The sequence below is a fragment of the Phyllostomus discolor genome, chromosome 4 (genome assembly GCF_004126475.2).
Source record: "Phyllostomus discolor isolate MPI-MPIP mPhyDis1 chromosome 4, mPhyDis1.pri.v3, whole genome shotgun sequence".
Classification (NCBI taxonomy): domain Eukaryota; kingdom Metazoa; phylum Chordata; class Mammalia; order Chiroptera; family Phyllostomidae; genus Phyllostomus; species Phyllostomus discolor.
The window spans coordinates 7663030-7735118 of record NC_040906.2 but is presented as its reverse complement, the minus strand read 5'-3'; the positions used below and the strand labels follow the sequence as shown (position 1 = coordinate 7735118).

The window sequence follows — 72089 nt, the reverse complement described above, 5'->3', positions numbered from 1 at the left end:
TGGGGTGAGCTGATGACCTCCAGATCTTGGTCCCTTCGGGGCCACCCCAGGCCATGCCTAGGGCAGCCTCCAGACCGTGACTGAGCTAGGGCCTGGCACTTTCTGTCCAAAGCAAGTCCAGTCTGATGCCCTTCTCCCTCTGTCTAACTAGCCGTGCCATAGTTATTGAAATGCACGCGCACTATCATCCAGCTAGAACTGTGTTCTACTTTCCTTTGGGATTTCTTCTATGATCCGCCTGTGTTGTTTAATTTACAAACGTTCTATTTTCCTAAATATCTTATTATTATGCATTTCTTACTCAATCACATCTCGGTAAGAGATTGTGCGATTTCAGTTATTCTAAATTAACAAAGCAAGTTTATGGTTAAGCATATGGCCTATGGCGGTGGAGTTACCAAGCACACTTTTTACAAAATGTGTATTCTGCCGTTGTTGATGTGATGTTTTATAAATACCAACAGTAAGGAGTGGACGGCATTGTCTAGATTACCTTCTTTCTTCCTGATACTGCCTATTCGATCAGTAGAAAATGGGGGAGTTACAAATCTCATAAAATTGGCTATTCCTCTGTAGGAAACTGTCAATATTTTTTGCTTCATATTGTTTTGAAGCACCGTGACTTGATTCATGTGTATTTATGATCGTAATATATTTATGTGACTTAAACATGTTTGTATCATTATGAAGTGTCCTCCTGTGTCTCTGGAACTGTTGTTTCTGTAAGTCTGTTTCATCTGATGCCCATGTGGCCACTTCCCCCTTCTCCGGTCATCTGTATGCAGTGGCTTCTGTCAACCTCGGACTCTTCGGCTGGGTGTGTGCGAAGTGTGTTTGTATAGGCAGCACATAGTTAGGATGATTCCTGCCTTTGACCATTGCAGTGAAGGTGATTTTTGGCATGGTTGGATGGGTCTACTTTTTATTAATTACTTTCTGTTTCTTCCTCTCGGTTTGCTGTTTGCTGATTGTCCTTCTTGAATTAGTTGAAGAACTTTAGAATTCTACTTTAATCTACTTGCTATTTAGTTCCGGTCTCTGGGATTGTTTTCTGGTGGATAATTCTTTGCTGTTCATAGCCCTCTTAGAGTTACTATTACACCACTTCATGTTAAATGTAGAAATCTTGCAAGAGTGTAAGCCTGTGTATCCTCATATCCTTTGTGCTACATTTTCATAGGTATTAAAATGCATGCAATGTAACACCCCATAAGAATATTATGGCTTTCAACTTTAAAGAGTCATGTGCTTTAAAGAAATTAAAAGGAAAATATAGTCTTTTATATTTATCCATAATTTTACATTTAGGTTGGTATTGGCTTTTCTTGAATACCAAGTATGCAGTTGGTATTGTCTCTGGAATTTGCCTACTTTTGTGCATTCTCTAATGCCTTCACAGAGCTTTTTTCATGTTTTCCCCCCCGAAGGCTGTGGTTGTTACTGGGGTAGGGTCAGTCTGGTCAGAACCTACTTGGCCATATTAAAAACAGACTCCTTGCGACAACTGATATTCTGATGTCCATCTACTTGAGCCCTCCATCTGTCTGCATTTTCGAGCATCGCAAAATCGGAACCAGATATTAAGAGGTGGCTATAACCATGATCAGCAGAAGGGACTGAACTAGGACAATTTCAAAAGGATTCTAAAGAAAGGATAGATTTGAAATACTATAAAAAGACAAAAATCTACAAGGTGTGGCTAAAATTTTGAAGTGATAAGAGTAAGGAATGGTCCTTCAACTAGTAGTTTGCTTAGGCGAAAAAGTACTTGAGTGAAACCTGAAGGAAAAATAACAAAGAAATGGGTTCGAGTCTGAGCGTGTGTGAGGTGCCAGCAGGTAGCTGTTGCATGGCCTGCAGCAAAGTGATGAAAACTTAGCTTTAAGGTTCAGGCGCAGGCAGTATGTGAAGCTCACAGAGAATGGAGGTGATGCTACAGAATAATGGGAAACATATAATTTCTATAAAATAATGCACTTGGAGCTTTAGAAATATGAAATTACATTCTTATTCATACTGTAGATAATAATAATTCTGGTTGTAACAGATTCTTAGAAATAAAGACAAACTTTAAACCTCTTGGAAGAAAATATAAGCATATATTTATAATGGGACATGAAATCATAATTTTATAAGTTTGATTAAATTAAAATTAAGAGCTTCCATTCATTACAGACCACCATATTGAAGGTGAAAGGGCAATTCACAAATTGCAAGAAGCTACATGTAACACTACAAGAAGACTAACTAAGACAGAGAAACAAAAATGGGTGGTTAACTCCTAAAAAATCATTAAGTAAAGACAATTAACCAGCAGATAAACTTCTACATGTATATGAACCTGGAGACATGAACAAGAATTTTTATATAAGTATTCATTGCAGCATCAAAAATGCAAATCAAAATATTTAGACAGGAAAATTAATTAAGACATTCTTATATCAAAAAATAAAATATTATAGAGCAATGATAAATTGAATTACTGGAGCGTGCATCAGCAGTTAACATTTGGTAACAAAAGATGGTTTTAGCTGACTTCCTGCAATGTGGTAACAGTTCTATAAACTTAAAACAAGCAAAAGTTTACAATGGAGTGTCTTGAGATACAGACAAGTGTGATGAAACTGTAAAAATAAAAACAAACTAATGGAAAACTCAAGGAATGAGGAGAACAGAAAAATAGTATATGAAAGGGGTCACAGGTTGATATATTAGTAACAATCTAGTTCTTAAGTTGAGTGGTCATGTAATAAGTATTCATTTTATTATTCCTTTTAAAATGTCCCTTTAAAATAAACTTAAGCATTTTAAATTAAATGGGAAAATATCAAAATCCAAAATGTCTCACATTACATTATATCTTATGTCCCACAAAATCCCTTAATATTCTCATAATTAGTTTTGTAAAGAGTGTCTTGAATGCCATGGGAAAAAAATGTCCTCATACTTTAAAATAGTATATTGAAAATACAAAGAGAAAGAAAAGGGTTTTTAAAATGCTATCATAGAGAGTATGCTTTCTCAGAGAGGAAGAAATGACCACAGATGCATCATTTCTGGGTAAAAATATATGAGTGAGGAACAGAAACTAACTAAGGGAACCTTCTCAGGCTCAATGAAACAGCTGGTAGCACAGAAATTTTCCTGTTTTTCCTCCAGAGACCTGTGATGCTGACCATATATGTTTTTCTAGACTAAAAATAAATAGTATCCTCATGTTTCAACTCATATGAGGCCAGCGTGTCCTGAGGGAAACCCAGCTGCAGATCTAAGAGGGTCAGTGAGCCCTGGAGACAAGGCTCACCCATTTCTCCTGCTTCCTTGTGAGTTCGCTTTGACTAGGGAGTGAATGTTTAATCTTTGAGAAGTTGTGCATAAGCAGTAAAAGTTAAATACGATTCAGACGCATCAAATTTAGGATGGAGGAGCAGGTGGATGGGTAGGGATGCATAACAAACTCTAGCCAGTGATGTTTATTTTCTAAGCTGGATAGTGTGTTGGAGGGTGTGTATTATGTATATATTTTGCATGTCTAAAATATTGCACAAAAGATTTAAACTTTCAAACTAAGCAGAAAGCTCAGAAGACCGTCAAAGAATGACCTGTGGTGCAAAGACTCACTGTGCACCTGCGATGGTCACAGCTCTGCAGTAGACATTTCTTTCTGTGGGAAAGGAAGAGACACCAGAACACAGTTTGAACGCTATGAAAGGAATGGAGTGAACCACTCAAATAATTCCGACACGTGTCCGACGTGCCTGGAAAGCAGTGTAAATTCAGAGCAATCGATGTTCAGTAGGAAGTGTTTCTTCTGGTGAGAAAGGACGGCGTGAATCAGCGGTCAATTCCTGTGGGACCTGGGGGTGAGAACATTTTTTATGGAAATAATTGAGTGTGGGAAGGAGTCCAAGAGAGGCTAAAGATATTATTTGCTTTTACTAGGGAGTCTAAATGTAAGACTATTTGTAAGGGGACACAAGGAGCAAGACAGCAGCTTGGACAAGCTCTAGAACACATCATTTTTTATATTTTTCAAAATGAGCATGTTTGGCATGAGATGACCTGGACCCTGCTGCTGGCCATGTCTGCACTTGAGGTGTAGCATTTGGCAAGTTGCTTAATCTTCCCAAAGCACATTGGGTAATTGAGAATAATGGAAACCTCACCCTCCTTTGTTTTAAATAAATAAATCAAGTAATTACATACTCTGACATTATAAGACGTGTGATAAATGTTAGCTTTTATCTTTAAAGCATGTAGAAAGGAAGGCTGGAGAAGCAGATTGGGCCATTTGGTGAAAGGCCATATGGAGACAGATTTTGTAGACTTTTGTGATTGATTGGAAGTCGAAGGAAAAAGTTATAGATGAATAAAAGGTATTAAATCAAGTTAATTGAAAGATTAATACTCTCTGGCATTAGAAGGTGTGGAGAAAGAGAAAGGACTGATTTGAAGAGCAAAGAAATGAGCTTTGTTGTTAGCATGTTGAGTTGGAGATATCAACAACTCACGTCAAGAGATGTGAGGGGGCATCTGGGTGTGTAAGAAATAGATCAGGGTTTGAGAAAGGGTCTCTCTCTCCTTCCACCAGCCTCCCTTCACCAGCTGACCACAGTGGCTGAGAGATGTAAGCTGAACACCAAAACAACCACAGTCATTGAAACTACAGAGTGGAAATAAAAGAAAGAATGTAAAGAGACATAAAAAGAGAACACCAAAGTCACAACGACATAAGGAATGTTCCAGAAGGAGGAATACAAACGATGAAAGAAGTGAAATGGAATTGGAACAGTGCTGGGGGCATGGAAAATGTAAGTGAGGAAGGAAGAATGGGAGGGAACAAAGTGGGGTTAGAAATCGTGCAAAATGTGACACATTAATACTACAGAGGAAGGATTTTGGAAAGATCATTAAATGTGGTGATTTTTGTGGGTAGGTTTTAGTTTGGTAATATCAGTAGAATAATTCAGATTGCAAGAACTTACAATGCAAGTAGGAGTCAGAGGAAGGGTGTTTTAATCATTATTTCAGGAAGTTTGATAGTGAAGTGAAAGTAATTGTTGTTGCCATTGATATTTTGTTAATTATTAATAAAGGGAAGGGGAGCAAAGGAAATTAGACATTGAGTTTAGCAAACTGGGGAGCATAAGCCTGTTTGCTTCATCAGGAAGCTACAGCTTCACACCCCAGGGGATCACAGCCTTGTTCTACCAAGGGAGTTAACACTTCTTCCTCCTCCCTCAGGTACCAGTTACCACGTTAGGGTGCAGGGGGAGGAGTCTAGCCTTACAGTCCTGTAAGTCTAAGAAGGAGGTGGAGCTTCTCACCAAAGCTTGGGAAGTTGATCAGTCATTTTGAAAAATCCAAGCTCCTGGTTATAACCCCAGGAAAACCAAGAGTTCTCTCTCTTTCTCTCATCTGGTAAGACACTCACGCCACGCACCCTTGTGTGTCCTTTCGTCATAGCTTCGTGGCCATGGCAGCCACTTAGTCAATGGCCCTGTGGAGTCCACGTGCAGGCTCCAGGTGGGAGCCTGCATATCTCAGCCCAGCAACAGATTGCAGCTGGGAACACAAGCTGAACTAGCCAGATGCTGGACTGACCTGAGCTTTAATATGGCCCAGGATCTCTGAACACTGACTCTGTTTCCGGCCCCGATTTTCCATGGTGGGATAGAGGGAGATGGGACGTTGGACACCCAGGGGGAAGCTTCTAGCTCCACTCAGATAAATTTTGCCACCCTACAATCTCCTGGGTGTGTGCTTCCTTGGAATGCTTTCCTCGTGATTCCAAGGAGGAGCCTGTTTCCCACTAACGACAACGGTGGCAGCGTTACTTCCATAAGAAAGAGACGCATTAGGAAGCTATCAACTAATCCAGAGGTTTCTTCTCTTAGCAGCATGGAGCATGGCATGGAAAATGCTTACCCAAGAAGGAAGATGGTGGGTTGGATGCACAAGCTCTGATGCTGATGGGCCTGTTAGTAATTGTAGCAGGCATCTATCTACAGACCTGTTGATCTCTGGACCTGGACGAGCGTGTTCTTCACGTGGATACGTTTTAGATCACCTCAAAACTGAAACAAGCAGCTTTCCTGTTGTCTCCCAGTGGGCACATTGTTGCTTTTCCATCTCATGTCTGGCCAGGCTGAGTGAGCATTTATGCCAAAGTGCAAGAAGTCTCCTCTTCCCTTCTTGCCCTGAGTGCTGAAACCAGTGTCTAAGGAGAAGTGACCTGCTGAAAACAAAAGAGCGGAAAATGACGAAGAAACAATTAAACATGTTGAACTACTTGGGTCCAGGTACTTTTGCTTTTGGCACCCAAAAGAAAAATTTAAAAGATGGTGTCAACAAAATTAAGATTTCTCTTGTAGTGAAGCAAGCCAAAAAGGACAGAGCTTGCCTTAAAGGAAATGTGGGCAAGTTGGCAGGTTGGGCTAAGTAGTCATTTCCTGTAGGAAAATCAAGGCAGAATTAATAACCACCTTCTCTGTTCCCTCATCATGTCTGATTCATTAAAAAATACAATCAATGTCTTTCAATTCATATAGTTGTCTCCTCCTCCAGGCAAGGAACTCTTTATAACAAGGACAACATGTAATATATTAGCTAAGAGCTTTGGAGACAGACAAGCAAAACATCCAGGAAAAAAAAAAGTGAAAGGCTATATAGCGAGACAAAATAAATCTAAATGTAAATTTAGCTATATCTGTAAGGATTTAAGAGTTTCAGAGAGTTAAGGAATGTGCATAGCTCACAGAATTTTATAAAGATAAGGTATGGTCTCCTTTAAGCTCTATTTATTGAGCATGCCGAGGAGCTTTTGTGTGTGTGCTTGTGTTAGTTTATATTTATGTTTCTTATTTAACCATCAGAACACCACACCCTTATGTGTTTGGTTTTCTTATCTCCGTTTTGCATATCAGGAAACTGAAACTTGAAGAGATCAAGTGTTGTTGGGAGAATATTGACCCCTAAACAAATGAGCTCTTAGTCCCTGGAACTTGTGAATGTTACCTTATACGGTAACGTCTTTGCAGATATGATTAAGTCAGTGATCTAAACTCAAGATGGGCAGACTAGTCTCAGTTACCCAGGGGGTCCCTAAATGCAGTCATGTGAGATTTGATCATCCACAGAGGTGACTGTGCTGTCCAGAGTGACCGGAGAGATGAGAAGATCCTGACCTTGAAGTGATGTAGCCACAAGCCTAGAAGTGCTGGCAGCTGCCCGAAACTGGAAGAGACTGGAAGAGTCAAGGAATAGATTCTCCCCTGGAGCCTCCAGAAGGAATGGAACCCTGCCAAGGCCTTGATTTGGAACTTCTGACCTTCAGAACAGTGAGAAAATAAATTTATGTTGTTTTAAGTCAGCCAGTTTGAGGTGATTTGTTATAGCAGCCACAGGCAACTAATACATTGAGTAACTTGCTAGAAGTCCCATGATCGCTATCAGAGCTGGATCCCAGGCCTAGGGCAAACCCTAGGCCCTAGATAAGTGGGACTCAGCATTTCCAAGTTCAGTGGGGAAGGAGAAGGCTAGGGTGGCTGAATCAGTGAAAGCAAAAGGATAACTGGTGAATCTCCCATTCACTCAGTCAATATTGAGCACCCACTCCCCATTCTTTTCCTTAGAAAATGGTGTGTTAAATGGCCTCTCTTCCTTCTTATCCTCCACCCCACTTCTTTCTCCTTTGGAGTGATCTTCAAGGAAATGTAAGAAAAGTTTATCATGTTTTATTTGCAATGACAGTTGAAACACATTATCATATTAGTTTCAGGTGTGCACCCCAGTGATTAGACATTACCTAACTTAACAGGTGATCATCCCGATAAATCTCGCACCCATCTGACACCACACATAGTCAGGACACTACTACTGACTATGTTCCCCATGCTGCACTTGACCTCCCCCTGACTGTTCTCTAACAACCAATTTGTGCCTCTTAGTCTCTTTACCTTTTTTGCCCCATATAATAATCTATGTCAACTGTAATTGAAATAAAAAATAGTAATAATAAAAATAAAACATAGACAACATCAGAAATGAAACAAAAAGAAAAGTTTACACATAAACCAAATTCCTTTACTCATTAATTCTGCATCAATGTTTACATTAGGTGTGGTCAAGCGCCAGAGGAGCAAACCACCACCTGAAAAGTCGCTTTGGTTGGAAAGGACAGCCCTGAGTGAGGACAGAAGGAGATACTATTACCTTAGGGAAATACAGCTGCAATGTGGAGGTTTTTACCAAAATGAAAACAAGGTATTTTTACCTAGAGACGTATTGGCATCTGAGGTCACAGGCCCTGCATGGGCTGTGACAGCACCAGCTGCTGTGTGCCCTGAGTTCTCAGCACCAGGAAACTCCGTTGGTGAAGTGATTCTGCTGTGGCTCGGGGACACAAAAGCCTTGGTTCCAAATGTTTCCATGGAATGGATCGTCAAGGTGATGTTTCTGATGTTCCCTCGGTTCAGATGCCGCCACGTTCGGCAATTTGTAGACACCCTTTATCAAATGAAATTTTGCTTTTATCCTTAATTTGCAAAGAGTTTCTGTCATGTGTTTAGGTTGACCTTTATCAAATGCTTTTCTACTATTGATGTGTGAATATAGAGATCTTTATCTTTTGAATTGTTAATGTGAGTGGACTTTTTAATTTTCTTCAATTAAATGAGTTTTGCATTCCTGAATTATGCATCGTTTGGTTGTGGGTATTATATTTTCTACAGATTGTTTGGTTTAATATGCTAATATTTTGTTTAGAAATTGTATATTTCTAGCCAAGAGTTATATGGGCTGGTGATTTCTTTCTCCTAAACTGTATCTTCTGGCTTTGGAGTCAAAGAGATACTGGTGAGTTTTCCTCCTTTTCAATTTCCAGAGAGGAATGATCAAAAAATATAACTGTTATTAGAAAATACCTATAAATCTTACTTGGACCTGGTATTTATTTTGACATACCACACTATTTTTTCAATTACCTTAATATTTGTAAATTTATTGAGACTTGCTATTTCTTATTGGGCCAGCTTCAGAAAGATGTGTTTTCACTTCCAGCCAAAATGGAGGTGTAGGTGGATACACTGTGCCTCCTCACACAACCAAAAGAAAGATGATAACAAATTTAAAAACAAAAAAACAACCAGAACTGCCAGATAATTGAACTGTGTGGAAGTCTGACAATCAAGGAGTTGAAGAAGAAACATTCATTCAGGCCTGTAGGAGGGGTGGAGACAGCCAGCCAGGGTGGAGAGGAGACATGGCAAGGCGGTGGCTGGGGAACCAGGGCAAGTGAGGCGTCAGCTGGTGGAGCGAGCGGTCCCACATTTGCGTGCAGGTAAACCAGGAGGAACAACTGGGGAGTGAGACAGATTGCATAACCAGGGTTCCAGTGCAGGGAAATAGAGCCTCAAAACCTTTAACTGAAAAAACATGTGGGGGTTGCAGCAGTGGGAGAAAATCCCAGCCTCACAGGAGAGTTGTTGGAGGGAACCACGGGATCCTAGGATGCACACAAACCTCCCCACCTGGGAATCAGCACCAGAAAGGCCCAATTTGCTTGTGGGTAGCAGAGGAAGTGACTGAAAGCCAGCAGTGAGCTGAGCAAGTGGCACTATTCCCTCTCAGACCCCCTCTCCCACAGACAGCGTCACAAGGCCGCTATGTGGGTTGCCCCACCCTGGTGAATATCTAAGGCTCTGCCCCTTTTACGTAAGAGACATGCTGAGACCAAAAAATGCCCCAAATAAAACAACAGATCAAAGCTCCAGAAAAAATACAACTAAGCAATGAAGACATAGCCAGCCTATCAGACACAAAATTAAAAGCCCTGGTAATCAGGGTGGCCACAAAATAGAGGAAAAAGTGAAAGCTATGAAAAGTGAAATAAAGGCAAATGCACAGGGAACCAACAGTAACGGGAAGGAAACTGAGTCTCAAATCAACGGTTTGGAACAGAAGGAAGAAATAAACATTTGACCAGAACAGAATGAAGAAACAAGAATTCAAAAAAATGAGGACAGGCTTAGGAACCTGCAGGACAACTTTTAACGTTCCAACATCTGAATCACTGAGGTGCCAGGAGAAGAGGTGGAAGAGCAACAAATTGAAAACTTATTTGAAAACATAATGAAGGAGAACTTCCCCTATCTGGCAAAGGAAATGGACTTCCAGGAAGACCAGGAAGCACAGAGAGTCCCCAAAAAGTTGGACCCAAGGAAGCACACACCAAGGCAGATCATAATTACATTTCTCAAGATTAAAAAGGAGAGACTCTTAAAAGCAGCAAGAGGAAAGGAGTTACCTACAAAGGAGTTCCCATAAGACTATCAGCTGATTTCTCAAAGGAAACCTTACAGACAAGAAGGGGCTGGAGAGAAGTATTCCAAGTCATGAAAGGCAAGGACCTACATCCAACATTACTCTATCCAGCAAAGCAATCATTTAGAATGGAAGGGCAGATAAAGTGCTTCCCAGATAAGGTCAAGCTAAAGGAGTTCATCATCACCCAGCCCTTATTATATGAAATGTTAAAGGGACTTATCTAAGAAAAAGAAAATGATCAAAATTATGAACAGTAAAATGACAACAAACTCATAACTATCAACAACAAAACCTAAAAAACAAAAAACAAAAACAAATTAAGCAAACAACTAGAACAGGAACAGAATCACAGAAATGGAAATCACACGGAGATTTTATCAGTGGGGAGATGGAGGGAGGAGAATGGGGGGAAAGGTACAAGGAATAAGTGGCATAAATGTTAGGTAAAAAATAGGGCAAGGTTAAGAATAGCATAGGAAATGTAGAAACCAAAGTCTTATATGTATGACCCATGGACAGGAACCAAAGGGTGGAATGTGGGTGGGATGGGGGATTCAGGGCAGAGGGGGAAAAGGGGGGTGGGGAATGGGACAACTGTAATAACATAATCATATTTTAAAAAAGGAAAGATGTGTTTTCTCGGAATTTGTCTATTTGGTCTGTATTTTGATATCTGATGGTTAAAATTGTTGGTGATATTGTCTTGTTACAGTTTGTATGTTAATTTTATCCACAGTCATCTCCTAGGTTACCATGAAGCCCCAAGTATATCACAGCACCTGGATCTTGATGAGGACAAAGCGGAACGTGGGAGCGTGGTCCTGATCATTGGAGGAGAGTAAGAAAAGCATTTACAAGAAGGGTCAGTGAAGGGAAGGGGAGGCCCCCTCCCCCGGGGGAAGGCCCTGGGTAATTGAGCAGCAGACAGGAGGGACGTGATGGGAAGGCTGACACCCATCCCTCCAGAGTGGCATGGCACCCAGGGGCCACTGTGCACAATCAGCACTAGTACTAATGGTGCCTTGTGGACACTTCATCTTGGGCCAAGACCGGTCACCTCTTTCTGTTCTAGTGATAAGGACTGACTCAGGAGGTGTGGGAAGGATGCGCCTTTAAAATAAGATTCCCAAGAGACTACCCTAGGATACAACCTCTTTCCTGAAGGCGCTGTGTAAGGGAATCTGAGAGGCTGTAGAACTGACAGATTCGGGCTTCGGTTGAGTAAAACTGACCCCGTTGCTCGAGGAGAATGTAGGGGTTAAGAACAGCTGACCCGCAGTCAGGCTCCTGGGCTGCCATTAGGACTTGACCTTTGAAAATGCTCCTTAATTTCTCCCAACTTTGTTTTTTTTCAGCTCAGGTGTGTTTTATCCTGTTACCTGCTTCATTCAATAATATACGTAAGTTCCAGTCTCTGCTCCAGGTACAAAGGATAGAGCAGAGAACAATAAACAATATAACATGTTACTGGTCGTGGAGTTCAAGTTTCATTTGTGGGACAACCAAGGGGACTTACTTGTCAAGCAGGAAGTGACTTCACACACTCGGACATTCTGACTCACCCTTAGATGCGCACTGTGGTTGAGTCGGTCGTTTTCATTTTCCAGAAAGGCCGATGTGATGTCTGCAACCTGAGAAGGAAAAACAACGAGGGGAAATGATTCCTTGTGAATATATTCTGCTGGAAATACTTGTAATTCCCAAACTACTTAAAATGCCCAGCAGCAGTAAACTAGATATAATAAAAGCAACAATGAATTAAAGTGAATTTGACCTTGGAGTTACTGTGCGACTCGTGATTTCACAATAAACTGTAGCGGGATGTTCTTGATGACTCTCAAGCCGGAAAGCAATCTAAAAAGGTGTGTGCGTATCGAGAGTGTCACAATCCTTTGGGGGCGTCCATTTGTCACTTTCTCACCTCGTGCCGCTGTGAGAAGTAGGTGATGAATTTCACTTCACCAGACCGCCTGCCACATGCGCTTTTAGCAGAGAATGAATTCCACTAAAGTGGGGTCATCCTTAACATTTTCGCTGAGCCTGCCTCTGCAAAGCACCTCTGGTCAAACTGGGCTAAGTCCTAACATTTAAAGCAAGTTTGAAGTAACTGCTTGTCTTCCAGAGCTAACCATTTTCTAAATTGTCTCTGTGGCAATAAGACAAATAGGCATAGATCATAGTCATTAGAAATCTGTCTCCCACGTATGAAAAGGTGCCAGGCCTGGAGAAAGAGAAAGGTTTTAAAGGCTCTGCAATTAAAATAAACCATTGTATTAGTGACATTACGCCTACACGTCATAGCATGGGTTGTAACCTAAAGCACACTCATCCCACTTATCATATTGGAACACACAGTTGTCTGGATAGGGTCTGACCCCTCCCCCACCTCAGCCTTTCTTTTATTCTATCAGTTGTTTATTCATTCAACAAACAGTTGTGTCCAACCTGTCCTGGGTCTGGAACTTGGGAATAGAAACCACGGGGGCCCCGTCCTCCAGCTTCACAGTATTTGCAGGCCCTGAACATAGATCGAGAGCATGAGAGCAGTGTGCCCGAGGAAGTGCCTAGCACAGTACCTAGGACAGGCAAGGGAGGACTTGATCGATGGGGACATGACTAGGTTGAATCTGGAAGGAGCGGTTAGAATAAAGGTGACAGAAAAATGGAGAAGGTGTTCTGGGGTTTTTTTTCCTCCCAGAAAAATGACTCCTTGCAGAAGCCCAAGGAGATGGAAAACGTGGCATCTTTGAGACCGGAAGCACCTAGCACTGTCTGCCCTGCTGGGAAGGTCAGTGGGGTGTGGCGGTGTCACGTGATGCGGGCTTGCTCTGCACTCGGGTCGACATTATCAGTGGTCAGAGCCACGCTGTGCCCACACACGTTCCAGGTGACTTCGCTGGAGAGAACAGGGGAAGAACCTGGGTCAGGTATAGGAGCCACAGGTTCTGTGCCCAGCTGCCCTGAGTGTCTAGGTGTCCTCGGGAAAATTGTTTATTTATTCACTATCTGCTTGTGTAAGATGAAAATGTTTCACTTTGTGAAACATTTTCACAAATATCAAGTATTACATAGCCTTCAAAACCTTTCAAAATGTTTTCATTTAAAGTTCAAAGTGCACACACGACTTCAACATAAAAGCTTAAAAGAACACTTAAAGGAATCTTATAAATCGATGCATAAAAGACAATCTCACAGAAAATGGGAAAATGTAATTAGCGAATTCAGAGAGGGTGAGCCTACGTGGCTAATAATGACATGGGAAGGTTCTCAACCTCACTAATAATGCGGGAAATTCAAATTAAAACCATCAGAGAATTCCATCCACATTTATCCAATCAGTAATAAATAAACCTTGTAATATTATCAAATGTTGGAAATAATATCAACTAAAGGAAGTTATCTGACATCGTCAGTGGAACGAGCACATCAGCACAGCAACGTTTTGTTGCAGCCGCACAAACCCACAGACGCTTGTGAACTGTGACCTCCAGGCACGCCCTTAAGATCCCTTTGTACAGAATTCCCCTAGGACACATTTACATGACAGTTCCCAAGGGCATTGTCAGCAATAACAAAAAAGTGTTCTGCCCACTCCTCTCTCTGCCATACTATGTCCGCCACGCCCCCACCACCAACCCCGACTGTACCAGTGCAGTCATCTGGGACTGCGGGGTCACCTTCCAATGCTATGCGTTACAACTCACTTTGGATTTCTGTACTACTTTCTCCAAGAATGCATCCTTGCCACAGATGGAGATCCTGGCAGCCGATGGGATGGACACCTGACCCAAACTAGACCAATTAAGTGGGTATTTGGAATTCCAACAGTGACCCAATCTGGGGAGTCTAACATGGAGTCTTCAGAGGGAGCCAGTGAGCCTCGCAAGCTACCGGGTGACTGTGGATGGCCCACCCCATACACGGTCAGGGCAGCACACAGACGTAGAGACAGAGGTGTAGCCATGACAGGCTTACTGGTATAGTTCCTGCTCCAAGCTCCCAGCAGCCAGTCAGCACGCCTGAGTTCTAAAAGATAGCCCTGCCTCCTTTTCATGAGCTCTCATTTCATTGTCAGCAGTGCGCTGCCTTCTGTTACTTGCACATAAGAACCTTGGCCGAGGTTTCCAGGATACATTTTCCCAAATGTTACAATATAAACTCTGGTTACAGAGTTTATAGATAATGGTTATAGTTTCGCACTGTTCTGCGAACCTTCACACAATGTCACATTCTCTCTATGAGAAAAACTGACTCGACTTTCAGGTGGTGACTCTTGCGTGTTTTAAAGAGCGTGCCTGAAATTTGATGAGGACGACCTGTTCTGCTTTTACAATTATTTTTGCTTTCCTTTAAAGCAAGTGCAAATACTTTATTTTTCACTTTATAAATGGCATAAGAGATGCCACTAATGCCTCCAGCTAAACCGTCAGCACACCTCGGGCTGAATCGGGCTCCCTGACTCCACTGCTGTGTTCAAAAGGCCATTAAGAGTGGTATTTAAGATGGTTTAAAAGGGAAAACCAAGAAGCAGAGCCAAATTCATTATAATTCTAGAAGGAACAATCCACCTTTCCTCCTTCAGCTTCATAACTATAAAACTTTAAAAAATTTTTTTTAAAAAGTGTTTAGCCTGGAGATTTTCTTGAACTGCTAATTTCCTCAGAGATTGATCAGCCTTTCCAGCAGGACGGAGCTCCTGGGTGAGTAGTTTCCATTTAGGTAATTGAGCGCGCAAGGACTGCATTCTTCGCGTGCTTTCCAGCTTCTCCTGTTATTCCATCTGCAAAGGCTCTTGTTTTGAGCTGCGTGAAGCCTCTCGTTCCAGCCACTTTCCTGCCTGGTCGCCAGGAGGCAAATGGAATCCTGTAACTTCTTCTGGCGGGAGCTGCCAGGGCTCCGTGCCTCTCCGCAAGCTGAGCACAGAGAGGCGAACTCATTTGAAATGTTTATTACACTGTATGATTTCCATTCATTTCCTGCTCCTGTGAGGTTACCAGGCTGTTTGCCGGAATATGAAGGTACACACAGGGGCCCTCCAGTGATGAAGTAATCTAATATTTTGGGTAAAAACAAAAATTGTCAAAGAGTTTTGCAGTTATGCGCCAGTCAAAAAGAACCTTTACCCTGGGTGCAGAGAACTCTCAGCTCTGGCTGGCAATACCTCTGCAAAATGCAGGGTACGGCAAAGAGATTTCAAAGGACTTGGTAGTCCAGGGACTGTGTGAAGGAAATTTATTTTATGAAAACTAAAAACTGAACCCAAAACAAAAAGCTATTTATTTTATTCACTTAATGTTTTCTGGAGACAGAAATCTATTTATTATGTATACATGTATATCTTTAACACCTCATTACTGGAGGCCTAGATTACATGGACTCTCTAAGCAGTGATGTTGAAACCGGAAAAGTGACCAGAGTTCAGGCTGCCTGTCACTACCAAACCCAATAAACAATGACAGTGATTGGATCTCTATGGGTGCATTATTCAGATGGCTGGTGATCTGAGAGGATGGCAGGTTCATCCCCTAATAGACCATCTTGTCTTTTCTTTCCAGGACAAGGTGTTTACAGCAGGGGATAAACAAGGTGTGGTGAGGGGTTTTGAAGTTCAGGGAGGATTAGGTGAAAGAAACTGCAACATTCCTGTCTTGAGTAGTTAGCTCTTCCCACTGACTGATTGTCATCTGTCACTCCCTGGAACACAAAGGCCGGGATGCCTCCACGCGTCCCCAGGCGGTAATCTCCAGCAGTGTCCCAGGAGGTCGGCTGGTTTCCCTGGAGCCGGGATGGGCCTTATCTATCTGATTAATAGTTTCTAAAACAAAAGCTTTAACATAGGCATTACCTACTAGGCTTACAACTTTTTACTTTAAACTAAAATTTCCTAACTCTTAAGTCCCCTATCAACGTCAGTTAAACATCATTCCAGATCAACTCATTGACCTCCTTCCTTTTATTATACAACACATTAGTTTTTCAGAGCTATGTACACAAAAGCAAAGAAAGTAACACTAAGTAACTTTGCCACACAACCACCTTGCTTGCTAGTAACAGTGAAACTAAAGTAAAATAGATACATGGTTAGGAAAATGCAAGCATTTAACAATAAAGTGCAAAATAATAAAAAGGGAAACTCCCTATTCATTTCCATTTTGGCTTCCCAAAAGTAACACTGTAAGTCATTTTTTAGTATTTTTAATAGCTTATTTTTTGATATATTTTTATTACTAGAAACAGTGGCACCTGAGTGTGCCTAGACTGACAAAAAAAGTACATTAAAAAATAAAGGCAAATGGTACTTTTAAAAATTTAATAATATATCTGTGGCATCTTTTAGTGTTATAAATTATAAACTGTTTTAATTATTATTCTTTGATTATGTACATTAATCAATGTTCAACCAAGTCACCAGTAATTTTTCTGTCTCTATTCTCCCACCTCTACCCTAAAGTCTCCTGTCCATTGCCACACTTTTTTGTTTTTGTGTTTTTTTCTGGGCTGGATTTCAGTACTATTTTCTCAAGCCTGTTTTCCTCACACAAAATAATAATTTGGATGGCATTTTATTTATACTCATATATAATATTGGTGCTTTCAGTGTTAACGGTGAATACTGGTGGATTTATTTATTCTTATCTCATCTTTGAATACATTATTTCTTTTTCTTGCTTTATTACATTATCAAAGACCCCTGGGATAGTGTTGGAAAGAAGTGATGAGCAGCCTCAATGTCGTTGCCAGCTTAAGGGGAAAGAGTTTAATATTTCCACAGCAAATGTAATGTTAGCTGAAGGTCTTTGATAGATATACTTAATTAGATTTAAAAAAGTTTCTTTCTCTTTCCACTTCATTGATTTTTTAATATGAATCTCTATTGAGAACCATATGGTGTTTTTCTTTGTTCTCTTCATTTTAGTGACCTGCATTTATCGATTTTGAATCTTAAACTAATCTTTGCAATATTTCTTGATATAAACCAAATTAACCATGATATATTATCCCTTGTACATAGTATTGAATTTAACTTATAAATTTCTTTAGGACTTTTGCTTACGTTCATGAAAAATCCTAGCCTGCACTTTTTCTTACAATGACCTTGTCAGTTGTACTTATCAAGTTCACAAAAACCTCAAAAATGAAACAGGCAGTCCCATCTCATTCTATTTTGTAAAAGTATTTATACAACATTTGCATTATTCCTTTGTTCAATGTTTGGAAGAATTCTGGAAAGCCATTCTTACCAGGAACTGTTTTTGTGAAAAAACAATGATGAATTTCACATTTAAATTATTTAATATAGGACTATTCATATTTATTATTTCTTCTTTCAGTTTTCTCTTATTTTTCAAGTGATTTGTACATCTCCTGTATCATAATATTTATGGGCATAAAGTAGTGGACAGTGGTGGTCGATTTAATCGTGGCCCCGTTTTTCCTTTCTCTCCTCCTCTGTTGATACATTTGTCTTAGCCTCCTAACTGGGCACAGCCTAATCAGCTGAAATCCAGAAACTTCCAGAAACAGGAGAGACAATCAGGGATTATCATTTTAAGCCACTGACTTTTGAGATGGTTTATTGTATAGTAGTCCATAAAAATGAAACTCCATGATTTGCTTTGTGATACAGTGTGTGTGGTTATATGATACGATTGATTTTCTGCTCTTTTTCTGGATTAGTCTTGCTGATAGGGGACTCAAGACTTGGAAAATTTTAGCTTAAGGTAAAAAGCTTGTAAGTCTAGCAAGTAATGTGCATGTTAAGTTTTTGTTTAAGAAACACCAATCCAAAAGAACCAATGTATGAACCCAATGTTCATAGCAGCACAATTCACAATAGCTAGATGCTGGAAGCAACCTAGATGCCCATCAGTAAATGAATGGATCAAAAAACTATGGTACATTTACACAATGGAATTCTATGCAGCAGGAAGAAAGAAGGAGCTCCTACCCTTTGCCACAGCACAGATGGAGCTGGAAAGCATTATGCTAAGTGAAATAAGCCAGGCAGTGAAAGATAAAATACCATATGATCTCACCTTTAACAGGAACCTAAACAACAAAACAAGCAAAATATAACCAAAGACATTGAAATAGAGAACAGGCTGACAGTGACCAGGGGGGAGAGGGGAGGGAATTTCAGGGGAGAATGGGAAGGGTTCACAGGAACAAACTTAAAGGACACATGGACAAAAACTAGGGTGAGGGTGGTAATGGGAGGGAAGTCGGGAGGGTTGGGAGGGGGGCTGGATTGGGAGTAAAAGGGAGAAAACTGTACTTGAACAATGACTAAAATAAAATTAAAAAGAAAAGAAAGAAACTACAGATAAGGCCCATCCTGTCTCCCCGGGGAAAACAGCTGACCCCCTGGGGACAAGTTGGAGACATCTGGACCTTTTGTGTGACCACTCCACCACCTTAGGGACAGCTAACTGCTGGGGACAGGAATGTTGCAGCTTCTGAATCTCAAAGCCCTCACCACACCTTGTTTGTCCTCCCCCACCCCCTTATAAAAGATCTGGGCAGGAAAGAGAAGGCAAGATGGTTTATTAGGGTATGAACCCACCATCTTCTCAGATTGCTGGGCATCTGAATGAGTGCCCATAAAAGATTCAATCACTGTCATTGGTTATTGGATTTGGTAATGACAGGCAGCCCGGACACCAGTGTCTTTTCTGGTTACGTTGCTAGACATTTAACAACTTTATTGCTTTTTCCAAACATAATTTTTGTATTTTCTGTTTCTTAGGATTTTGCTGTTATATTTGATTGCCTCCCCTCTACTTTCTATTGGGTTTGATTTGCTGTTCTTTTCTAATTCAAATAGGATTCATATTGATCCTCTCACAGTAGAATTTTAAGTGCATGGATGTGAGAAATTTCCTTTCATCTGATGTCTCTTTTGTGTTCTTTTTCTTCACGAACAAATAGGTGTCCTTTCCGCAGACATGTCCTCCACGCTGCCACCCTACTGTTTGTGATCTTTTATTTCCAGCCATCCAACAAATTGTTCGCTTTGCTCTTGTGTGTATCAGTTCTCAGACTTCTATTTAACAATGTGGGTGGATTCTGAGTCTCTCCTGCAGTTCTCCATCTTTCCCTCCGCCTTCTTGATGTGTTACCCGTACTTATCTTAATATCCTGTCTGCAGACTACAATGTCTGAGTCCTCTCTGGACCTGTTTCCTGTTGACTTCTATTTTCCTTTGTCTCCAGTTTGTTGTTCCGTATGATAGCATGTTTCATATTTCTGATTGGGTGATGAACATAATGGGTAAAAATTATAGTGGTGTCTTGGAAAGTGCTTAGTCTTTCTGTTGCAGGATGATAGGCAGAGGTCTAGTGGATGCACTGGTCCCGTTGGAGGTAGGTTTGGTGGGCGTGGTTATCCCAGTCTCCTCCCCCTCTGCCAAGCAGTCTCCTGCTTCAGTGTGATTGGCCAGACCTGGATCATGGGAGTATCCCCAGTTGCAGAAGAGGAAGGAAATCAAACATCTTACAAACTGTGTGGGATCGGGGCTGGACCCATTCCCACTCCAAACTAAATCAAGATTCTCTGGTAAAGGGGAAGGACAGCAGGTATTTTATAGACAGTGAGCCCTGTCTGCCATAAAATCCATAATTAATGCAAGTAATAAATGTTCTTTATAAAGCATTATGATGTGACATTTAGAGGTGACTATTAAATGTTTAAAAGAGAGGATGATTAAGGCTCATAATATCTTGTCATAATACTCTTTGTCACGTTTCAAATAAGTTCCCCAGCATATGGTAGTTTGTGGTGAGTACCATACAAACTGACACTTTATTTTAAGGACTATTTTTAGAGCACTTTTTGGGTTTACAGCAAAACTGAGCAGAAGATGCAGAGATTCCCCATATACTCCCTGCCTTCACACGTGCAGAGCCTCCGCCATCCTTAACATCCCCCAACACTGTGGCACCTTTGTTACAATCGATGAGACTATGATGACACAATGTAATTATCCAGAGCCCATAGTTTATAGGAGGGCTCACTTTTGTGAAACATAATGACATGTACCCACCATTATAGTGTCAAACAGAGTATTTTTCACTGCCCTGAAAGTCCTCTGTGCTCCACTTCTCCCTCCCTCTCCATCCTCTCCCCCACCCACCCTGCAACACTTGGCCGCTGCTGATCTTTTTACTGTCTCCATAGTTTTGCCTGTTCCGGAGTGACACGTACAGAAGTCTCTGCTTACGCACAGGGGATACGTGCCAAGCCCCCCAGGGGATGTCTGAAACCACAGATATGACTGAACCCTGTATATACTGTGTTTCTTTTTTCTTATACATATACACACAACTTTATGGCTTCTCTTAGGCATATCCAAACTGCCAGCATCACTACTCCTGAGCTTTCTGGCCATTACTAAGTGAAATAATGGCAACTTGAACACAAGCCCCGTGGTAGGCGCCCTGATGCTCGGTCTGATCCCCGAGATGGCTACTAATGCGTGTTAGGTGGATGACTAATGCCTGAGGGTTGTATGACGTGAACACGCGGACAGAGGGATGACTCATGCCCTGGGCAGGACAGAGTGGGTTGGTTAAAGATTTCATGAGGATGCTCAGAATGATGTGCAATTTAAAACTGATGAGTTGTTTATATGCGGCATTTTTCACTTAATATCTTCAGACCACATTTGACCTCAGGCCACCGAAACCACAGGAAGTGAAACCACAGATGAGGGGTGTTTACTGTAGTTGGAATCGTACACTATGTGGCCTTTCGGATTGGCTTCTCTCACTTAATACTATACACTTACAGTTTCTACACAGGTTTTTCTGTTTTGATGGCTCGTGTCTTTTTAGTGCTGAATAATATTCCAACCTCTGGATGTATCCTCCTTGGTTTTGACAGAATGGATACAACGCGGGGAAACACTTACATATTCATTTATTATGTAACAGAGAACATGATATGCAGGACAAGGTCTGGAAGTATCGTACGAGCTTCTGTCCTGGTGGGCTTGGGGTCCGCTATCTTGCTGGCACATGTGTGCATTCACTAACCTGGGAGTTCTCCAAACCCTGTCTGTAGTGAAGAGTTTTTATGGATGGAGGCTTCATCATGTAGGCATGATCAGGTTTTTTAAAACATGTATTTATTGATTTTAGGGAGAGAGGAGGAAGATGGGAAAAAAAAGAGAGAAACATTGATCAGCTGCACACCGACCCACTACCTAGGCATGTGCCCTGAACGGGAATTGAACCCACAGTCCTCCAGTGTGTATGGGACAACACTCCAACCCCATGAGCCAGGTTGGCATGATCATTTACTAACTTAATCTCCAGCGCCCCTGCCTTCTCCAAAGGATGGGAGCTGGGGCCGAACGTTCTGGCCTTCTCATCACAGCCTGCTCTTTTCAGTGACCGGCCCCCATGCAGAAGCCATCCAGGAGCCCAGCCAGAGACGCTCCAATAACGCGAGGTATTCCAAGGGGTTCAGGAGCTCTGCATCAGGACCTGGGGGCCGAAGACCGACTATTTAAACCAAAGATGCTCCGAACGCCTCCATCATGTGGGAAATTACAGAGGCTTTAGGTGCTCTGGACAGGGGCCATGGAGAAAGACCAAAATATGTCTTTTTTATGATACCACAACATCACAACTGCATGTTGGGGATGTGAAAGGCTTGTTCTGTTGGTTATAGAATTTGAGAACCCCACCTCCACACAACCTTTTTTTATTACACTTTTTAAACTTGCAAAGGTGTCTTAGTCCAGCCCTGGCAGGTGTGACTTGGATTGAATGCCTACATTTCTCCCTGTGTTTTGAAAGCATTCTGAATTGGTTGTGATTCCCTGTACCTCCACAGGATACCAGAGTAGAGTCCCATTCAGATCACATTCCTGGTTTTAAGAGGCTATTTCTTCTAAAAAATCAGTTTGCCTTATTTCGGTGGCTATTTTCATTAAGATTTAAAAAAACCTTCCATGTTTTATAAGAGCCCAAGATAACTGCTAAATTGAAAAGAAATTTCTAGAGCTAGAAATGAATTCTTTCGAAAGCAGAAATGTACTTTTACCATCCTAGGTGCTCAGGAGAGGAAATATTTTTCCATAAAACTGAGAGATGTGAGGAGGAGATTGGTTTCCAACGGAAAGCTTTCAAGCCGTTTTGATACAGTGGAGAAAGGAGAGAAAATGGTGAGGTATGTTGGCCAAACCAGCAAGAACCAAAATGTTAAAGAAAAAAAACCTATACTAGAATTTTAACTAGAAGGTCTTTTAGCATATTCAAAAATAAAATTCCACAAAGGGCAATAAATAAAATATTACTGTTGTGAGCATAGCTATGAGCCGTAACAGAACACACACACAAGGAAAACTAGCATATATATAAGGCACTTGAGATCCATAAAACATATGAAGATTTTTCTCTAATATAAACAAATGTTTGTGTATCAGAACATGTATATCTGTTGCATCCAGTGAAAATTTAACAGTAAAAGCCCTAAGGATCTATAACTTAATTTTAAATATTGAAGCATGCTTTAAATAGTCTTTTTATACTTTGAGCATTATGTTTACATTAGAATAAGAAGAAACACACCCTTATTATATCCACCTTGAAACAGCAGAGAAGACAACGTCTTATCTATGAAATTCAGACAAGATTAGGTCTTTCCCTGGCAATGAATCTCTTTGATTTGGTTGCAAAGAGAGCAACCACCCTTGGCATAGGCAAGAAAAATACTCTGTGGTACTCTACAAAGCACCCTTGTTCTTCATGAAGGTTTAATGCCATTATTGTAAAGGACGTCTTTTATTTTGAGAACCCCATTTTTTCTTAGTTAAAACCACTGTGTGACTATATTTGCTTTGAGTTGAGCTACTTTCAATCTCAGTGCACACCCCCACACCACCCATTACGATCCAGGGAAACATATTTCTATTCCTTTGCATAGTCGTCTGTCTCTATGTTGATAAATCTCAATTCTTTCCAGTAGTCACTCCTAGGTGGTTTGCAGCCTTTATTCCCCTTTCTTCCTTTCACAGTCTTTCTGAATTAGATTTGATATTCTTATTCTCTCCTTCTGGTTTGCCACAAGCAGTGATTAAACATTGAGTGTAGATTTTACTACATTTCTTTCTAGCAATTATTCCACATTATAATTAGTATGCAATGGTTAATTTATGAGTTCACGAACGATCTTTTAGAGATTATATGTGGAGTCCTTTGCTTAATATACTTTTTTTTTATTTGAGAGAGGAGGGGGAAAAAACGAGAAACATTGATTTGTGGTTCCACTTACTTAGGCATCTATTAGCTGATTCTTGTATGCGCCCTGGCCAGGGATCAAACAACTGCCTTCATGTATTGGGACAATGCTCTCCCCAACTGAGGGGTCCAGCCAGGGCAGTACACGTTGTTTTAGGGCATGTCATTTGCAAGCTATGTATGAACTTAAGGGAAAATATGATTTTATATGGCAGTTGATAAATTCATTTACATTACCCTTTGGATAATATAAGTATAGACTAACCAAAAATTCGAACATAATGTTTTTTCTTCTTTGTTAATAAAAGGGCATTAAGGTGGGAGAGGAAGGTTAAATTATTTTCATGTGAGATGAATAGACATTATCTCTCATTTTCGATCATATCAAATTCCACTACGGACAAATATCTCTAATTCTATCATATGGAGATGAAGTGTCTTATAGTTATAAATAACATGTCAGTAAATTTCATTTTTAAATGAATACACATTTTTTTTTTGCCTAACACTCCTCAGTAGTACTTAAACTGGGAATTAAAATACCAACTTTCATATGAAATGTTCAGCAAAGCATTAACAATTCTGAGCATCCATCATGTGGAAATATGTCAGAAATAAGAACATAAAAACACAACGTGATGCTGAGACAGGGGGCCCTGGATCCAGACACACCAGGGGTGGATTGTACCTGCACTACTGGAACCTCCTTGGTCTAGTTAGTACCCAACGTGGAGACTCCGCAAGTTCACCTTTAAAGTGAATGCGATAATACGTACATCAGTGGGCTGATGTGAGGATGAAATGGGACCTCCCAGTGCCTGTGTGACCTGAGTGAGCTCTAAATAAATGTCAGGTATGATTATTAACGCGAGTGTTCTGATTATTGATAGGTCAGTCCCTTGATACATTTCATTATCACTTTCTCACTTCTTTTTTTTGTTCTTACTTCTGTCTTATTGGAACTATAGTTGTTGGGTCAGCTTTTAAAAGAAAGGATTTCTAAGTTCATCACCCAGCCCTAATTAGAGAGGGAGGATGCAGAAAGGCCAACGCGTTTCAGCTTCTCCAACATTCACGGGGCCACAGGTTTTTAAATTATAGTGCTATGACTGCACGCAAACCTGAACTTTTCTACTCAGAGAGAGATGCAAGTGGAAAAGGAACTCACCTTCAAATACCCAGTGGAAGGCTGTCCATGGGTTCTGGTAGGAATGCAAAGAGTAGACACGCTCATGCTGACAAACAGGGGCGCTATCATCTTTGAGGGTCCTGCCGACCAGTTAAGTGCTCTGAAGTGTGCATTTAAGGCTGGTCTTGCCCATGTAAAGATGAACTAAAAAACTCATACTAATACTCTATCTTTTCAATATTTTTTACTTTGAACAACAATTAAATAACAAATCAGAACACTGCGACAGATCCAGAGACAAATCATGGAGGAGAGGAAAAAAACCATGCTACATCAGTACCTTAAAGACAGACTTCCTTTTTGGAAAAGAGACTCCCGTGTGTTTATTCATTTTGCACAAACCCCATCGGCTATGGAGCCAGCCCTGTCTGACCACGTGTGTGCCCAACACAATTACAGAGGGTGGCTTCTCGTCACTGCTTCATAGACAATTCATGCTACACAAGTTGTGAGTGTAGCTTCGATTCCATGTTAGCTGAGTACTAAGAAGTCAAGCTGGTGGTTCACTAGAAAATACCCTAAAGTTTGGCACCTTTCACTTTATTTACTCGGTTTTTTTAACCTCTGTGGTGCATTCATTTGAATCTCTCCCCATGCCACAGCACATGACAATAGTCATCAAAATATGCCGCCCCTTATTTTCTTAGTTTTTGTCATTGAGCAAGGAAATGCCGTGGGATCCAGGAGGGAACTGAACCACAGACTCGGCCTTCCTCCCAGCTTTAGCCCACGCCTGCGCTCTAGAAAAGGCCCTAAGCAGGCAGGACGCTCCGTGAGTACCAGAGCAGAAAGCAGACAGCCCCCACCTAGCACCAACCATTGTGCATCATTCATGCATTTGTGTGGATATGCAATGTGTTTGTCCAGATTCCAAGAGCTCATTCAATCCCAGGTTGATCTTCTTCCCCTGCCTATCTCTTCTGGCCAAATTAACCCCCAGCCCAAGCTCCCTGCATTCCTGAATCTGCAGACTCAAATCTGCAGATACTTGTTCCAAGGCCCACACGCATCTAAATCCCCCTAAACGCCAAAGCTGGCTCTCTGACTCAGGCTCAACATTGCTTGGAATTGCTACAGTTCTGTCCTGATGCCTGTCTGAGGTTGGCTTTGCCCTTGGGACTCAGGAAACAATCCAGCCCTAAGGCCAGGGGTGAATTTAGGCATCACCAGCCTCTAAGCTGAACCACAGATGGGGAAATGAGGTGCTGGACCTTGTGAGGCTGAAATGAATTTGGGCAAGCAGAAGGATGGAAGCTGTTAAGGGGCTCTCTTGGTAATTTATTCTCTGTGTCATTCAATCACTCAAGTGTTTGCTGGGTGACTACAATGTAAATTCTAGGAACTTAGGGAGTGGCGAGGAGATAAAACCCCCAAGAGTCTTCGTGGGACTTACAGTTGAACACTAGGAGACATACATTCAAACTGAAGACACAACCCATGGTGTGCCTTTGTCTTTAAACCTTTGCTTTCTACTCCATACATGGGGGCCACAGTGAACATAATACATAAATAAATAAATAATAAATAAATAAATAAATAAAACTAACAAACAGCAGCCCCCCAGGGTTGAGACATACAAAGCTGATTCTGTTCCTTCTTCCTTGGAGGACCTCCTTTGAAAAGAATAGATTTAAGTAGCAATTTTAAGACAAGATTTGTGTCATGAATCCATTCTGGGGAATTGTTAAAAAAAAAAAAAAGAAGAAGGCTGAAGGAATGGATATGCTTTCAGTAGCATTTAAAAGGAGCCAGGGCAGCATCCTCAACGGAAAAAAACAAAAATCTCTCGTCACCGTCACCGGTGATTATTCCAGCCTCTCGGTACGCAGGCCCCGGGGTTGGCAGAGCCCCTCATCACGCAGGGGTCAGTAGGAGCAGTGCAGGCCTTTTCAGTGCCTTTGTGGGGGGCCTTTGTGTGCCGGAAAGATTATTCAGAAGACAACCTTTCTAAAAAGCATTAATCATTAATTATTAAAACGCCAACTCCAAAACCCTAATTTATCTTTAAACTTTAACGTCAGGTTATGAATCTAATTATTCTATTTATAAATCAACAGACTCTTGGCAAAGAGTTTTTAAGGCAGCCCCAGGGTAACTACTTGGTCTCATTTACAAATTTAGATACATTCCATTCCTTGAAAGGATTCTAACTACATGTACAAGTGTAGGGTCTCTGATTTTAAGGACTGTTTTCTAATTGACCAGAAAAAAGAAAAGTCTCCAACACTATGGTAAATTTTCAAAGTAATGAGTTAAATATAAATATTATGATATTAACTTCTCAGAAACATTGATTCACAGCCCAAGTCAAGCTTTTGCCACAAGGAAACAGGCTTTTAAGCAATTCAAAGAGTTCACCTTAATAGCATTTTATAACAGGAAAAGTGATTAAAATATCATTTTACACTAGATTTTTAAATTCTCGGGAAGGAGACATAGCTAGCCTGGATAAACCACGATTAAAAGTCTTGAGGCATCTCACAAGGTAGGAAGTCAGCCGAGGTGTTCTTGGAAGAGGTTCTTAAGCTAATTAATGTCTGTCGGAAAATTGTTCAAGTGTTTTTTATCATGTGCGTTGATAATGATGTCCCAGAAGCGGTTTCTGGTCACATCACGCCTCAGAGTTCTGCCTCAGCTCTGGAGAGGATCGTTTCTCTGTCTCAGGGCAGTGGGTCTTAAATTAGCATGCATGTTCCAGGATCCCAGTAAATTTCTACTTAGAATTCCAACCAAGTAAATCACCCAATTAAATGTGTTTTCATTTGAATTACTCTATCAGAGCATAGTATCTTTGGTGTTACAAATATTTAACATGTTAAATTGCACAACGTCCTTAACACAGAAATGCAAATATTATCCATTGGATTCCCCTAAGTGTGTTCAGAGAAGATTAGATCTTCCCAGGGTTAAAAGATGCTTATGAACTAGAGGCACACAAATCCCAATGATTGAAGTTACTTATTGACCAGCGATCTCAGCTGAGTTTGAGGTCTGGGGCTTTCTATGCATAGAAATTTTTTTTCCCATAACACCTACTAAGTCCCTTTTTATAGTCATGATGGCCAAGTCTTTAAGAAAGGGTCACTGTTCTGGCCCAGGGAGTACTTATCTCCAAATTTAAAAATTAGCATTATCTATTTCTCCCATCTACCAGTAATAATTTTCTGTCTAGCTGTGATGACATACTGGCATTCCAATAACTCCTTCACATCTGAAGTTGTCCTGTTGAACCCTTTCTGAATTTGATGGAGTTTTTTCACTGGTTAATTTGGCAACATATGATGTACAGCAGAGATGCAGGTGTGGTGGTAGTCATGGCTGTGTCCTCATGGCAGGAGTGACAACAGCGTCACCCAACCCAGTGGGCTCCTCAGTGGGTCTGATCCTGCAGTAATTCCTGCCAACTGCTTTCTTTGGCTCCTAATCATTTTTCAAGACTGGTTCTCTGTCTGGATGTTTCCTAAAAGCCTCCCAATAGTACCGTAGTTCCCCCTTATCTGTGGTTTCACTCTCCACGGTTTCAGTCACCCACTGTCAGCCGGAGTCGGAAAATGCTCAATGGAACATTCTAGAACTAAACAATTTCTAAGTTGTAAATTGCTTGCCATCCTGAGCAGCATGATGAAATCTCCCGTCCAGGAGGTGAATCACAGAGGGATGTCCCTCTTTGTCTCATGTGTCCGTGCCGTGTGTCACTGGGTAGCCATCTTGGTTATCAATCAGATCGATCATCAAAGCGGGACACCGCACTCACATAACTTTATCACAGAACGTTGTTATAATGCCTCCATATTACTATGGTTGCTGTTAATCTCTTGTCGTGTCTAACTTACAAATTAAATGTTACCATAGGCAGGTACGTACAGGAGGGAACACAGCTTGTACAGCGTTCGGTACTATGTGGAGTTCTAGGCATCCACTTCGGGTCCCGTAGACTGTTTCCCACAGAGAAGGGGGAGCCCTGTGTTACCTCTATGCTAAACCGTTTGCAGCCAAGAACACTGACACGTAAAAGTTTGCTTGCGGTAGAAAAGCGTCACAAAAACTTAATAGACAACAGCTGAGTTTAGTGTTCAGTGACGTAATAACAGCTTGTACCCAGGTATTTTTTTAAATCACACTCTAACTTAAATGCTACTTGAAAGCATTTTATACTAAATAGTTAATCTGGTGCTTTCCTGAAGATATATATATCTATATATATATCTATCTATATATATATAGATATATATATGCAAAATCTGGAAAATGTATAGCAAGTCATCAAAGTTTCTTAACATTTATGTGATGGAATTACAAATGCCTTTTTCTGCTTGTGTGTATTTTTCAATTTTCTAAAACAAAATTTACTGCTTAGGTCATTTTTAATGATTTTAAAATATATTTGTAGGAAATATGTTTGTAGGAAATGGTATGTAACTTGAATATTACTATTGCTTTGTAATCAAATGCTTATGTGTCAACATTATCAATAAAATCTCTTGGGGACAATACCCAAATGATAGACACACTACCTAGGATAATTTAATTGGCATTTCAAGGGCAACCATGGAAACCCATGTGTATTAAACTTAAGGAAACATGCCCAAAAACCACAAGAGTGAAAAATAATAGACTTCCAGCCAAGAAGGAAGTGTACATAGACACACTGTGCCTCCTTGTACAACCAAAAGTAAGACAACAAATTTAAAAACAAAAACAACCAGAACTGACAGAGAACAGAACTGTGTGGAAGTCTGACAAACAAGGAGTTAAAGAAGAAACATTTATCCAGACCTGTAGGAGGGGCGGAGATGGGCAGCTGGGGAGAGGGTCCATGGCGAGATGAAGGCTGGTGGACCAGGTGAGGCTATAGCTTGCAGACTCAGTGGTCCCACATTTGTGTGCAGATAAACTGGGAGGAACAACTGGGGAACAAAACAGACCACACAACCCAGGATTCCAGCGTGAGGAAACAAAGCCTCAAACCACCAATTGAAAACACCTGTGGGGGTTGAGACGTCAGCGGGAGAAACTCCCAGCCTCACAGGAGAGTTTGTTGGAGAAATCCACAGGGTCCTAGAATGTACACAAACCCACCCACCTGGGAATCAGCACCAGAAGGGCCCAATTTGATTGTGGGTAGTGGGGGAAGTTACTGGAAACTGGCAGACAGTGGAGCAAACAATATCATTCCCTCTCAGACCCCTTCCCCACAGACAGCATCACAACACAGCGACGTGGGTTGCCCCACTCTGGAGAACACCTAAGGCTACGCCCCTTTCTAGTAATAGTCATGCTGAGACAAAAAAAATGGCCAAATGAAAGAACAGATCAAAGCTCCAGAAAAAATATAACTAAGCCACGAGGAGATAGCCAACCTATCTGATGCACAGTTCAAAACACTGGTAATCAGGATGCTCACAGAATTGGTTGAATATGGTTGCAAATTACAGGAAAAAGTGAAGGCTATGAAAAGTGAAATAAAGGAAAATGCACAAGGGACCAACAGTGATGGGAAGGAAACTGGGACTCAAATCAATGGTTTGGAGCAGAAAGGAGAAATAAACATTCGACCAGAACAGAATGAAGAAACAAGAATTCAAAAAAATGAGGAGAGACTTAGGAACCTCCAGGACAACTTTAAATGTTCCAACATCTGAATCATTGGGGTGTCAGAAGAAGAAGAGCAAGAAATTGAAAACTTATTTGAAAACATAATGAAGGAGAATTTTCCCTATGTGGCAAAGGAAATAGACTTTTAGGAAGTCCAGGAAGCTCAGAGAGTCCCAAAGAAGCTGGACCCAAGGAAGCACACACCAAGGTACATCATAATTACTTTACCTGAGATTAAAGATAAGGAGAGAGTCTAAAAAGCAGCAAGAGAAAAGGAGAGAGTTGCCTACAAAGGAGTTCCCATAAGATTATCAGCTGATTTCTCCAAAGAACCCTTATAGGCAAGAAGGGACTGGAAAGAAGTATTCAAAGTCATGAAAGACAAGGACCTACATCCCAGATTGCTCTATCCAGCAAAGCTCTCATTTAGAATGGAAGGGCAGATAAAGTCCTTCCCAGATAAGGTCAACTTAAAGGAGTTTATCATCACCAAGCCCTTATTATATGAAATGTTAAAGGGACTTATCTAAGAAAAAGAAGATAAAAAATATGAACAGTAAAATGACAACAAACTCACAGACATTAACAACCAAACCTAAAAAAAATAAAACCTAAGCAAACAACTAGAACAGGAAGAGAATCACAGACATGGAGGTCATATGGAGGGTTATCAGTGGGGAGATGGAGGAAGGGGAATGGGGGAAAAGGTACAGGGAACAAGAAGTATAAATGGTAGGTACAAAACAGACAAGGGGAGGTTAAGAATAGTATAGGAAATATAGAAGCCAAAGAACTTATATGTATGACCCATGGACAAGAACTACAGGGGGGAATGTGGTTGGGATGAGGGGTGGAGGGCAGAGGGGAGTAAAGGGGGGCAATGGGACAACTGAAATAGCATAATCAATAAAATATATTTAAAAATAAAATAAAATAAGAAATTACCTTGTTCCATTATTTCAAGCGATCTCAAATTTGCTCTGTGCTTTTAGATAGCAATAATCTTATTTCTTCATTATTTATATGTATTTATAAAAACTATTAGAAATAGCACTCTATATGAAAAGTAGTACTTATTTTAACCTGCATTTCATTACTCAACTAACCTTTAAGCTCCTGGTCCATTGTTACCACCTGAGTATAAATTCTTGGGAATGTAATTCGAGAAGTGAATGTTGGAGAGGAAAGCAGACTGATACACAGGGGCACGGATAAACCAAGTGTGAGTGGTGACGCTGTGAAATATTTCAGGAAAAGGACCCTGCCAAGCACTGAAAGTTAAAAAATTTCCTCTAAGCAGTGTTTTAGCGGCACCCCATATGTTCTGATGTCAAATATTATCATTTAGTTTAACACCTTTTCTGATTTCAGTTATAATTCCTTGTTGGACTCACGGGTTATGTAGAAGTGTCCAGCTTCATTTTGTTAAGTGTGTGATTTCAGACAGCTGAACAAATTGAAAAAACCTCACATTAACAGAAAAATGAAATATCGTTTTTCCCAGAAATAATTGGGATCTTCGTGTAATTCTATTTGACACTCCAAGGAGCTTTAACACAACATCTCACAGAATAACTGTCTAATTCATATGCAATAATAGAAGAAACAAAACTAACCAGCATTCCTGTACTTATTTGTAACTGTCAATGTTGCGTTTCTGGTTTAAAACAGGAGCCTCTGGGCCTTATCCCCCCAACAGCGGAGTTGTCCGGACCCCTGCCATCTGCTCCCAGCTCTGGGACTGGCCGAGTGGGCCTCCCCTGCGGTGGGCGAGAGGACGAGAACAGTGCCGAGTTTCTATCCCCACATGGAACAAACTCTAACGGTGCAGTGTTTGGGGGCACCCGGGCAACGGGGAGACACACGCGCAGGCAAAGCGGTGTGGAGACCGGGGCGCCGCCCCAGACCTTGTAGTTTACACCTTAGGGAGCAGCCTGTGCAAATGACCCTTCCCTGGGGGCCCTCCTGCTCCCTAGAGGACCTGCACTCTTGGGAGAACGGGCCGAGGCACACTGGGGTTGGCGGGGTGGGGGCGGGTACTCAGGCAGCCAAGGTTCCGATGCCGGGTAGGGTGTGAGAATCCTGAGTGAGGAGCTTTCCCCAGAAGCCAGGGGCCTGGGAACAGACCCAGTCCTGGGTGTCGTCGCCTCGTGACTGATCCTGTTTGCACACTGGACAGAGACCAGTTTAGCAGGGATTAAGGTTGCAGACTTTTAAGCCAGGAATTTGTACACGCGATATTTTAAGAATTTGTAACACGAAAGAAGTGCTAACAAATCAGAATAAAAGGTCAGTTTTGTGATGCCTCTTCAGAATCCAGAACTTAGTAATGGTATTTCAGGAACATTTTAGATTTACTAAAAAAAATAATACCCATGTAGGAGTTCCCATATACCCTACACAAATGTTCCTATTATTACCCAGTGTGCCACATTAGTTATAATTAATGAATCAACATAAATATATTCTTATTATCTGAAGTCCATGCTTTTTCAGATTTTCTTAGCTTTTCACTCATTTTTCCCCCAGAATTCCACGCAGGACAGCACATATCACTTCGCCATCATGTCTCCAAGATCCTCATTTGATTAAGCCTTAAGATGGAATCAAAAATATTTCACTTACTTGAAAGTGGATGGCCTTGAGATTCCGTCCTTGCTGAAAGCTATGATGTTACCTACTGCTGGGGCCACTTGTGAGGACAGGGGGGCCTCAGCTTGATGATGACCTTGACTGTGTGACTCTCAAGGTGCCTGTGGGCAGCCGAGGGAAGCAGCACTCCAAAAGTGCCCTTAAGTCTCGTGCTCAAGTCACACACACAACGTGGGAGCGGCAGGTGTACAAAGAAAACAGCAGGAATGACTTTCTCTCATGACACTTGGTTTTCCCAGCATATTCTACCTTCATGCGGGGCTGCAAGAAAACTTTTATCGCACTCAAAATCAAGCAGTTGTAAGTCAGCAATGTTGGTGCAGCTGGACTCAGCAGAGGAATGTATTTGTCTAAAGCATATGCTTTTAGTGTCATCGTTGGCTGTCTGAAATACTTGGAATAAGAACCATTTCCGGTGACACGCTGTGGGAATTGCACATTGCGTAATAAGTTGCAAAGAACACGCTGTCTGTACAAAAGATAAGCGTGTGTGTGTACATGCTGTTTTTCCTCCGAGTGGCCGTAGGTCGAGCTGATCCTGATTCTGCATAAACATTCAAAGGGTTGTGGGTCCCTGCTAGGATTTGCTGTACGCAATAGGCACAGGTGAAAAGAGCATCAGTGTAACTTGACAAACCCAGAGCCGGTCTTGTGGGACCATTTGGTTAGAAGAAGAGTGAATGTGAAATCGCTTGCATATCAGGACTACCTCTGATTGATAACAGGTGCCTTTGAGGGTATGAGGCGTATTAAGCATTTATATATATACAGATACAAATACACACACTTTGTGTGCATGTGGGTGTCTGCCTTCTCTCTCTGTAGTTCTACTGTTGTGTGTGCACTAACAACTGTTTGTGGGGCACCTCGCTGTGCCAGGCACTGTGCTCCGAGTGTCATGTGGGTGATCTCATCTAACTTCCCACCAGCCCTCAGGGCAGGTGTCCCCATCTCCCTTTCACTGAAGTCAAAGGAATGAAGTACATTGTTTGCCCTATCAGATCGAGAATTTGCCAGGGGCTTGATCAAAGCCCACATCCAGTTAACTGAGTGTCCAGGCTTTTACCAAACAGGCGGTGGAAGGCTTCTCGACCTGGGGTCCAGACGCCGAAACTTTCCAGGGCTGGCACGAACACAGGTAGGCGTATGGAATCAATGCGCAGGTCCTGGACTCTTCACAGCAGCGAGTGCTCTCCTAAAAGTGAGCTGCCCGAGAAAGCATGGGCTCTTGAGGCTCCTTGAAGGTTCTCCTCCCCCACCCCCTTGCCAACAGCACTCACCCACTCCTCTGCGAGTATAAAAACACACTCGCAGCCATTCCAGACCTCTTGGCTCTGCGCGCAGCTGGTTTCTTCTTTTAGTTGTTTACATGGATGGTGGCTGATGGCTTTACCAGGCACCGTTCGGTTCTTTCTCACGTTGCGGGGCAAGAGTTCCTAACGGAGCATGGGTAGGTTTCCTAGCTTCTTTGGAGTGTTTAAAGCCTTTGGCTCTTACGCTCTCTGTGCTTCCATTCTTCTCTTTCTTTTCCTTGCCCTCACAGAAAGTAAAAAGAGGAAAATACGTACATACACACATACATACATGGACACATACATACATACTGCACGCTGCATGGGATTTGGATCCTAACAAAGCTGCGGACCATTTCCCTCCCCCAAATGGGGAAGGTACCGTGGTGGTGGGGGGCACTGGCTCCCGACCTGGTCAGCTCAGCCTGGGCTGCAGTGTTTCCACACTGAATCACACCCAGGTTTTTAAAATCTTTTTAGCAACTCTAAAAGCCTTTTACAAACTGTGGCCTATAGGTGGGTAATTTTTCTTTTTTTTAATCCTCATCTGAGGATGTTTATTGATTTTAGAGAGAAAAGAAGGGTGAGAGAGAGAGAGAGAGAGAGAATCGTTAATGTGATGTGAAAGAGAAACATTGATGAGCTGCTTCCTGTATGTACCCCCGCCGGGGATCAAACCCACAACCTAGGTACGCGCCCTAACTAGGGATAGAATCGGCAACTTTTGGTGCACAAGACAACACTCCAACCAACGGAGCAACCCAGCCAAGACACCACCAATCATCCCTGAAAGGCCTAAGTACGTCTCAGTTGAATATATTAGAAGGCAATCAAAATGAACAGAAATCAGAATAAACCAGATTCCCTATCTCTAGTCTAGGACCCATGCAGTGCCCCCTCCCCTTCTCTCTGACAACCGTGTGTGCGACCATCGGACTCTCCCCCACCCCCAGTATGAGCAGAGCCCTCGCAGAGGCAGAGCCTGTCACCGCGCACTCCCAGCCTTCCATGCGGCCGTCTCTATCTGCCGCAATTAAGACTTGGAACTGGAGTCCAAGGGACCACAAATAAGTGTGCGCACTACTGACAACTTGACACATTAATCGGTCAGCAGGAGCAGGGAAGAGGAAGCAACTCGACCCCAGGAAAAAAAAATAAATGAAAGCAAAATCTATTTCACAGGCATGAAAGATCCATGATTCTGATACAAAGATGTCTTAGCAAAAAAAAAAAAAAAGCGGAGTTGAGATAATCACAGGAGACCGGACGTTCATCATACAAAAAATGTTTACTTCAGTTGCATGTCACAGGACTTAGAAGATGGACGACTTTGCACCAGGATGAAAAGTGTTTGCAAAAATAGACACCGTATCTCTTTCCTGGCGTTATGAATGATGGTGAAGGCTGACCAGGCATGGAAACCAAGCTGTTCTCTGGAAACCAGGGGCGAACGCAGCTTGACTTGGTACCAAAAAGAGCATTAGAAACCCTGCAGGTCTCTCTTGAAATCAAACCCTCATTTTCCAAGCCATTAATGCCGATTCAAGTTGGTAGGACAATTGCCAGGGGCCACAGCGAGGGGAGCCCTGTTGTTTCAGACAACTGTGTCTGCTAAGGCAGCTCGGTCACAAATCCTGGACCAGAGATCTCCCAGGGAGCGTGAGCAGCAAGGAGAAGCCATAAGCCTGCTCTCTGAGTGTCTCGGCTCCCACTAGTGACAGTTGCTCATTCAGGTAATTAACTCCTGCCTCCCAGGAAAAACAGGACCCTCTTCTGCTTCAAACACTCTTCAGACATCACACACACACAGAATAATAATAGTAGTAGTAATAATAATAATAAATACTGAAAACTACCCAAAAACCTGCAGTGACAAAGAAAAGGAATAGCCCAGCGACACCCGACGGAGGCGGAGTATGACCAGAATGAGACCACATCACACAGATCACATCTCAATTCAGTTCAACTCCTGTTCTGACTTTAGATCTAACGTCCACATAAAACTTCTGTGTCTGATTCAATCGTAGTGACAACAACAACAACAACAAAATCTATGACTCAGTCCTCGACACCTGTCCCTGGTTCAGTCTCAGCTGCCGTCGCAGTGACAGCATCTATGACTCAATCATCAGCATCTGTTTATATGCATCTGACACGGTCAGGGCACTGGCAGACCTGCGTGGTGGCACTTACAGGGCAGCAGGGGAAAAACTGTGTCCAGAGATACAAGTCAGCACCTGGTGTCCCTCCGGTGCGGCACCTAGGAACGTGTGGTGTGTCCATGGCTGAAAACCGAGTGGTGTAGGGGCCAAGGAGAGCTGGTGTGTGAGCTCAGTGATGGGGCCGCTCACATGTCACCCTGGAATGAGTGCACACTTAAGCCCACATCTAAAGGTGGAAAATAGATAACAGCTCAGTTAGACTTTGGAAGTCCTGAAATAACACAGATAGTACAAAAAAAAGTTTTTAAAATATCGCTTCCTTAAGTGTCTGAGACACATGTGTGTTACTTGTTGGGGTGGGAGGGGGAACATTAATTTTGACAGCATACTCTTGATCACCTCATGTGACAACAATTTAGGAACATTTTCTCTGTTGAGAGAATTGAGATGATTGAGTCTTTTAATTTTTTAAGTTTTTTGAGTTCTGTCCCCAACCCCCAAAAATATGTTGAAATCCTAACCCCCAGTATCTCAGAAAGTGATATTACTGGGAAATAAGGTCGTTGCACGTGTAAGGAGTTGAGCCGAGGCCACACTGGAAGAGGGCAGACCCCTGATGCTGTAGCACAGGCATCCGTGTGAGGACGCTGGATGCAGGGAGGAGACCCCGTGAAGGTGGGGGAAGAGACTGGAGCGACGCTGCTCTCAGCCAAGGAGCATCTGGGGCTGCCGGTCCCTAGAAGAGGCAAGGAAGGGTCTTGCCCTTGAGGCTTCAGAGGAAGGAAGCATGGTCCTGCTGACGCCTTGATCTTGGGCTCCTGGACCTTCTTCAGAACTGTGAGAGAGTAAACTTCGGTTGTTTTACGTCACCCAGTTTGGGCCACTTTGGTGTGGAAGCCCCGGGAAACCAATCCTTCTAGCATGATTGATCTCTTTTTTTATTACAGAGAATTTAGGAAACATGCGTTTTAACTTCGCAACTCATCATTGGTAATGTGACGAAAATGTGTAGTATTATGGAATTTGAGAAAATTCTACAAAGTTTCCTTTATGTGGAGCTGTTACCCATGATTTCACATGATTTCCATGTGTGTGTGTGTGTATGGGTGTATTTAAACACACTTCTTAAACCAGGTGTCAATGAGTGACAAATGCTTCCCTTAAAACTTTGCATGTCCGATGACTGAAGGGGGTTTTCTGCTCGAATTAACTCCAGGCTCCGTGAACATCGAGCCTTGTTTGCCCTCCTGTTCCATTTCCCATGGTGCCGGGCGCATGACTCCCTTGCATATTGACCTGCACGTTCATGCGCCCATTCTGGTCTAGCATGCGGATAACTTGATGCTTGGCGAGTTGGCTCAGTGAATGGTAGAAGAATTCCTGAAAACCATTCCTGCTCTTGAAATACTTGGCAATGACTTGATTCTACCCCAGAAATGACCAAGAACACCATAGTAACTACATGGCGCCAAACTCAATCACTATGGGCCCCAAATTAACTAGCCCTTTGCCCAATTTCAAAAAGGCCCTTGGCCACTCTGATACTTCCAAGTGACAGGGGAAATATGACAGAGGATAAGTTAGGTGGGAAGAGGCAGCGGTCTGGACCAGTCTGAATGAAGTATCTTGCAAGTAAAACTGTACAAAACCATGTGAAAACATCGCCAGGGTTCGTTCCAGGGCCTTGTGAGGGCCCAGCCTGCAGGTGGAAGTGAGTGTATCCTGTGGCTCATTAGCTTTGCAGTCAATGTACTTTTGCATCTGGATTTGCTTTTTGAGAACTGCCAGTTGATTTCAGGGTACATTTGTTCAACTGCCCTGTGTGATAATAGTGTTTCAACTTAACTGGGCTAAGAGATGCCCAGACAGCCAGTAAAATTATGTTTGGGTACGTTTGTGAAGGAGTTTCTGGTAGAGACTAGCAATCGAACCAGTAAGTGAGTAAAGAAGACCACCTCCACCAGTGTGCGTGGGCACCATCCAAACCACTGAGAGCCCAAATAGAACAAAAAAGAAAGGGTAAGTTCTCATTTTCTCTTCTAGAGCTGGGATATCCACTTTCTCCTAATCTTGGACATTAGAGATCTTGGTTCTTAAGCCTTTAAACTATGGGACTTAACCAAGCATCCGACTTCACCCTCCATCCGCGGTTCTCAGGCCTTTGGTCTCAGACTGGGATTTACACCGCCATTCAGACTTAGACTGAATTATACCATCAGCCTTCTTGGTTCCCCAGCTTGCCGACAGCATATCATGACATATCTCAGCCTCTATGATCACATGAGCCGATTCCCATAATAAATCTCTTCTCATGTATCTATATATATCCCCCTGGTTCTGTTCTCTGCAGAACCCAGACTAATACATCCAGACGTGTAGATCTGTCCTGTTCTTTAATTTAGTGCCATGGTTCTCAAAACACAGTGAGTATCGGAATTGCTATCCAGGCCTGTATCTGTGAAATATGCATTTTGTTAAGTAATTTAAAGGATGGTTTAAGATAGCCATCGGAGGATAACTCCCATCTCCTGTAAGAGGAAATTCCACAGATGCTCTCTTTTAAAATCAGATAAGCTCTGCAAATAAACAATGGAATGTGTCCTCTAAAAAGAATGGTGTTGGATCCATGCATTTAAAAATAAGGTTCAAAAAAGGGAAAATCTTGACCTATGGACATGAGAAGAGAGAAGATGGCCTTCGAACATCTTTGTTTTTTAAGTAATGAAGCCTCGTAAGTCATGGACCAATTTCTTAATAAATTAATTTGTTTGATGAGTAAAGTCCGAATATTCAACATTCAAGTTCAAATTATTCATTGAAAGGTTACATTTTATGACATATGAAAGTAAATATCACTCTGGCTGGCATAGCTCAGTGGATTGAGCGTGGGCTGCGAACCAAAGTGTCGCAGGTTCAATTCCCAGTCAGGGCACATGCCTGGGTTGCAGGCCATGACCCCCAGCAACCGCACATTGATGTTTCTCTCTCTCTCTCTCTTTCTCCCTCCCTTCCCTCTCTAAAAATAAATAAATAAGATCTTAAAAAAAGAACATCTTTGCATTAGTTTAAAAAAAGAAAGTAAATATCTCAGTTTATAACTTATAATATAACACCATAAGAAATATTTTAGTCTAAAATATGTTGTGTTAAGTGAACTCAATAAGTAGCTCACTGGAGGTTACATAATTACTTATTTTTAAACTATTGCTGATGATACCAAACAAAATGATAATAATTACTTTACAGGTTTCAACAATCACCAAAGTGCATCTTTAATCAGCAAGAAAATTTACTTTGTGCTGCTCAGATTCAGCCAGATTGCCAGTGGGACCTCCAATCGCAGTGACTCATTCCTGAGAAAGTTGTGAGCAGGCGCTGTTCCCACAGTAATGCACTGTTGTTGCTATAGAAACTTCCCTGAAGTTAAGCCAAATTAGAGGTGATGCTTTTGGATGCAGAGATTATTACATCAGACCCAGCCATCAACAAGGGTTTCAACACAATGGGTTTTGTGTTTTTCTCTACTTTTTAACAGATTTCTTCTGTCCTTCCTTCCAAACACATTGTGTGCTTAACCAGACTTATTTCTGTCCAATTGAAATCATGAGCTCGATAATTATGGTATAACCTTATCCAGGATAAAGTACAATACAGTCACTGGATTCTGCAAAGGGTCTTAGAAAGAAATCTGATTTAAACTTTTAATTTTTGGAGAACAGGGCACTAAAACAATAGAAATGACTTCCTCAAAATCACATTTATGGAATAAATTGCCGGGGATTTATTCTTATCTCTCTCCTGTGCTGTCCTGGTTTCACTCTGTCATCTTCTTTTCTTCCGGGATAAAGTTTGAATTCCTAAGCCTAGCAATCAGCACTCACCCCAGTTTGGTTGAAGTTATTGCATTAATCATGTATGCCATTACTCTTCACCATAGTTTTGCAGCTGAAGTTAGTCTGATTTTTTCCTGGTCACAGAACATGACTTGCTATCAGTACAAGGTTATAAAATCAGAAGGATCTGTCAGACTGATGAAAATGCCATATAAATAAAATGCTAAAGCAAAGGTGTTTAGCTGTCAGATCAATTAACATAGAGAAGGGTATATTTATAAAATCCAAAAATCAATGTGTCTGAATCAGAGCGTTCTGCACTCTTATAAAGCAGAAAATGGAGAAGTAGAAAGAATGTTTTACAAACATTTTGGTGCCAACACCTCATCATTTATAAAGACCAGCTGGCACCAGGAAGGGGTAGATTCTGAAAGAGATGTCAGGATCAACCCACAAAATTCTGAATAAAATGTAGACACATGCAGGAAAGTTACCTTTGCATGAAGATGTCTGGATCTGCATTCAAGGCTTCAGTTGGAACTAAATGAGATGGACAGGAACATGAATTCTAGACAGGAAGACAAAGATAATGACCCAGGGCTAGACTCAGACAACCAAGTGCCATCTGTTGACAAGACTATGATAGTTGATACAAAGATGGCACTACATTTAACTCTGGTCTCCTTAGTTCTGCGTAATCAAAACTGGAATATATTTCCTGGAAGACAAAGATAGATCATCATTCTTTTCCCCAACATTTCTGGGAAGCTAGTGGTCATAGCAGAACTTTGAAACAAAAACATCTAAACACACACACACACACACACACACACACACATTTCTAGAGGGTTGTTCATCAACAATTGCTCATTCTCCCCTCTCTATCCAAATTCTACCTCTTTTCTGAAGTGAAGGAGACACGTACACTACTTATTTTATACACATGCTTTTTCTTGGTTAGTTTGTCATTGATATCCATGTGTTTTAAAATCATTCATACAGTTCCTTCAGAAAGGAGGTTCAGAATGAGAAGCTAAAAACTATACATAGCAAGACCAAAATTTAGGTTAAGCATAAGGGAATGTGGCCATGAAAAGATGAGAGCCCCATCAAGTTTATCAATATTGAGAGGAAATACAATTTGGGGCGACTGTCCGTGACCCCTCTATGAATGGACACTTGTCTAAAGCAGAGAAATGGGGTGGATCCGGAAGCTTTTAATCAGAGCTCTTCATATGGTCAGCTTTAAATCAAAGTGTTGCTGAGCGTCAGGACAATCAGGAAGAGCAGAACAAGAGACATTTATCAGAAGTGTCAGAAAATGGTCAGGACAGCAATAACACGTATCGCCTCCAATTTAAATGAAACTGTGAATAAAATGCTATTCTATGATACGGCTCTCAAACTTGTCTTCTTTAATGTAAAAACTTGACAAGTATCAATTAGATACGCATAATATTTGTTGAAGGAAGTGCTATTCATCTCTCATTATAGTCCATTATATTTATTGTGCGACACAGGGGCTATCGTCTTAGAACACAGAAGTATTCATATATTAATATTAAGAGTAACCTGACTTATTGAGGGATCACTTCATAACTTATATGAATGTCTAACCACGATACTGTACACCTGAAACTAATATAATATTGAATATCAACTGTAATTTAAATTTTAAAAAAATATGAAAGCCATTGAGATACTTAAGTGTAATGAATATAGGTCAGAATTCTTAGGTATCATTATGATGTTAATTTTTAAGGTTTTTTTTAAGAGTTATACTTTAGCCCTGGCTGGTGTAGCTCATTGGATTGAGCTCGGGCTACGAACCAAAGTGTCGCAGGTTCGATTCCCAGTCAGGGCACATGCCTGGGTTGCAGGCCATGGCCCCCAGCAACCATACATTGATGTTTTTCTCTCTCTCTCTCTCTCTTTCTCCCTCCCTCCCCTCTCTAAAAATAAAATAAATAAAATAAAATCTTAAAAAAAGAGTTACACTTTAAAGAAGCAACCAGCCACCTTTCAGTTACAAAACCACATTTGCAAACTCTTTGTAAGAGTTTCCTGGGCGTCTTCTTTGCACCACTCTTCTCTGACCGGCGCCCACGGTCCCTGACGGCTGTCTGCAGCCAGCAGGAGCAAGGACGACTCCATGCCCTCCAGCCAAACTCAGCTTATGAAAAGTCAGCATGGATGACACGAACACATCCATTTGGTGTGAAGAAGCCGAGGAGGATGTGAGGGGAAGGCACATGCTGAGGCACCTGCTTCCAACTCTCCCGATTGCTGGCCCTCCAAGGGCACTTGCAGACATGTGGAAATGCTAACCGAACCAAGATTTACTGCCCAGACGCTGCTCACTGTCTGCCGCACACTTCCTCCACGAGGCAAGTCTGTTTTCTAACTTCGGTCTGGCTGACGACCTGGACAAAAGCAAAGGAGCAGCAAGGAGAGGGCAAACAATTCCAGACAGGATTTTAATCAAAGCAAAATGACCGTGCTTTGTCTGATCCAAACACAGACATTTTCAAGAGGGAAAAATAACCGCGATCTTCACAATACCTGTTGCTAGACTCCATTTGTAGTCTCTGGAAGAGGTTATATTTCCTTATTTGCCAAATTGACCTACTTCAACGCCTCTTTGTTGGGTTTCTAAAAGAACAGAGTGTCTCATTCATTTACATACAGTAAACAGATGTTTCTCCAAACAGCACAAAATTGAGAAATAGCCCTGAAACTCAATCCATTCATTGTGGCTTTGACAATCCGGGCTAACGAGAATCCCAAGAGGATGCTCTGCCAGTTGTTTATACGAGCAGATTATGTTATCAAAACATGTTTATGAAAGACCATTCATCTTCCGTTTCCTGCATACTGAGTTTCAGTTTAACTACCATTCCAGAGACAAGCATTATGGACTTTTATTATTTATCTATTTTGGTTGCGATAAAACTGGGGTTCATAAACAGACTGGCAGTATACATGTCAAACTTACTTTATGGGTCTTGGTTCAATTCTGCTTTGGACGTTGAAAATAAAACGTGAAAGAACAGTATTTCCTTCCAGAGGTCATTGTTTCATCTTCATTTGTCTGGCACAGATCAATTTTGCTCTGCATCTTTCATTCTGGAAATTAGGGAAAAGGAGAAGAGTTCTTCCAACTGTTCTGGGATTTTTAAAAATCTTCCTTCTCATCAGCGATCTGGGCCAGTTAGCTACACGCATAGTCTCTGAATTCCAAATGGAACAATATGTTGAAACTTGATGCCGAATGTTAGCAGATCCTAAAGCAGTAAGTGGCAATGGACACAAAACGTTACTCTGTGGAATAATTGTTCGGGTCTCTGTAGGTTTTCTTTTTTAACAACCTAACAGACAAGGTTGTGCGAAGCCTAGCAAATGAGAACTGCAAACCAATTGTAAAACCGAGCAAGCATTTTGAAACGACCTCCCCCACCCTGCCTCTGACCTCTTATTCTCAGAAGAAGATGACAAATCTTGGAACAATCCCAGAATAAGATCTCTAGTGGATGTAGGTTTTGGATTCTCAAGCGCTTTCCCTAGAAGGTCTCAATTCTAGGAATCACCTGCAATTTACCTGTTTCATTAAGTGGGAGGTTAGCATGTGCTTAAATGGTGAGACAGATCTGAAGATTAAGAAGGAGTCATAAAAATCCTAGCCTTGGACACAGCCAAAGCTTTTAGTCTAAAAACGATTCTAGTGCCAACACTGAGATCTATGAAAAGATATCACTTTACTTTCACCAAACTACAGAATGAAGACTAGAATGCTCAGAGGTGAAGAGTACAGTCACGTTGCTTTCATTAAAACTAGCTTATAGGCATTTATTAAGCATATACTACGTGTGTGATGGCATTCTAGGTGCTGGGAATGTAGTCATAATGAAAGCGAAAATCCTTTATATTCTAGTCAAGAGAAGATGGACAAAAGCAATCAAATATAAAATATGTTAAATGCTAACAAGTGCTAAAGAAGGAAAAATACATTAGGGAAGTGGTATACAAAATGTTGGTGGGTAACATTTGAGACAGGGTGGATTAAAGGCTTCCCCATGACAGGGACTTCCAAGGACAGCCTGAGTCCCCTGCGGTGGAAAGAGCTCTATGTTAGCACCGGAGGGTTCCACACCAAGGGAAGAGCATGTGCGGAGACCCCGGGGCAGGAATGATTCTGGAGTGCTCTCGAGCAACAGCAAGGAGGTGTGATGCCCATGGAAACACACCACTTGGATTTCCAGGTGTGGGAGAGACAGCTGGCTACAGCCCCAGCAGTCACTCCTGCTGGGTTCACTACCAAGGTCACACGGCAGCCACACTTTCCCATAGACTGATCCCGGCCAACAACTGACCATGGTGAGAGCCCTTGAGCAGGCCATTCCTGTGGATTTGGGGATACCACTCATCATGACATTAAAGATTTAATGACTTTTGAGGATTCTCCATTAACCTTGTCAACGCTTCCTTAGACGGACTCAGCCATCTGACGCTATTGCAGCCCCACCCTCCTTCCTTCCCTGCCTCCTGCCCCGTGTCCCAGACTCAGACCTGCATCATGGTGTGGACACTCCCCCACTTCCTCCCTTTCACTCACAGGCATTTTGGGAGCCACAGAAGTCTCCGTAGGCACGTCCTAACTCTGCCCAAATCCCTGCATGAAGGAACTTGACCAAACTCTAACAGGACTTCTAGCCACATACACCTCTGTCCTGCAATGACCCCAGCCCCCCTATACACCCCCCATTAAAATGCTTGCCTAACAAAGTTCAAGACTGCCAGAAAATTTACTATTTTTTCTAGCCAACAGCTGCTGATAAGCCCAGATTTCCTTCTCTTAGAACATTTACTAAAAAGGAGCTTACAATTATGAGTATGTGTTTCTTCCAACTCAGAAGCCTCCTTCTCAAGGACCTGAGAGACCTGGGTTTGAAATACTATCATCAGGAAATGTAGGGCAACTGTCTCCCAGGATCTGTGGGAGGACAGAATTCTAACATCAATAGCTGCCAGCTAGTGCATACAGCTGGCACAGTCATATTGACAGCGACCAACGCTTTGTAGCTCTTCACTTCTCCGTCTCTGTGGAACACCAGCTCTCCCCTCTAGCATCCACCTCTCCCCTCTCACGTTGTCCCTTTAAAATATTCAAGTCACCTCTGCACAAATGGAAACGGAGCTCAGCACTTTCCCCCATGGCCAGCAGTAGCTGAGTAGAATCTGCTGCCACTGCTTTAACTCATGTCCAACTGTGCTTATCTTTGATAATGTCTATCAGTAAATCTCTTGGCCATCTCACGCCATCTTGGTGATTGCTTCTAGGAGAAACCGGACCAACACAAGAGCCCAGTGTTGCTGGGGTCTGCCAGAGTAGGGTACGAATGGAGAGGAGGTCAAGGAGGCAGCAGTGGCTCAGGTCATGATAAGGACTGAAACTCTTATTTTGAATGAGATGAGGAGGAAATAAAGAGTTGTGAATAGAAAAGTGATATGATCTACCTCCCGTTTTTAACAGGATCCCCTTGGCTGCTCTGGGGAGGCAAGGCAGGAAGGAGACCCAGGAGGTGGCTATTTCAGCAATCGGTATGAGCCGTGGCTTTTGTCAGGGTGGTGTCAATGTGGGTGATGGGAAATGCCACAGTCTGGATACATTTTGAAAGCAGTACTAAAAATATTTGCTAAAGGGAAAAATGGTTGTGGAAAAAAATGAAAGGGCAATGAAGGAAAATAAGGCCATCAGTTTGACCATCTAGATGAATAAAGTTATGGCCATGTCCACAGATTTTTTTAAATTACTTTTTTAAATCTTCAGATCTGTTTCACTAAGCAAATGCTAACCTCCCACTTAATGAAACAGCTAAGTATCAGGTAATTCCTAGAATGGAGGCCTTCTAGGGAAACCAACTAAGAATCCAAAACCTACATCCACTAGAGATATATGTATAGATAGAAAAGTATATGAAAATGTCATCTTTTAGTTGCACATCAAGTATTTTGGTTGAGAAAAAAGGAGATAAGTGGGGGCTAAAGTCAAACATTCTTAGTAATGCAAATAGCTACAGAAGAATGGCTAAAATAAGATGTTGTTTGTTGTCAGTTCCCAACTGAAATTCAGTTCCGGATGAAGAACTTTGAATCTGCGATTTCATAGCATGTTGCTCATGCTCTGGGATCCATATGGGCCTTATGATCTAGATCCTCAAGTATGAGCACTGGGCATGTGCCACCTGGGCTGAAAGCTCCAGAGATTCATAATCATGAGTGTCAGTACCTCTTTCAGTACAACTTAACTTATCAGAATAGTTCATCTTAAACAAATCTCAAAACCTCATTAATGTCAATATTAATATTTTAGGATGTCTTTAATACATATGTTCTTTTCTCCAAAAGTCAGTTTATAATACCTTTGATGCACCCTATAATCTATGATTGAACTCCTTGCTTAGATGTCTTTGAATGGTTCTTTATCAAACCCCTAAAACTCTGAGCTTAGAGTTAAGATTAATTGCTAGTAAAGTACTTCCAACCTTCCCCTTGGCTTAATGCTGGCAGCCATCTGCTCCTCCATATCTCAAAAAGCTAATTTATTCACTTGATTTAGGATATACAAGTTAAATAACAAATAACCTTAATTTAAAGCTTATTTCTCCTATTTGAATTTTAAAATATAATGAAGTCAACTGTTTTTTTTTTCACTAGCTTAGGAATATATTCTACTGAATAGAATATTACCCCACCCACACGGCCCATGACCTATTTTATTATCAGAAAGTAGTAACTCATCTTTTAGCTTTCCATCACGAATTAGTAATTGATTCGTAACAGTATGGTGCTTCATAAGGGAATTAGAGACACTGGCTAAAATATTGGTCTGCCATTTTTGAATATTTCATAAACCTCAGTTGGACAATCAAAACTATAAAGATCTTTCACATGATTTACGGACAATGCGAAGGTAAGGAACCCTCACCTTCCCAGCTGAACAAAAAGGCAGCTAAAGCAATGCACACAGAGCAGCATCAGGGAAGACTTTACTCTTGCAGCTGGAATCCAGTCCACAACAACTTAGACATCGCTTGAACAAGACTGTAACTGTGAAGAACAAGACAGAGAAGGTTTTGTTGAGATGATGAGCCTAATGTGGGGTGAGGCTGGCCCATACACAAAGAAGGAGACGGAAGAAAGCTGGGTGAGTACAACGTGAAATCTTAGTCAGAAAGGACTCCCGGGTGGCAGATGACACAACACCTACATGTACCTCTAGGGTATTTCTTAAGCAGTTTCCCGTGTGGTAGTCAGTGTAAGTCCTCTCGCACTTCTCCTCAAAAATACACATTACTCAGTAACTTTTTGAGAAATGTGAGTCAGCGTGTATGTGTGTATTTGTGTGGTTGTAGAAGGTGTGGTTAGGATGACAAAGTGTTGAGTGTTGCTTCAACTCTGGACTACAGATTGCCCACAAGAGGATTGTCACAAATGATTTAAAATGATTTAAAATGAATATTTCAATAATGAGTTACCAGTAGCAACGTGTGTAGTTATTGGTTATAAAATGTGTATCCTGAATTCTTACCACAAGTAGTTTACTAAGAAAACACTTCATATCACGTTCAAACAACTGAGAAAAGTCCCATGCCGTTCCAGTGTGGAAACTAAGTCATGGGGTCCTAAGACTCTAGAAGGAAAGCAGGGGCCAGACTAGACTGCAGTTTTAGGCTGCATGAAGGATTTGGCAAACTATTAATGGACTTTAACCACGAAAGGGTTAAGATCAAATTCCACTTTTAAAAATTATTGAAAAGTCAAAATATAAAACAGCATATTGGAGGTGGGCAACACTGATGGAAGGAAACTAGCCAGGAGACGATCACAATATTTTAGGCAAGAGAGGATGGTAACCTGGAGTGGGTGGGGGGGGAGGTTACAGAAAAGTGGACACACACAGAGTGAAACAGGACTTGTTAATGCTGGGATGCAGGGAACTGATGAGGGGAGAAGTAACAATGATGCTAAAGTATTGACACATTTGACACACTTCCTGACATTGGAAACCTGAAAGGCAGGCAACGTTGAATGAGAAATATCACTTTGAAGTAGTTCATGTTGAGATGTTCAAAGCCATTTAACTGCACATCTTAAATAGCCACTTGGCATATTGGTTTGGATGCCCCAAATCAGATCAAGACTGAAGATACGGATTTGGAGTCATTTGCTACCCAATATTGATTCACCCTTCCCCATAGCTAACAGGGCCCTGATAGAGTGCAAAGAAATAATATGCCCCACTAAAAATGTACACCTTCTCAGACTTAATATCATTTTGGGTTAACCACATGACTCAATTTGCTCGAATGAGACCTAAAAGGAACTTTTGCAGGAACTGCAGGGACGTCTTTGCTTTTGTGACACATGCATTACTCTTTCGCCCACTCGCCCGTCTGCTTTCTTTCTGCCCGAGGAACCATGATGCACCTGGAGATGCAGCCTTATATTGCAACTACTTTCCTAATGTAAGTGGTGATGAAAGTGAAAGGGGTGGCTGAAATGTAGGAGAAACAGAAAGAAGGTAGAGCAAGATGCAAGTATATTCAAAGACAAATCCTTAGCAACTTCATAATGGAAAGATTGGTTAGAAGAAAAGGTGCTGGAAGAAATAAATGAGAATGAGTATAACCAAAGACGCTGGAAAAAAATGACAATATTGGAGGGAGAGGGGAAAAAGAATGTTTCAACAAAGAAGTGTTGATCATATAAAATTATGTTCAGAAATTAATAAAAAGGATTAATATTTCCACCTAGAAAATACACGGTCAACAAGTAAAAATTATTACAATGTAAAGCAGACTTCAGTACAGTGATCAAAGGATAAAAATTAAAAATTGTCCCAATCAAACCTTCAACCCAACCTGCAACATGAATGCCTTTTGGATATAACTCTTTCTCCCTCAACTTTACTGCTTTATTTTTTCTCTGTTTTATCACCTGTTTGGATAATCCTCTCAATGCCATTGCCAGTTAGTCGCTGGTGCCACCGCACTGTCATTTACGTCCTCTCGATGTCATTTGTAGCTCATTTGCAGAAACATAAATTTTTAATGTCGGAAACATTTAACTGATTGTTTTATTGTTTTTTTTTCCTGAGCTACAGAGGCTCTGAAAGTCATTATTCTGCAGAAAATCCTAAATCATCCCTTAAGAAAAATTAAGTCCTTGTCGGAGGGAGGAAAATCTAACAGCAATATTGGAATAAAACATATCCCTATCCAGGGTGTTCATAATCTTTCCTTGTACAAGAGAATAGTTACTACCTGAGCAAAACTTTTCCCAGCACGAGGGCCATCTAAGACGATGACCACAATTATTTACTCTCATTATAGCTGAGAGTCATGTAAAAAGATGAACCGTTGGATCCCTTTTATGGCTGGAGAGAACGCATTTATAAAGATGAATGTCATAGAACATTTATTTTTACTTCGGGCCATGCCCACTGTATGGGAGCCAATAAAATATTCATTTTCTGCTGTCCTCCCTCTTTGGGGGGTAATGGACTGTCATAAAGAACCATAAAACATCGTTAGATGAAGAGGCTTGGAGGCAAAGGAAGCCCACACACCTCCTGTTCATGTCAGAAGCTCGTGTCTACGGGACACAGTTGTGCTCCCCTGTCTGCTGCCCGGCCCCGCCCCACGAGGTGGGAGCCGGGGCTTCTTCACAAGAGGAGGGCACTGTGCCCGGGAGACCCATCCCCCAACTGCCAGGTGTTCTCCAGCGCGGTTATAGGAAGCACATGCCATGGGAGCTTCTACCTGCTCTGCTTCCCTGCCTTTTCCCTTTCAAGGGAAATCCCGATGGCTTGGAGACGTGGCGTTTGGCAGGGAGTGTTAAGTTGTTTGGCTGGCCTTTGGGGAAAGCAAAATTGGTCACTGCTAGTACAGTGACTTCATAACAAATTTGTTTTCAATCACTTCATAACAAATTACCCAAATGCTGTGGCTTAAAATGATACCCATTTATAATCCCATTTTCTTTAGGTTCAAAATCCAGGTGCAGCGTAACTGGGTTCTGTGCTCAGGGTCTTACAGGACTGAAATCAAGGTGTCAGCTGGCTGTGACCTCATTTGGAGATTGGTGTCCTCTCCTGATACTTTCAGGTCCTTGTGGTTGTGTGATGGAACCACCCCTCCCCCTTTTAACTGTCCACCAACCAAGGCAGCCCCCAACAACCAGAGGCCACCCTCGGGTCCTAATTAATTCAGCCTCCTCCATAGCTGGTTGACAACATGGCTGTTTGCTTCCTCTCCTTTTAGGCTAGGAGGAGAGGACTTCGGACTTCTGGGAAGGCCTGGACCCTTTTCAAGGGTTCATCTGATTAGGTCAAGTACACCCCCCAAAAGCTCCCCTTTGATTTACTGAATCAACTAGTTAGGGATCTCAATGATATCTCTAAGATCCTTTCTACCGTTTAATATAACATAATCTCCATAATGAAATCCCATTTTTCTTGCAAGTCCCAGCAGCACTCAAGGGTGGGCGGTGGTGACCCAGGGTGTGTGTATCAGGAGAAGGGGTCTTGGGCCATCTTAGAACTCTGCCTCCCACACCATTCTGGCCAAATCAGAGAGGCCTTCACCAGGCAAACTCCTCCTTACTGGGCTGAATTGCTCTCATAGTACTTACCGGCTCGTACCAGGTTGTTCCTTTGTTTACTTGTTAATTATCTCTCCCATTGGAAGGTCCGCTTCATTGGAGCTGGGACTCTGTCTCTCGTCCCCCATACAGATGTGCCAGCACATACCAGGCATTCAAGAAATACTGGTTCATGGAATAAACTAACGAATGAATGAGTGCATGCGTGAATAAGGAATCAAAAATGCAGGGTGGTGTCTGGTTTTCGCATTCAGAGAAGGTACTCTTTTCCCGCATTCTGCCCACGAGAAAAAGAAGACAATGCCCACTGGTCATGCCCAATGGACATGTGCCCATTGCTCTCTCCTTCAGGGCTGCAGTCCTGCAGACGGCTCCTGGGGTCTGCACCGGGCCAGCGTGAACTTGCTCTCTAGCCCTGCTCTGTGATTAATTCTTTCACTGACCTCACCTTTCATTTGCCCTCTATTCTTCTTGTTTTTTTAAATTTCGAAAGCCAATTTTACATTTTTCTCAAAGCAATGCATCCCCAGAGCTAAAGGTGTTTCGTGGCGTTGTCATGCGCACAGAGCGCGCACACACAGCCAGCCCCTTCTTGGCCCTCCCACCAGCCACTCCCAGAAGCAGCTTTGCTTCCAATATATTTAGAAGCCGTGCGCCCGTGCAATTATTCCCTGACACCGCGCTTGGGGAGTGTCTGTTGTGCTGGTGGAGGACTCGGCTTCAGACATGGGGGGCAGGTCCTCCAGCAGGTAGCTGCAGGATCCAGAGATTCTTTGAGTTTAATAAGCTTCTGTATGAGGCTGAACCCAGGAGGGAGCTGAAGTTTAGCTCATTAGTACCGGGTGCCCAGAAGTGGTGGGACTGGGGTTTCAGCCACCTGTAATGAGACAGTGACAGATCTCTGGGAGAGCTGGATGGGTTTGAAAGGTTTCTGTTATCAGACTGCTATGGGAAGCAGAGGGAAATCCAAACCGACATTGAGTAATTGAAGCATTTTATTACCTGAGTGATGGCGAACCTGGCATGCCTTCTCTCCAGCATGTGGCTCATTTGTCATTTCCCTTATTCTCTTACACATTCTGAACTTGTTCTTCAACTTGACCCCCCATCCAGGGGTCACTGGTAAGGAAGGTTCCTCTTTTCCTAGCCCATTTCGGCTATTCCTAAATTTTTAATCAACCTGTCCTGTATTTGAATGCAATCTTAATGACTCTGGCATCCTTGCTCCCTTGGAATTTTGCAAGGCATTTCACTTTGCATAGCTTCTCATTTGCATTTCAGCTTTGAAATCAATGGACTTTGTGACCCTGGGCAACCTGTTTAATCTCTCCAATTCCAGGTTCTCACTCTCTAGTTTGTGAAACCTGGGTAGAACCATCTGCAAATTGCTCCCCGGTGTTATTGAGATGGTGAAATAAATAATATATGTTAGCATTGTTTGCAAACTACGAAGCACTATTCTGATGTTATTGTTAGAATGCAAAGAGATGAGCATGTGGCGGCTGTGCATGAAGGTCCAGGTGCAAGCACTGTCGCCATCATTCTCTAGGTTGTAGGTGAGTCACGTCACGTGGCCTGTCATGATTGTAGCGTCTACAGCTCTTGCTTTTACTAATTCCCATTGTCTGTAGTGTTCATCCCCAATTGCAAATGGAACTCTTGGTCTGACTGGGCTGAAGGAGGGATCTGTAACTCCTGGGTGACTGCCACTCTCTGGTGAACCAACTGGCTTTCTTCTGCTGTGACAGCCAAGAGAACCCATGAGAAAGGGTGTGATAGTCTGAATGTGACCCCTTTCTCAAATGCATATGCTGCAACTTCACCCCCACGGCAATCATGGTTGGAGCTGGGGCCTTCGGGAGCTGATGTGCAATGCACTCTTATGAAAGGGGCCCTAAAAGAGATCTCTGGCACCCCTTACACTATGTGAGGGTGCGAGGAGAAGTGTGTGACCTGTAAGAGGGGACCATGCCGGTACTCTGGTCTTAGACTTGCAGCCTCCAGAACTGGGAGAAATAAATGTCTGTTGTTTATAAGATACCAGACTATGGTACTGGGTTGTAGCAGCCAGAGCAGACTAAGAGGAAGATGGCCAGGTGGCATGACCATCACCATGGCAGACGGGCTCAGGGACCACTTCACAGCCCCACACCTCTGCCTGGGAAACGGCTTGGCAGGAGCAGCGGAGAGACAGCCGCGACTAGGTCAGCGCTGGTGTGCGGGGCAGAGCACCCAGAAGGACCTGGAGGGGCAGCCCAATGTCTGGGCATCTTTGGGCTACTCTGGAAAAAGAGTTGTCTTGGGCCGACCCATTAAATATACAAACACTAATGAAAACAAAAAAATCTCATAATGTTTTAAATAAATGTACAATTCTGTGTTGGGCCTCCTCTTAGCCATCCTGGGCCACATGGGGCCCACGGGCTGTGGGTTGGACACCCCTGAAGGGTCAACTCAGGGGAACAAAGAGAAGGTGGCCACTCGGTGTGGGGCTGCAATACCAAATAAAGATCAAGATTCTTTATTCATCAGGAAACTAACCGAATCCTCCGTCTTGGGAGGATGGAACTCGGCCACTGTGCCACTCATAACGCAATTTCTACCTTCACTCCAAATTCTTAAGTATTTAAAAATGTTTTCCGATTAGTAATTTGTGTTTTTCTTCCTTATGACCTTGAAAGCTTGCGTGCTTGCGCCAGTACAACCTTCAAGGCCAAGTTGTCTTTGGAAACTGAATAACAAAGTCTATACAGAGACAGCCAATGGATGGATGGGGGAAGCCAGGAGGAGAATAGGCAGGCAGCAGATAGAAATATAGTGTACGGGTCTGTTTAAGTTTAAAATGTTCAAAGAGTAAAATCCTGTGACAACTTCCTCTCTTAAGGCAAGGACTGGCCCTTTGCACTCATCTTCACTGGAAGTCTGAAGAGGATCGGATTAGGACGTGGGAGGAGAAGTAGCAAGTGTGCTGGCTCCCGCTGGTCCACGCACACACAGACAGATGAGCTATGAAGCGAGCCGGTGCTCATCACCCCAGCGCTAAGGGATGTGAGGACACCAGACAGGAGTGTTTCCACGGAGGTGAAAATTTCTGGCAGCAGCACACTGTGCTGGATCTGAGGCCGGACAAGCAGCTGGCTGGGGGTGTGCAGGAACTTTCAAACACATTTGACTATGACTGACGGAAAGCAATGTATTTGACATTGCATTTTGGACGATGACCCAGCAAAACCAGACACACACACACACACACACACAGATACAAACATACACACAAACATACACATGACTGAAACAAAAGTTAATAGAGCAATGTGTAGCCTTTTAATATGGCGGGTCTGCCTTGCCCCTCTCATTAGTCCTTGGAAGTGGAGTTTTGCCCTTTGGGGAGGGGAGGGTTGGGGTTGGGGGTGGAATAAGCAGCGATTTCAGTGCGCAGCTTTCCTGTGTGCAGTGCAATTTCAGAAGCACCAGGAGACCCAAACCTTTCCTCGCCACGTCTCTGACACCTGAAATTCATCATGATTTCCATTTACTGCCTCAGTAGATGCGTATCAAGTGTCCAGCATGTGCCAAGCGTGTTTGTTTTTCTTTAAGAAAGAACTTAAGGTCCCTGGCTGGCGTAGCTCAGTGGATTGAGCACAGGCTACGAACCAAAGCATCGCAGGTTCGATTCCCAGCCAGGGCACATGCCTGGGTTGCAGGCCACAGCCCCCAGCAATGGCACATTGATGTTTCTCTCTCTCTCTTTCTCCCTCCCTTCCCTCTCTAAAAATAAATAAATAAAATCTTTAATTAAAAAAAGAACTTAAGGTGATTATTTCCTCTTTTCTACTTTTTGATGATTTCCTTTTTTCTAATAAAACCCTTCATCTAAAAAGGAAGCTATTTTAGAATTATTTTCAGGGACTTGGAAAAAATAATTTGTTTCTATTTAAGGGTGTTATTCACTAATAGAAATAAATGTATTTAACTTGTGCCTCCCACGTTCAAATTTCAGTTTAATTCTGAGAAGGACGATGGCTGTACATATGAAGGTGGCTGTACGTATGAAGAATATCAGTCAGAAGAGTACAAGAATGCTATTTGTGCCCAAGTCTTTGCAAGCCAGCTTTCAAAATATATAACCCATCGCCTAGATCTGGCTGTCTGTGAATTTCCAACACCTTAGCTGCATTTTGGAAAACAAGAGTACTTCACTGGCCTTTTGCTGTTAGAAAGAAGGGGGTACCGATAATTGCTAGATCCTTGCTGTCTAACACAGGCTGTCTTTGCTCAGTTTCTATTAGTGTGTCAAGCTGTCAGGCAGGAGAGAACCACAGAAAATAAATGTATCGGCTGTTTTGTCTGTTGATTTATTTTCATTGGCATGTTCAGAATTTCACTCAGAGTGGCTTGTCTTACCTAATCAGAATGGCTCTATGTTTTTTAAGGTCCCATGCAATATTCAGATTCTCATAAAAATGTTGATCCTTCTCACCCCTATTACTCCACTAGATTTCTGATTGGGTTCTTCCTCCTGCCGTTTAGCCTGCTTACTATTCTTATCAAAATACACTCCTCCCAACTTCTTATCTGTGTCCCCCAATTTTCTGTCTCTGTGCATTGCTATATACTCTCCTTTCTCTTGGAGCGTCTTTCCTGCCTTGACGTGTTAAAGTTTACCAGTCCTTCAGGGGTCAGCTGAAATGCTTGTGTTCCAGGCTTTCTAGCAGAGCCCAGGGAGATTATACATAGTTATAATATATAATATTATGCATTATACATATCTTTATATTAATAATTATATGATCATAATTATTACCATATTCTCAAATCTCGTAATGTTCACATTTCTAGTTGGGGAGAAAGAGTCATAAACAGGCCATTGCATTACAATGTGAGGATTACCATGTTAGGGTGTTCTGAGTTTCCATAAGAGAAACATTTCATACCAGTTTATTAGAAGTAGGAAGGCTTTGGAATCAGTACCGTGTAGGCTAAAACAGAGAGAAATGAAAGATGGTAGGGAACACAGGAGAATGATGCAAACACAGGGAAAAGCTTAGGTGAGGAATCTGTGGCTGAGAGAGCACAGAACTTTGCAGGAACTAAAAACATTTAGTGATGACAAGCTAAGATAAAGGAAAGTGGAGGCTTGGAAACCGGGAGAAAAGTCAGATCAAGCAGGAACTCCATCCTGAAAGGAACAGGGAGCCCCTGGAGTAATTTATGCAGAAGAGTATCTGTATCAGATTTGCATGTGAGATACAAGTTTCGACTGCTATAAGGAAATATGATCAAAGGAAGCCAAACTTGGAGTAAGAGGCTCTTACATAAACCCAAATGCAAAATGATGCGGGCCTGAATTGGAGAAGTGGCCCAGAGAGAAAGGGAGCTGAGGAGGTCTGAGACATGAATTATGGAATGCAGGCTTAGCTGGTGTAGGGTGTGAACAGCGTGAAGCATAATCACCAGCCTTGTGACCTGAGCACAGGGTTAGCAAGGAGGCCTAGAGAGGACACCTAAGGGAAGGAATAATTTCCAGGACAAAGATGGCTTTAGACAATGGCATGTTAAATTTCAGATACTTGTGGGAAAGCCAAAAGAAGAGTTGAAGTACACAGTAAGCTATCAAAAGAGGGACTTGGATATCAAAAGAGACCTCTGAGTTTCAGTGGCGAATTCGTGACTCAGAGCTTTAGATGACAACTTAAATCACAGGGGTGAATGTCATTCCCAGGAGCAGAGGGTAAGAAGGAGACAGAACAAACACAGAGAAACACAGAGATTCACAGCTTGAAAGAGTAGGAGCCCCAAAATAATGGTAAAAAATAACCAGAAGGACATGGAAAACCCAGAGGGATATTGTCGCAGGCAGCAGGGAAGAGTGTTTTGAAGAAAAAGAGGGTCAAGTGTGCAATACGCCCAAATAGTCAAGTCAGATAAGAACTAAGAAGTGCCTATTTGTAAAATTCCTCTAAGTACCGGCTTACCCAGGAAAGTCCCAATTTATGTCTTAAAGGTATCATTATTAGTAGAGTAGCTTTCATTCTCCAAAAAAATATCCTATTTTGGATGGTAAGTGGTAAGGTTAGTTTTGGTGGGGTAGTGTACAAACTGGCAGGCAGTGGGTGGAGGAATGAGCTGTAGAAATTCAAGCAGAAACACACTCAACATAGATGATTCTTTGAGCTGGCTGTGGCAGAGAGGAGCGAGGGAAGGGGATTAGCTGAAGAAGTCGTGGAGGAGACAGAGGGAGGAGGTTTAAAATGACCATGTGTAAATGTTCTTTAAAGGAAAGGACCTATACAAAGCAAAGGTGATACCTAAAAAGAATTTTCTCAGAAGGAAGAAGGAAATAGATTTGGAAACTCAAAAAAGGCTAAACGCTAAAAAATAAAACAATAGCTTTTGTACTGCTTCCAGGGAGAAGGAAGAAAGGACGCAACACGAATACAGCTAAGTTGGTAGATTTGTGGGGAATGTATTTCCATCAGACGACTTTTTCTTCTGCATTTAGAGGCTGGTTTATCTGCTTTCATTCCTTTGTGCTAATGTGCGAACTACATCTGTCGAGTGGCGTAAACCAAAGCACAGTAGGTTAGCTATGACGAGCTGGATTCTGTGAGGATGGAACTGAGGAGTGCTGTAGGTCAGTGGCAGGGGTGGGAGTGGGACAACGCCAGCTGGAGAGGTAAGGGCAGGGGACATGGTGTGGTTACGAAGCCGAGCTCTGAATCCTGTGCAAGTCTGCTGCTGTATTTCTGATTTTCATGTACTTTAAACAACAAAATGTCCAACGTCTAGCTCTGAACCATGAAAGCAGTGGGAGGTGACGGGAGACAACACTTCAATTAGCTGCCTCCTTGATTTCCCCTGCAGGAATCCTCCCACGCTTTAGGAAAGAGAAGAGTGACAGCTTATTACCACAGCACTTCTGCATTCTAAAGAAATCGTGCTCGTGTTCTTACAAGTTTGAGAGTCGTTATGGTAATTTCGATCTAACATGTAACATTGGGATTGGACAGTATAAATCAATTTTTTTCCTACCAGGACTGGAAACAATTCTTTATTTAGAGATAAAATGCCTGCACTAAAACCTCAATTTTACCACTTAGTAGTTGTGTGATTTTAAGAAATATATGTCAACCCAAGCCTCTGTGTGCTCCTTTATGAAAAGGGGAGGTTGAGGTTTGCTCTGCTGAATGCAGACAGCTTCTGGGAAAGCGCAGCTTGTCCCATGAAAGTCACAAAACCATGAGAAGTGCCCGGGCCACCTCTGTGCACCCTGGGCTCCGTATGGACCCCTGAAAGTGAGTTCATCCTGATGTCACAGAGTGGAGTTGCGGATGGGGTGGGAACCAAAGAAAGGTCTAAAGTCAAATTTCAAACAACTAGAATTCAACTAAATCACACCATGAATGAATCTACCAAGGGTGTGTAGAGGATTTGGGGGGTAATATTTGATGTTTAGGAGGCAGACCCTGTTCTCCTCCCTCTCACCCCACCTCAGAATAAAAAAACAATCAGCTTAATATCTGCATCAACAATATTGGAGACTTATACCCAGTAAACTTCAAATAACGTTGGGGTGAATCACTTCCACTACAATATGTACATATTGCAAGACAGGAACAGTTTAGAAGTTTATAACCAAGTTACAGTTTTTTTTTCTCCCATTCATTTTGAGATTACCAAAGATATAATGCCATTGTTCAAGTCATTCAGGAAATTAAAACTTTCCTCCAGGCCATCGTTAGACATTTGACTCTGTTAAAGCTCACTTTCAAAGTGTTTATACAAATGATGAATGCTTAGCTTTACATTTTGCAGGCATCCTGCAATTATTTCACCCTGCCTGGAGTGTCTTTCCTCCTAAGCAGGCCCGTTGGATAGGCGCGGGTACCCTCCCAGCCATGGTTTACAGAGCTATGTCTGCAGGCACACTCACTTCAAATGTCTGCTGTGTCACGTAGAAAAAAACGCTGTTGACCTGTTTTCACAATGGAGGCTGTGTCCAATGAGTGCTCTGCTCCGCCCTCAGTTTGTTTCTGTAAATCCCAGTTGGAACGACAGGGTAGGCCAGGCCAACTTGCCCCAGCCCCTACTTGGAACACCATAGCAACCATGGTCAAATCTTACAATATGAGGGAGAGTCATTATTCTGAGCATTTTAATTTAGATGTGTCTCTTTGTCCCAATGTCACCATTTCCAATGGCAGCGAGACCCTCCGAAGATGAACTCAAAGCAGCACGATGGTCATTCCCCTCCCACTTCTAGCCCCTCCCCTGTGCTCAGGGACAGGACTTATTCCATAAGTCCAGCTGGCGAATGGCAGTCAGTAGAGTCCAATCATGGTGGTTTCATGTCCTTTGCCAATAATCAGTACAGGAGCAGGAATGTGGCAAAAATTCTAAGCAGCACGATGGAGGTGAAAATCTGCTCAAAGTCTCCTATTATTACAAAAAGGTGCTGTAAGAAGTGCCCCCCCCCCATGCTTTTCTGCCTCTCCACAAGGCTGTGTGCGGACAGTTGTCTGAAGGTGGGATACCTGAAGGCATGACTGCTATTTATGACCGTGGAGGGGCAAGTCGGGTGATGATGGCCAGCGCAGCACAGACAGCAGAGTGGAACAATGGAAAGGAACTGGGCCCTTGACCATGTTGTCATATTGCCAAGCAAACTAATTCTGCATCTAGACTCACTGTTATTTGCAGCCGAAAGCACCTTCCACTCCCCTTAGTCAATGTCACGTGAGACAACTTCCGCATTTTGTTCTCATCAAAATAGAGCTCATGGGCAGGCCCTTGACTGGCTTCTTGATGAAGCAAATACCCACGGATTCACTTCACGGAGTTCTAAAATAGCATAAGTATGAAAAATAGCAACATACTATGTCCGAGAATTAGAGCTCCATTCATAATCTTTGCTTCCTCAACTCTACAAACCTCCTGACCCCCTGAGTCAGGAGCAACACCTCTGTCTTTTCACTGCCTCTGCTGTCTTCATCAAGCATTGCCCCCCAATACCTAGACTTCTGTGCACCCCTTGACCTTTCCTGTTTGTCTAGTTCCTCCCACAACCCCAGCCTCTCTGCTGTGGCCTCATCTCATTGTCATTCACACACCGGTATGCTGTGTTCCCAATTTTGGACTTGACTCATAACTTTGGCAGAATTCAAAGCACTCTGTGTCCTCAGCCTCCACCCCAGAACACACAACAGTATCTGAGGATCATAAACCTTTAACCAGAACCTGACTGAGATATGAGTTTTTAAAACCAGACATTACACTACTGTTAGGACATGAATCTTGAGATCATATTGTCTTAGGCGCTCATTAATTATCCAGCTAAAACTGTCAGCCAACTCCTTTTCCTCTCCTCATATCTCGGTCTCCAACATGTTATTTCGATCTCCTCTAGGGTGTTCTAACTCAAGGCTTATTCTGTTCTAATAACACTTTAAAATCAATGATTAGATAACACATTCCTGTGCTTGAAAACTCTATTTAAAAATTATCTACTATGATTTTTCCTTCAGATTTATGTTTATATTATGCATAATATATCTCTATATCTTATATTTAGGAGATTTTCTGGAGCTAAAAATGATCATTATTTATTTTTCTAATGACCTCATTCAACCACCTCTTTTTGTTTCTAGGGTGAACTCCCTTATATTTCCAATGCTTTTGTTTGTTTTAACCTTTTCTCTCTTTTTTTTCTTAGTCAAAGTGTGCCATGACATCACCACTCTCACTTTCACTATCAGCTGAGCGTGATCATCTTCTGCTGTTTCTACTTCCTGTAGTATGTGAGGTGGGGGCACAAAATTATGAGGAAGAAGGTGAGGAAAGAAAAGGCTCAGGGGTGTACAACCTGTGGGCTGCATGGGAGGACTTTCTTGCTTGTCTGCAGTGGCGGATATCATGAAAATTATGCATGGACCTTTATTCTGTTTATCAGTTTTCATTAGTGATTGTGTATTTAACGTGTGGCCCAAGACAACTCTACCTCTTCCAGTGTGGCCCAGAGATGCCAAAAGGTTGGACTTCCCTGCTACAGTTTCTACATCAATCATCGGCCTCTTTTCTTTGGAAGTTACGGCCGAATCAGCCTTGTTTTAGTTGTACCGTTTATTCAGGTCTCAGACTCCTTGACATTCCTGCTGACCTTCAGGGATTTGCCATCGAACGCCTAGTCCCCACCTTGCTGAGGGCCGAGCTTACTTATGTAGACACGGGAGCCATCTACAGGTTTAAAATGTGAGTGTGACAGCGTCATATCTAACTTTTAAGTTAGTCATGCTAGAGGCTGGCTTTAACTTGAATTTGAGGGGCACACATCTGGGATCCAGTTGAGAGACTGTAAGTAATCCAGAAAATATTTGACGAAGGTTTAAATTAAGGGAATAGAGTCAGAAATGGAAACAGAGAACAAATGTAAGACATACTTAGAGGGTAAAGTCAGTGGGAGTTAGTTATTGATTAGACACGGAAACGGAGGAAGCAGAATCAGAAACATTCCCCCAGGCTTTTCACTTCGGTTAGTGGGTAGGCAGTAGAAGCCCAGCAGAAAGGGGGAATTAGGCTGAACCAGCAATAATAGCTATCAGTAATTGAGTACTATACACCAGGCATTCTTCAACATGATCATTTTTTCCTCCTCATCCTCACAACATTGAAGAGAATAAAATGTATTATTTTCATTTTCAGAAAAGTTGAGAGGTACAGAAATGTTAACTAGTTTCATCACATCACACAGGTTGGACCTCTTGCAGCTGGAATTCATACCATGCCACTCGGACTCCAGAACCTATGCTCAGACTCTTAGTAAGCAGGGTGTAGGAGGACATGGCGGGTGGTGCAAAGAGAAATTTGAGGATGAATTCCATTTTATAGATACTGGATTTCAGCTAGAGATCCCAGAGTCTCCCTTAAGCATGGAGTTGGATATAAAAGTTCCAAACTCTGCATACACTTAGAGGTTTGAGAATCATTAACATAACAAGAGGAAAGTTGGAAATATTAGAGTGAATGACATCAGCCAAGGCACTGTAGAGAGTGAGAATTACAGTGGGCTGAAGACAGAACCCTGACGAAGAGCCACACTGAGGATGTGATTAGAATAAGAGAGCCAGCAAAAAAGAAGGAAGCAACACTTGGGGGTGTAGAAGAACCAAGAGAGTAAGGTGAGAAAACTTCTAGGAGGAGGTTGAGAGCTCATGCTGCTGGAGGATCTGGCAAAAGCAGGCACTTAAAAGCCTCCATTCACTTCCAAATGAGAACATGATCGGTGGATCTATCAAAAATAACTACTAGAAACATGGGAAAGTAGAGGGAGGCTGCAGCTAGGTGGCGACGGGCTTAGGAACAAATGAGAAGAGGCCTAGTGGTAAGTCAAATTTGGACTCACTTTCGAAAAGTTGGATGAGCAGAGGAGAATGACTAGATGACAGCTAAAAGATATAGAACTCAAGGGAGTTTATTTCTTCTAATTTTTCATCTATGTGTCTACGTAAGGTGACAAATTAAATAGATTCTTGCAAAACTGCTTGACGGAAGGAAGAGACAGCAGTCAGGTTGGGTATGGAGAAATACTCCCCATCCCCAAGGGGAACAGCAGAGGGTCAAGAAGCTGTGGGAGAAAGACTTCCACATGAACATGTCTCCGCATCCTCTCGTATTCTTTGCTTACTTGTTCCAGTGACAGAAAACACACAAAATAGACATAAGGGCAGTTTGTCCCATCTTTCTAAGATTGAACCCCATCTCTCTGACCTTGACTCTTCTCTGCCTCCAGAACTTTGATCATTAATTACCCCTCGCCTCCCTGGTACTTCCAGCCCACCCCCTCTACCAATACTTTTGGTCTCTAAGAAGACCTAAGAGATCCTACCCCCTTTCCTCACTCTGCTTTCCCCTTCAGCTTCCAAGCATCTGGCTTCTATTTCTCACTGCCAAGATTGTAGGATGACCCGTCTACAGGCAACGATTTCATTTCTTTCCTGCTCACTCACTCTGCAAATGTTTACAATCAGTCTTTAGATCCCATTACACTAGTATATTATTCTCTTGAAAGCCACCATTGCTTTGCTAGTTTCCACATCTGGTAAGCTGAATCTTTTATTTCTTTTGCAACAATTGACTGCCATTTTATGCTGCTTCTCCTATTTCTGACTGTAAATCTTGCACCCTTCCTGGTAGTAATAACATTGACTAAAAACTTCCTGATTGCTTATTATATCTTACAGCGTTATCTTGAGGACATTATAAATATTATACATTTCAAGTGCATATGTATTTATGAAGTAGTACTATTATGATTCCCATTTTGTAATTGAGGGAACTGAGGTTCAATCTGGTTAATGAACTGACTCAAGGTCACAAAGCTATTGAGTGATGTGCACACGATGTGAACCCAGGCAGTCTGATTTAAATCCTATGCCCTTAAGCCCTGATAAATGATACCTGGCAGCAGTCCCTATCAGGGTCATTTATAGGGTGACTGTGCATCTTGGTTGTCCAGGACCTTCCAAATTAGCTTATTATTGCAGCATAATTAATAAAGCATCCCCTTTTATCATGAAAATGCCCCAATTTGAATAATAAAGCGGCCATGCTAATTTTATGCTAATTCCTCTTTTCTGTGTGCACCCAAAAGTTACCATCTCCAAAGTGCCTATTAACTGTAATAAGCATATCACATCCATGATTACTAATCCTTACAACAGTGTGTTGAGGTTGGTTTCCTTATCCCCATGTGAAAACTGAGGTTCAGGTAGAGGTTAATTGCCTTAATTAAGCACACTACGTACTAAGTGGCTAACAGTAGCAGGATAAAAGCATGGTGTGTGTGGCTCTGAAGCCTCTTCTCTGTATTTTTTTTCTCTCTTAGCCACCTAACCATCCCTTCACTTCTCTCTGGACGTCTCCAGGTGACATCTTTTATTCTACCTTATGTTATACTTGTGCAGTTGTCTCTCCATCAGTCATGGAGAGACTCCCCAACAACACAATCTGTGCCTCAATACATTTCTTAAATGTTTTTTTCAATTTCAGTTGACATACAATATGATATTAATTTCAAGTGTACAACATAGCAGTTAGACATTTATATAGCTTATAAAGGGATTGCCCTGGGTAAGTCTAAAAGAATATAGTCAATAACATTTCAATAACTATGTGTGGTGTCAGATAGGTGTATATGTTATATTACACACACACACATATGGTTTCACAATCATTTACATTTATCCCAGATGTTGAATGTAAGTCTCATGCTTTTCTGGCTTTTCTGGAGGCAGGCTTCTCACATATTCATAACACGTACTGCTCCACCCTCTGATACAGTCAGACACAGTCTGTTGAACACAATTTCCACCCGATGATTAGAAAACGCAGTCTAATCAAAAGCACATCTGCCCCAACATCCTCTGTTATAATTTGTTAGCACTGGGTGCCACCTCTTGCGTTCTGAAAGCACTGACATTTTCCCCTGCCCAAGACGGTATTTTCTCCATTGGCAAAGGAAATGTATTACACTTTTTATGTTCACATGCTGAGAGTGGATTAAAAGCAGCATTTTTTTTTGATCCTTTACTCAATAACTAATGCTCAGCATTACATGGTTTTAAGCTAGAACACTGTCTCTCAATACTGCCTGTGCTAGAAAATCAACTGGGGAGCCTTTTTAAAAAATACTGATGCCTCGTCCCAGTTACATCAGAATCTCAGGTTGTCCACGTTTAATTAAACTCTCTTTCAAGTGATTCTAATGTACAGCCAAATTGGGGAATACTAACCTAAGAGAAATTTTTCTTTGACACTTCGGAAAACATTCTAAAATAATCCCCACATGAGAGGATGTCAAAGAAGCTAAAGAAGCCATCCTATTATTTTGGTGCAAAATTATGGATATGTATTTATGCTCCTTATACAAGCTTTGCTTCTAGAGAAATGCAGAGTTCAATCCATTCTTACACATAAGTATTAGAGAAATTTTGATCTCTTTGTAAGGTGGCAAGTGAGTGTTATGGTGTTTCTCTAGCTGTCATCTACAAATCGCTGTTATCGTTCATCAATAAATCCAAGATTCATAGCGAAGACACTTGTATGAGCAACAGACTGTGTTATGAGTGGAATTATGCCTTCCCAAAATTCATGTTGGAATCTAACCCCCAGTGCCTTCAGAATGTGACCTCATTTGGAGAGAGGGTCTTCACAGAGGTAATCAAGCCAAAGGGGGGGTCGTAGATGGGTCCTCATCCAATCTCCCTAGTGTCCTGATAAAAATGGGAAATTTGGACATAGAAACAATGCACACAGTGAGAACACCACGCAAATCAAGGAGAGAGGCCTGGAATAGGTCCTTCCCTCACTGCCTTCCTAAAGAACCAGTTCTACCAACACCTTGATCTTGGACTTCTAGCCTTCAGAACTAAGAGAATATAAATTGCCCTAGGAAATGAATACAGAAAAACTGCAACTTACAACCAGGTTTATCAGAAAAAGTATTTCCAAGTCAGTTATTTTTACTTGGAACACATTTTCCCATAGAAACACGAACACCTGGTTCCCAGGTGAGCCCAAAAGTCCCTTTAAGCCTGAAGGGTACAGGAAGCAGCTGTGTAACACAAATAGCAAGAAGAAAGGGAAACAGTTGTAAAGAAAACTTGCAGGGTTCTCTACCCTCACCTGGGAAAGGCTGGGACTTAGCTGGGTGCTGGGAAATGTTAAGTTCTGATGGCCCCGGGGATGAGGGGAAACAAGGCTGAACTTTGCCTCAGGAGGTCAGTCATCCAGCATAGTATGTTCGAATCAAGGGCATATGCACATTCAAGACCTGAACAGAGCAGGCCAAGAGCCAGAAGCCAGAAATGAAACTGTAGGTGAGGTGGGCTTTGGGGGCCTGAGTCTGAAGGCGCAGAACTTAAAGTTACAGAGGGAAAAGCAAAGATTTTATAACTCAGGCAAGTAGGCAGCCTGGGCCAGAGCCAAAGGCCAGTGACTGCTGCGGTCCTCTTCCCAATGTGTGGACAGGACTGCTCCATGAAAGGCCCAGGGACAGGCAGCTTCTTTCCCTTGTTCTCGTGCCAGGCCATTGACTATTGCTAAGCCGAGTATGCCTTGACATCCTCTTCTGACCACAAATCTCCTACAGGCATCATGTACCACTGCTACTGCTGGGCAGACAGAGCCTTCCTGGGGTGGGAACACCTATTCCACTCAATTCTGCTGAAACTTGGTGTATTTCATGCTTCAAATCCCTCTCCATCCAAACCTGGCTCTGCTCCCCCAGTGCAGGTAAACTTCCTTAGGCATTGGAAGCAATCTCCTAAAATCAACGCACGATGGGTCAATGACTTACAGCCCATTAAACCACCTGGAGGTGCTTGCATTCTGCAGTGTGGATGCTCATCAACCTCAATGAATCTCTGCTTCATGAAACTTCAGAGGCTAGAAGAATGGAGCTGCGAAATCCATCAGTTAGGGGCAGGGATACCAAATCTGTGCAGCCTGGACAGTCAGGCAGGCCAGCCCTTCCTGGTCGTGTTATTGTCAGTTATTCTCACCTCTTCATAGTTCTCTCTATTCTAATTTCACAGCATTGATTCCTGAAATTCATACTTAGAAAGCATAAGGGAAAAGCTGGTGCTGAGGGCTCCTCTTCGTGAATAGGTTGCAAGATCCTGGCTGGGATCCCTTCCCTGTTGCACGAGCTGAACTCAGCAGGGCTTCTTTGACTGGGGACCACTCATTGTATGCCTCAGTCTCTCATCTAAGGTCTAGACCTCTCTGGTAGGTGAAAGTTCATCTCTAATGATGGTGACCTTGGCTGAACTTTCTCCAAATGACTTAAGTGGCTTAAATGTTATTGTCAAGGGAGCCTCGAGTGTCCTGAGCCAGTGATCTCATTTAGGCCGTGCAAGGCTGGCCTCACTGGCTTGTTGGAGGGAGACTCACAGCTGAGCAGAATTATAAAAAGCATCCTCACGTTCCTCCGAGAACTTAATCCCAATTATGCATGCCTTCTAGTGCCATGATTAGTTCCTCTTCCAGAGCATGCTCAGGTAGGCATGATAAGTATGGCTATGCTCTGAAAATGGAATGAGAACGTCTTAAAATGTCCATATTTCATATTAACAACATAATACATCTCAGGTGCATTTTTTTTCTTAGCTTGGGAAAAAAAAGTGGTGATGAAGGTTAATGGCTTAATGATGTTCACCGCCCAACCCTGCACCCACACCACCATGGCTGGCCAGCACACTATGGCGGCTGACTCAGCTACCAGCAGACACTGGAAGGAAGGCATTCACAGATGAGAGCTTGGAGTTTTCACTTGATGACAGTTTTATTATTACATCTGGAACTAATGCCATTAGCTCACGGAGTTGCCGGGGAGGAGTGCCTCTGATTGATAGGGTTCAAGTACAATCTATGCTGGGAAAGAACAGGACTACGGAAGATGCATAAAGGCATCGCACTCTTTGACCAGAACAAAGGTCTCATTCCTTACACTACACTGCTGTATTTTCCATTTGTAGCCAATGCTGTTTTCAGGGGCAGCAGGAAAAGCTGAGGCACTGGCTCTCTTTCCCCCCAGCACTGGGGAGCAGGGCTGAGAGCCTACATCTAGCGAATGAATGGAGGAAAGCAACCTGGATACAAACTCTATAGCCACCACTCACCTACTGGGTATCACTTTTCCATCCATTTCATTCATTCATTCATTCATTCATTCATTCAACTTTTGCTTATGTTCCTTTTGTTATTAAGTACCAGATACTGAAGATATATCACTAACAGAACAACAGATATTTCTAGCTTCACGGAACTTACATACTAGGGGAGGAGAGCAAGAGGCATAATATGCAAAGTACATAGTTTGTACAATGATGGCATAGGCTGGCAGACAGAAAGAAAACTAGAGGAAGAAACTGCAGGAAGGGGAAAGGGCACACAGGTTACAATTTTAAAACACAAGGGTAGGTTGGACGTGATTGAAAAGGTATCTGGGAGAAGAGCAGCCCAGGCAAAGAGGAAAAACCCTGCAAAGGCTCTGCACTGGTTACCTGGGAAACAGAAAGAGTGGCAGAAGCAGGTTGAGCTAGGAGGGGTATTGGGAACTCCCCTGCCCTGCCTGGTTTCAGAAGCTATAACCACCCCCCCACCCCCCTATGGCTAAGGCTGAGTGAGCAACCTTGGGACCATAAGCCACTAAGGAGACAAAGCTTATCTCCCTGGCAGGGGCGCCACCTCTGTTCCTTTTACTTCACCCTGCCTGGCCCCCAGTGCATGATAGGTTAGCCAATGACGGGTAAGATTCTTCAAGGGAGGGATGACCTAAGACAGGCATAATCATGGGGGGCCCAAGGAAGGACTTGGGGGCTACAGAAAAGGGGTGATGGACCCTCGACCCTTGGCTTTGACATAGCCCGAGTCCTCATTCTGTCTTCAAGAAGTCTCCTAATCTCTTGGCTGCCTCACTTCCCCTGCTTGACTTAAGCCTGAAACAATGCCAGTGCTGGGTGCCGCCCTATGCTGGAAAGGGCGGGTTCCTGAGGGCAAACATACCTAAGAAAGAATATGTAAAACCCTGTGAAACCTGCTTTGTTTAGAATACTCTCAATTAAATGATAAGGGTCCAAGCAGGAAGTGAGCTTGTTCCCCAAAGTTTTATGGCCCTTTAGCTATCTGACCCTGACTCAACATAGGCCCTCAGAGTTCTTTGTCTGTTATCTGTTGTTTGACCCTTACTGCCTGGTAATGATTAATGAGCTTTATGTATACACCCTGTATTCCTCTGCCAACTGAATCCAATAAAAGCTTCTCCAGGCAAGGGCTGGGGCGCTCTCCTCTTGAGAGGGTGTCCCAGGTGCTCCGAGGCTTGCTCTCTGCTCGAAAGAGAAGTTGCACCGTCCCTTTCCCTCCACAGGACTCAGGAGTCCGTGTGAATTTACTTCGTCTCACCCATAATGCCACGGACACTGCGGGCCAGTGTCCACGTCAGTGCGAAGAGACAGCAGCCAGGTCCTGTGAGGCCTCAGAGCCACTGTGCAGACTCAGGTGATGACTCTGAGGAAACAAGGAGTCGCTGCCGGTTTTAAGCAGAGGAGTGATCAGATCTACGCTTTTCAAAGACTCTCTCTTTATTTCTTATTCTTCTAATTAAATTTATTGGGGTGACATTGGTTAATAAAAAGATAGGTTTCCTGTGTACATTCTATGAATATACATCTGTATATTGCACTGTGTGTTTGCCACCCAAAGTCAAATCTCCTTTTCTCACCATTTATTTGGCCCCCTGTACCCTTTGCTAACCTCCCCACCCCTTTCCCCTCTGGGAACTGCCATAACTATTGTCTGTGTGTGAATTTTCATTTGTTTTTCTTATTTGTTAATTTGTGGCTTTCAGTTTTATATCCCACCTATGGAGTAAAATCATATAGTTCTTGACTCATTTGACTTATTTTGCTTAGCATGATATTCTCCAGATCAGTCCATGTTGTCACTAATGGCAGTATCTTACCTTTTCTTATGGTTGTGTAGTATTCCATTGTATACATGTACCAGGATTGAGAGCTCAGAAATAAACCTACATTTATATGGGAAAATAACTTTTGACAAAGGATCCAAAAACATACAGTGGAGAAAATTATCCCTCTTCAATACACAGTGCTAAGAAAATTGGAAAGCCACATGCAAAAGAATGAACTTAGACTACTATTTTTCTCCACGTACAAAAATTAAATCACAATGGACCAAAGGCCCAAATATAAGACCTGAAACAATAAATTATGTAGTAAACTTAATGACATTTAGGGGCTAAATATTTAGAAATTCTGGGACATAGTCATGCAACAGCCTTTACAATTTTTAGACATTTGTTAAGGAATCAAACCCAGAGGCATGATGTCCCAGTTCCCGATGTCCCAGAAGACAGAAACTTGTGGATTCTTGGTCATGACAGCATTGAAATGGCGGGGTAACATTTCCATGAAAAATGTACTATGTCTCATCTTTCCTAAATGCCACTCACTCTGGGTTTTGAGTTACACACAGGATGTATTAGTAAAAAACCATAAATACGCATCAGCATCTTGTCCTACCAAACTGAAACCGTTGTTTATACACTTTGAAGATTTCTTCCAGCGAAATAATCTGAGTTATAAGATCACCTTAAAACCTGTAACCTTTCATTTAATAAGAATGTAGTTATTATACCAAATTCTAAAAAGTTTAAGAATAGTTATATGAATAATGGGTTATAATTTATAACAAACATGTCTACCTTATAGGTATTATGATCAGGTTTAGTTGTGCAAAGTAGAACCAGAGACATGGAATAAAGAACAAACGACAGCAACCAAGGGGTGGGGGGAGGGGCATAATAGTGGCAGGTATGGGAAGGAGCAAGTAGAGGAACGTGTATAGAGGACCCGTGGGCATGGACAGCGTGGTGGGGACTGACTGTGGGAGCAGGCAGGGGCAGGGCAGGGCAGGTAAGAGCAACGGGGAAAAATGTGGGGCAGCTGTAATGGAACAACAATAAAAAAGAAAAGGAAAAAAAGTATTATGAGTCTGATTCATGCGATTAGATTTCAGCCTCCCTACCACATGACAAAATTCACGACCTGGAATTGTATCTTCCTTTTTTTGTTGTTTGTTTGTATGTTTTATATTGGTTTCCCTAGCACAGGAGCCAGTCACACAGGCAAAATATGGTTTGAGTTCTATTTTTTTTATTTTTTGTTTCCACTCATCAAGGGGCTGAGAATGGATGATGGGGTATATGTAGCCTCTGTGTATGAGCAGCTCATCTTCCCACTGCTGAGACCTTCAAACAGCTACAATTTGATGAAGAGAATCACATTATTTAGGCTTCAGACTACCTGATGCATTAACTTGCACGATCTTTAAGCCTCTCTTCATTCCCATTCATGTGACTTCTAGGGGCCTCAAATTCATTTCAGCTTATATGAATTTTATCAGTACACTTTTTAAAATAGTATTGTATGTTAATATTTCTAATTGACTACTCATAAAACTATACTCCCTCTAAAATAATTTTCTTATGCAATAAAATTAACTTACATGGTAATTTCCTTCAGCGTTAAGATTCATTCTACTTGTGTTATAGCTTGATTGATATTTCTTTAACACAGGCTAAGAGCTGGTAGGAAAAAAATGCAATCCATTTGCAAAGCAGAATCTAGGCAGGTAAAGTCTTTCTCATGTCAGATTTTAGACACTCTATCCTGACGAGTGATAAAATAAAGAGAAAAATAAAAGGCCTCTGCTCTTCTGGTTTGCAGTAATATTTGGAGGAGGACATGCATACAGGATGAATGCAAGAAAAATGTTAGGTGGTGTTTGCATAATTGATAGAACAGAGCTATGTAAGATCCTGAATACTTATTCAATGGAAATGTATGTTTTGGCTCATATATGAGAAATACTTCCAGGAGAAAACGCTTGATATAGCAAAAGAAGAGTGATGGTACTCATATTACTATGACATGGCCTTTATTGAGAGGATAAAAGGCTCTAAATGGTGATTACAGATGAATTACTCTGTACCCTGGGATTTTCAAGAGGAATCTTATTTCTGAATTTCGAGACAGCAGGACCAAAGAGACATATCTGTTTCTATTATTAAAAAGAAAGTATATCTCAGAATGAAAAACAATCTGTGGCTTCAAAGTGAACGAGCTGACAGCAAAATATTTGAATTAATTAAGAAAAATACAGGATTGTTGATTGGCGAGTATTTTTTGCAGGCATATTTCAAAACATCTGTGCTTGTTTCCACGGAGATGGTGGCTGGGTTTTTTTTTTGGGGGGGGGGGGTTGGTGTTAATATACCATATGGGCATGAAAGACATTAGAAGGAGATACTTGATAGGAAACTAAATATAGGCACTTCCAGACAGTCTGAGAGACGTTACATCCTCCAGTCCAGGCAGAGGAGAGTTCAAATCCTCGACGAAAGATGCCAAGTTAAATGAACACTGGAGATTTTGTAAATACTTACAAGCTTCTTAGAAATGATACCAAAATATATCAATCTTGATGCCCATCAAATGGGGTACACAGGTGTGAGGAGTTCTAAAAAATAAGTGTAGCCATTTTAAAAATATATAATA

The 72089-nt window shown here is 42.2% G+C and overlaps 2 long non-coding RNA genes across 2 annotated transcripts; both read right to left on the bottom strand.

The window, feature by feature from the left end:
- Positions 1 to 16829: 16829 nt before the first annotated feature.
- Positions 16830 to 20704, bottom strand: LOC118499980. Its single transcript, XR_004902498.1, has 2 exons — positions 19007 to 20704; positions 16830 to 18004 (listed from the first exon to the last, which is right to left on the bottom strand). It is a non-coding gene; the product is annotated as an uncharacterized LOC118499980 (long non-coding RNA).
- Positions 20705 to 36128: 15424 nt separating this feature from the next.
- LOC118499979 lies at positions 36129 to 59914 on the bottom strand. The gene is made up of 4 exons (XR_004902497.1): positions 59887 to 59914; positions 43289 to 43419; positions 39754 to 41011; positions 36129 to 36731 (listed from the first exon to the last, which is right to left on the bottom strand). It is a non-coding gene; the product is annotated as an uncharacterized LOC118499979 (long non-coding RNA).
- Positions 59915 to 72089: the final 12175 nt, after the last annotated feature.